The sequence below is a fragment of the Humulus lupulus genome, chromosome 5 (genome assembly GCF_963169125.1).
Source record: "Humulus lupulus chromosome 5, drHumLupu1.1, whole genome shotgun sequence".
Taxonomy (NCBI): Eukaryota; Viridiplantae; Streptophyta; class Magnoliopsida; order Rosales; family Cannabaceae; genus Humulus; species Humulus lupulus.
Genome location: NC_084797.1, coordinates 85,365,626 through 85,437,714, shown reverse-complemented (window position 1 = coordinate 85,437,714; position 72,089 = coordinate 85,365,626). Strand labels below are relative to the sequence as shown.

General features: G+C 40.7%; 1 protein-coding gene, 1 long non-coding RNA gene and 1 other non-coding gene across 4 annotated transcripts; 2 read left to right on the top strand and 1 right to left on the bottom strand.

Annotated features, from left to right (window-relative positions):
* The first annotated feature begins 23,405 nt into the window (after positions 1–23,405).
* On the top strand, positions 23,406–27,050 carry LOC133780486 (uncharacterized). 2 transcript variants are annotated; one of them, XR_009869357.1, is made up of 4 exons: positions 23,406–24,079; positions 24,162–24,240; positions 25,787–25,852; positions 26,844–27,050. It is a non-coding gene; the product is annotated as an uncharacterized LOC133780486 (long non-coding RNA). The 2 variants fall into 2 exon arrangements; XR_009869358.1 differs by having other exon boundaries at positions 23,406–24,240.
* Positions 27,051–43,009: 15,959 nt separating this feature from the next.
* On the bottom strand, positions 43,010–43,116 carry LOC133781181 (small nucleolar RNA R71). Its single transcript, XR_009869973.1, has one exon. It is a non-coding gene; the product is annotated as a small nucleolar RNA R71 (small nucleolar RNA).
* A 4,299-nt stretch (positions 43,117–47,415) lies between these two features.
* Positions 47,416–47,820, top strand: LOC133779273 (uncharacterized). The gene has a single exon (XM_062219254.1). It carries the CDS (start codon positions 47,416–47,418, stop codon positions 47,818–47,820), a length of 405 nt encoding a protein of 134 aa, XP_062075238.1.
* Positions 47,821–72,089: the final 24,269 nt, after the last annotated feature.

Below are 72,089 nucleotides of genomic sequence, written 5' to 3'. Positions count from 1 at the left end.
TGATTCAACAGCAAAGGTAAGTTTCAACTCCAAGTTTAGAGGTTTTAAATTGGGTTTGAGTGGCTGGTTTGAGTGTTTACGGCACTTGGGTTTCAGAAATTTAAAGGAGGATATTAGAGTGTGCTAGGCTATGTTTTCTTGGGAATTATGTTCTTTAGATCATGCTAAAGATGTTGGAAATTAATTGGTTAGGAGTTGGGAAGTTTTGGGGCGGCTTAAGGTGAGGTTTCAAACATAGAAATGGTGTAAATTCTGGGTTCGAAGGGGAGGGTCGCGGCTCTGTTCTAGAGCGCTGCGGCCCTAGCATGCAAAGAAGCCAAGGAGGCTCGGCCAAGGGGGAGCAACGCGGCGCCCAAGGCAAGGGCCGCGGCGCGTGTGTGGTTCAGTGTGGGAGTAGGTTCTGTTTTTGGGAAGGGCCGCGGCTAGGCTTTGGGGGCCGCAACCCTTTGTTGCACACATGAGTTTTTTAGGGTTTTAGGCACGGGAAAGTGGTCTAGTGTGCTCGGGTTTGGTTTCACCACCGTGCTTAGTGGAATTTGGAATCTCGGGAGTTAGTTTTGTAACTAGAACCCTATACTTTGGTTGTGGCTAGGTGATAAAGGCTTAGGTTCAGGAGCGGATCATGCTTGAGGGGCGTTGCTCGTAATTTTATAACCGCACAGATTGAAGGTAAGAAAACTGCACCCGATTGACTATATGAGACGGGACTAAGGGCTCCCTAATGTAAATGCTTGAAAAGATGGTACTATGCCATGCAAGCCATTTAGTGAACCAACGGCCTATGGGTGCCAAGGGTTTCACTAGCGCACAGGGTGTGACTCGGCCACTGGTAGCCGAGGACAGCTTATTATGCACTGAGCTCGGTTTAAGCGGGCCGGAGTCAGTGGGTTAAACAAAGGGTGCGGCCTAAGTCGTCGGCCCTGAATATTATGTGATATGAGTATTATATGTGATAGAATGTATCTTGTTTAGATTGCATATGCTGAATATCTATTGAGGATTGTCTGAAGGGAGTGCATGCTTACTGAACTGTTTGTCTGTTATCATTGTTTGAGATATTTATGATGTTTTCTTGCTGGGCCTTGGCTCACGGGTGCTACGTGGTGCAGGGAAAGGCAAGGGAAAATTAGATCAGCCCTGATCAGAGAGCTCGGTGAGCGGAATGTACATAGCCAGGTGCTTAGCCGCCACGGTTGAGATTCAAGGCAAGGACATGGAACCTGAAGACTGTCTGTTTTGCCTTAGTATGGCTAGTGGTTTCTCATGTACTTTTGGGAGTTTGTAAACTTTCTTTAACTTCGTTTTTGTATGGGATCCCATGTTACTACAGTTTAAATATGTTAAATGAGTCTTTTGAGACCAAAACCTTTTTAACCTAAACTTCTACATGTTTAGTGACACGTTTTCAAACTAATGAGTTGACTAGCAAGTCCTGCACCTTTATAAGTACACAGTGTAACGATCTTGGCTATCCAGGGCGTTACACCTAGCTTAACACCTAGTCACAACCATGATGAAAGATACCATTAACAATCTTAAATGAGTTTACGAACCAAGTTCTAGTCCCCAGATTATTGAACTTCACCAAATATGGTAAAAGATTCAATCCCGAGCACCTTTGGTTAAATTCCCAAGCCTAAAATCTCAAAATCCCAAAATCCCTTAAGCGCCCTGGCATAGGCCACCCATGCCGCGGCATGGCCCCTAAACAGAGCCATCTAAGGCACAAAAACAGGTAAGGGCCGCGGCATTGCTTGGGCCATGCCGCGCCCCGTCCTCCTTCCTCAACATGCAACAGCCTCAAAGGGTCGCAGCTCACCAAGAACCATGCCGCGGCCCGATCCTTCGAACCCAGAAAAAACTACCATTTTCAATCTCTAAACCTCACCTTAAGCCATCCCAAAGCCCCCAAATCAATACCAATTAATAATAACAACATTAGAATGATTTAAATAACACAACTCCACCAAAAATCTAGCCTAACACTCACCAAAATCCCAATTCCAATTTTTGAGATTTCAAACCTACAAAACTCAAGGCAAGGACATGGAACCTGAAGACTGTCTATTTTGCCTTAGTATGGCTAGTGGTTTCTCATGTACTTTTGGGAGTTTGTAAACTTTCTTCACCTTAATTTTTGTATGGGATCCCATGTTACTACAGTTTAAATATGTTAAATGAGTCTTTTGAGACCCAAACCTTTTTAACCTTAACTTCTACATTTTTAGTGACACGTTTTCAAATTAATGACTTGATTAGCAAGTCCTGCACCTTTATAAGTACATAGTGTAATGATCTTGGCTATCCAGGGCGTTACAACTTTGTATCAGAGCGTCCTAGGTTTAAGGGTTCCTGAAGACATCCTGGATATGTACATTCGCTGTTGGAGACAAGCTCAAGTCAGGGTTTGGTAGTGTGTATATGTGTGCTTATGTTCTTATATGCCTGAGATGAGTTATGTATGTGTTATTCATTGAATTTGAATTGCTAGGAAGCATGAGATACTGATAGGGCCTGGCCCTTGACTGTTGTGTGGAAATATTGAGGCATGTTTATTAACATTGTCGTGCATGTAAATGTGTATGTGGATGATTAATTGTTTATGGTGCATGGATGCTTATATGTGTTGGTTACCTGTGATTGATTATGTTCTATTGTTGAGTTTCGGAGAAGCTTTTACCCTGTCATTGTGGTCTGACTGCCGAGTCGATATTTGCATATTGACTTGGATAGCTATGCGTCCAAGGAAATCTTCACGACTAGCCGGCACTGGGTCCGGGACCAGGGGCAATGACCAGGGCCAGACACCTCCGCCAGTCCCTGAGAACTGGCAGCAGTTAATGGCTGAGATGCAGGCTCGATTACAGAGTCAAGACGAGCTGATTCGTATTCTGCAACAGCAGGCTCCATCAGGGAGTGTTGCCCCTTCTTTACCACCTGCAGTGGTATCAGCTTTGCAGCCTGGGGAGGTTGTTAATAAGTGGGAACCGTTATATGAGCGGTTCAGGAAGCAGCAACCCCCAGTCTTTGAGGGAGGATGCCCGTATTTGGTGGGAAGTGGCATCGCAAACCAGAGATGTTGCCACACTGACTTGGGAAGGTTTCAAGGATTTTTTTGGCCAGAAGTACTACAGCGTTGCTGTTAGGGCAGCAAAGGTCAATGAGTTTGTGAGTTTGGTACAGGGCAGTATGACTGTTACCGAGTATGCCCTGAAATTTGATAGGCTTGCGAAGTTTGCATCGGATCTTATGCCTACTGATGCTGATAGGCAAGATTGTTTTATCGGGGGGCTTAATGCTATGATAGCCCAGGATGTTAGGATCACAACGGTACCTGGAGGAACAACTTATGCCCATGCTGTTGAGAGGGCTTTTACCGCAGAGGAAGCGGAGAACAAGATATGGAAGGAGAGCGCGGTAAGGCGTGAGGGCCGCAGGGCGGTGCCTCCTTATTCTGGGACAGGTAGGGGCGGAGGCCCCAGTGACTTCAATAGGAAGACTCCTGACACTTCGGTCGCTCCTAGCATTGATAGGAGGGGTCGGGGTGGTCAGGGTGGCCGTCAGGGTGGCCGTGAGGCATGGCGGACCTATCTAGAGTGCCCGAGGTGTAGAAGACGCCATCTGGGCGAGTACCGAGCCAAGGCATGTTTTTTTTGTGGGGTAGTGGGGCATTTCAGTAAAGACTGCCCAATGGTGAAGAAAGGTGAAGCGGGAAAGGTGGATAGCTTGACTCCAGCTCGAGTTTTCACCTTGACTCAGGCGGAGGCTGAGGCTAGTCCCTCAGTAGTGACAGGTCAGCTTTCTAGTGCTGGCTTTCCTTTTACAGTATTGATTGATTATGGTGCTACACATTCTTTTGTTTCTAGTAGAGTGATTGATAGACTGTGTAGACCTAGTGAGTATCGGACTGCGGGGTTTGGGACTTTGTTGCCTACAAGGGAGCTGGTAGTCTCTAGGAGGTGGATTAGGGCACTGCCAGTGATGGTTGATGGTAGGGAACTTTCGGTGGATTTGATTGAATTAGATTTGGGAGACTTTGATATGATTCTAGGAATGGATTGGCTGGCTAGGTATGGGGCTACGATTGATTGTTGGAAGAAGATGGTTACTTTTGAGCCGGAGGGCGAGGACCCTTTTGTCTTTGTGGGTGCGGTGTCTGGACCCCGCGTACCTATGATTTCAGTGTTGAGAGCCAGGGACCTGTTGCAGGGGGGATGCATAGGTTTTCTATCTAGTGTGGTGGATACCACCAGGGTTATGCCGGCAGGGCCGGGCGAGACTAGATTGGTGTTCGAGTTTTTGGATGTCTTCCCTGAGGATTTGCCAGGGTTGCCGCCGCATAGGGAGATACAGTTTGAGATTGAGTTAGCACCGAGGACAGAACCAGTATCTAGGACACCATACAGGATGGCACCAGCAGAGTTGAAAGAGTTGAAGATACAGTTGCAAGAACTTCTGGATTTGGGGTTTATCAGGCCTAGCTACTCTCCATGGGGTGCTCCAGTGTTGTTTGTTAAGAAGAAGGACGGGACTCTGAGGATGTGCATCGATTACAGAGAATTGAACAAGTTAACCATTAAGAATAAGTACCCTCTACCAAGGATTGATGACTTGTTCGATCAGCTGCAAGGTAAGATGGTGTTCTCAAAGATTGATCTTCGATCTGGTTATCACCAGCTGAGGATCAAGGATGAGGACATACTGAAGATAGCTTTCTGGATGCGTTACGGGCATTATGAGTTCTTAGTCATGTCTTTTGGTCTAAGCAATGCCCCAGCAGCTTTTATGGATCTGATGAACAGGGTGTTCAAGGACTTTTTGGACCGGTTCGTTATTGTCTTCATCGATGACATCTTGGTATACTCCAGTTCAGAGGCAGAGCATGAGCAGCATCTCTGACAGGTTTTACAGAGGTTAAGGGAGCATCATTTATACGCCAAGTTTAAGAAGTGTGAGTTTTGGCTACCAGAGGTGACTTTTTTTGGACATATAGTTAGGGCAGAAGGGATTAAGGTGGATCCGTCCAAGGTAGAGGCAGTTAGAGATTGGCCGAGGCCGAGGAATGCCTCGGAGGTGCGGAGTTTCCTTGGGTTGGCTGGTTACTATAGGCAGTTTGTAGAGGGGTTCTCGAATATTTCTTCGCCGATGACAGAGTTGACAAGAAAGAATCAGAAGTTCATCTGGTCAGAGAAGTGTGAGAATAGCTTTCAGGAGTTGAAGCGACGGCTTATCTCTGCGCCTGTGTTAAGTCTTCCTTCAGAGGAAGGGAAGTTCGTGGTTTACTGTGATGCATCGAGGTTGGGCCTAAGCTGTGTGCTGATGCAGAATGAGAAAGTTATAGCCTATGCATCTCAACAGCTGAAGAAGTATGAGCAGAGGTATCCGACTCATGATTTGGAGTTAGCGGCGGTTGTGTTTGCACTGAAGGTGTGGCGTCATTATCTGTATGGAGAGAAGTTCGAGATCTACATCGATCATAAGAGTCTAAAGTATTTCTTCACGCAGAAGGATTTGAATATGAGACAGAGACGTTGGTTAGAGTTGGTTAAGGATTATGATTGTGATATCCTTTACCGCCCTGGGAAAGCCAACGTGGTGGCAGATGCATTGAGCCGGAGGGGCCCAGGACAGTTGTATAGTTCTACTCAGATCTCGAGAGAATTGGCTGATGAGATGGTCAGGGCAAAGATAGAACTGGTGGTGGGCCAGTTAGCTAATATCACTTTGCACTCGACCCTGCTAGAGCAGGTCAAGTAAGGTCATTTGACGGACGTGCAGTTGCAGGATAGTAGGCAGTATGCCTTAGCGGGGACAGCTAAGGATTTTTCCGTGTCAGAGACAGGTTTGCTCCGATATCAGGGACGGATATGTGTTCCGATAGATGAGGGGATTAGGCGTGAGATATTGGATGAGTCCCACACTACGCCATACTCACTTCATCCGGGTACCACGAAGATGTATCAGGATCTACGGACATTATTCTGGTGGCCCGGGATGAAGAAGGATGTAGTTGAGTATGTATCTAGATGTTTGACATGTCAGCAGGTTAAGGCTGAGCATCAGCGGCCAGCGGGATTACTGCAGCCTTTGGGTATCCCAAAGTGGAAGTGGGAGGATATTACGATGGATTTCGTGGGAGGATTACCCAGGACAGTTGGACTTCACGACTCGGTGTGGGTGATAGTGGACAGGTACACCAAGTCAGCTCATTTTCTACCAGTGAGGTCAACTTATACCGTGGAACAGTACGCAGAGCTATATGTGAGGGAGATAGTTCGTCTCCATGGGGTTCCAAAGTCTATTATATCTGATCGAGACCCTATCTTTACCTCTAAGTTCTGGGGAGCTCTGCAGAGAGCCATGGGGACTCAGTTGAAGTTTAGCACAGCTTTTCATCCTCAGACTGATGACAGTCTGAGAGGACGATTCAAGTATTGGAGGACATGCTTAGGGCATGTGTGATTGACTTTGAGGGTTCGTGGAGTAAGTACCTTCCATTGATTGAGTTTTCATATAACAATAGTTATCAGTTCATGATTGGAGTGGCTCCTTATGAAATGTTATATGGAAGGAAGTGTAGATCGCCTATTCACTGGGATGAGATGGGTGAAAGAAGGTATCTGGGGCCAGATATGGTTTAGAGGACTAATGAGGCCATTGAAAAGATTCGAGCTAGGATGCTTGCCTCGCAGAGTAGACAGAAAAGCTACGCTGACCCTAAGCATAGGAACGTGGAATTCCAGGTTGGGGACAACGTGTTTCTGCGAGTTTCACCGTTGAGGGGTGTGAGGAGATTTAGAGTGAAGGGCAAGTTGAGTCCTCGGTTTGTTGGACCCTTTGAGATTCTAGAGAGGGTTGGGCAGGTGGCTTATAGGCTGGCCTTGCCACCGTCCCTATCAGGAGTTCATAACGTGTTCCATGTCTCTATGTTGCGGAAGTATGTTTCTGATACAACACATGTGTTGAGGCATGAGGACTTGGAACTACAAGCAGATTTGTCCTATGAGGAGAGACCAGTTCATATTTTGGATCGGAAAGAGAAGGTTCTGCGGAATAAGACGATTCCGCTAGTGAAAGTATTATAGAGGAATAGCAGGGTTGAGGAAGCAACCTGGGAGTTAGAGACGACGATGCAGGATCAGCATCCCGAGCTTTTCAGGTAAATTTCAAGGACAGAATTCTCATTAGGAGGGGATAGTTGTAACGACCCAAATTCGCTAATAAGGCTTAAAAGCCTTGATTAGTGTGCCAGGAGGGCATTAATGGAATAATTGAGATTTAATGAGTAATTATATGTTTAATAATGTTTATATGATAATTGATTATATTATGTGGTAATATGATATGTGATATATGTGAGAACCACATTATTATGTGGACAGGTTCGCTGAGCACGACTCAAGACGATTCTAGGGTCAGATAGCGAGAAAAGTCACAATGGGGTTTAAGATATGACTTTGGAGAAGTCTGGGATAATTTTAGATAGCGGGTAGAAATTTGGATTATCGGGTCAAGAAAATAAATATATGGAGATATATTTGAGGTAAGAATGTCTAGGTGAGAATATTGGGGGATTTTACCATTTTGGCCTCGGGGACGGTTCCGACACCCCGAGCCTCGGGATTAACTTAACAGATAAGTTAGACATAGAGAAGCTTTTAGAAGAAAAACACAAACTGACCTAAACTTAGTCTCAGCTCTCTTTCACGCTTAAGGGAAAACCAAGGAAAGGAAACACAGAAAAACTAAGGGGAACAAGCTGGAATTTCTTGGAATTGTGGTGAGGATTTGAAGGTTTAACTCAGGAGTAAATCAAGAACTAAAACAGGGATTAAGGTAAGCATTTAGATATCTTTTCTGTGGTTGAATTCTGAGTTCTAGCTGGGTTTTGGTTAAGTGCTGAAACAAATATAGTTTTGGTGTTTTAAGGCTGAATTAAGAAGGAAGCTTGGGAACTTAGCTTGGCCATGGCTTGGTGAGGTGATTCAACAGCAAAGGTAAGTTTCAACTCCAAGTTTAGAGGTTTTAAATTGGGTTTGAGTGGCTGGTTTGAGTGTTTATGGCACTTGGGTTTCAGAAATTTAAAGGAGGATATTAGAGTGTGCTAGGCTATGTTTTCTTGGGAATTATGTTCTTTAGATCATGCTAAAGATGTTGGAAATTAATTGGTTAGGAGTTGGGAAGTTTTAGGGTGGTTTAAGGTGAGGTTTCAGACTTAGAAATGGTGTAAATTCTGGGTTCGAAGGGGAGGGCCGCGGCTCTGTTCTAGAGCGCTGCGGCCCTAGCATGCAAAGAAGCCAAGGAGGCTCGGCCAAGGGGGAGCGCCGCGGCGCCCAAGGCAAGGGCCGCGGCGCGTGTGTGGTTCAGTGTGGGAGTAGGTTCTGTTTTTGGGAAGGGCCGCGGCTAGGCTTTGGGGGCCGCAGCCCTTTGTTGCACACATGAGTTTTTTAGGGTTTTAGGCACGGGAAAGTGGTCTAGTGTGCACGGGTTTGGTTTCACCACCGTGCTTGGTGAAATTTGGAATCTTGGGAGTTAGTTTTCTAACTGGAACCCTATACTTTGGTTGTGGCTAGGTGATAAAGGCTTAGGTTCGGGAGCGGATCGTGCTTGAGGGGCGTTGCTCGTAATTTTATAACCGCACAGACTGAAGGTAAGAAAACTGCACCTGATTGACTATATGAGACGGGACTAAGGGCTCCCTAATGTAAATGCTTGAAAAGATGGTACTATGCCATGCAAGCCATTTAGTGAACCAACGACCTAAGGGTGCCAAGGGTTTCACTAGCGCACAGGGCACGGCTCGGCCACTGGTAGCCGAGGACAGCTTATTATGCACTGAGCTCGGTTTAAGTGGGCCGGAGTCAGTGGGTTAAACAGAGGGTGCGGCCTAAGTCGTTGGCCCTGAATATTATGTGATATGAGTATTATATGTGATAGAATGTATCTTGTTTAGATTGCATATGCTGAATATCTGTTCAGGATTGTCTGAAGGGAGTGCATGCTTACTGAACTGTTTGTCTGTTATCATTGTTTGAGATATTTATGATGTTTTCTTGCTGGGCCTTGGCTCACGGGTGCTATGTGGTGCAGGTAAAGGCAAGGGAAAATTAGATCAGCCCTGATCAGAGAGCTCATCGAGCGGAATGTACATAGCCAGGTGCTCTGCCGCCATGGTTGAGATTCAAGGCAAGGACATGGAACCTGAAGACTGTCTGTTTTGCCTTAGTATGGCTAGTGGTTTCTCATGTACTTTTGGGAGTCTGTAAACTTTCTTCAACTTCATTTTTGTATGGGATCCCATGTTACTACATTTTAAATATGTTAAATGAGTCTTTTGAGACCAAAACCTTATTAACCTTAACTTCTACATGTTTAGTGACACGTTTTCAAATTAATGACTTGATTTGCAAATCCTGCACCTTTATAAGTACACAGTGTAACGGTCTTGGCTATCCAGGGCGTTACACTGGCTATGTACATTCTACTCGCTGAACTCTTTAGTCAGGGCTGATCTAACTTGCCCTTGCCTTTACCTGCACCACGTAGCACCCATGAGCCAAGGCCCAGCAAGAAAACATCGTAGATAACTCAAACAATGACAACAGACAAATAGCTCAGTAAGCATGTATACCCATCAGATAATCCTCAACAGATATTCAGCATATACAATCTAATACAAGATACACTCTATCACATATAATATTCATATCACATAATATTCATATCACATAATATTCAGGGCCGACGACTTAGGCCGTACCCTCTGTTTAACCCACTGACTCCGGCCCGCTTAAACCGAGCTCAGTGCATAATAAGCTGTCCTCGGCTACCAGTGGCTAAGCCGCGCCCTGTGCGCTAGTGAGACCCTTGGCACCCTTAGGCCGTTGGTTCACTAAATGGCTTGCATGGAATAATACCATCTTTTCAAGCATCTACAATAGGGAGCCCTTAGTTCCATCACATATATTCAACTAGGTGCAGTTTTCTTACCTTCAGTTTGTACGGTTATCGAATTACGAGCAACGCCCCTCAAGCACAATCTGTTCCTGAGCCTAAGCTTTTATCACCTAGCCACAACCAAAATATAGGGTTTCATAAATACTCAAATATAGGTTTCTAGTTACAAAACTAACTCCCGGGACTCCAAATTCCACCAAGCACGGTGGTGAAACCAAACCCGAGCACACTAGACCACTCTCCCGTGCTTAAAACCCTCAAAAATTAATGTGTGCAACCAAGGGCTGCGGCTCCTAAAGCCTAGCCGTGGCCCTTCCCCAAAACAGAACCTACTCCCACGCTGAACCACACACGCACCGCGGCCCTTGCCTTGGGTGCCGCGGCACTCCCCCTTGGCCGAGCCTCCTTGGCTTCTTTTGCATGCTAGGGCCACAGCGCTCTAGAACAGAGCTGCGGCCCTCCCCTTCAAACCCAGGATTTACACCATTTCTAAGCCTGAAACCTCACTTAAAACCATCCCAAAGCTTTCCAAATCTTAACCAATTAATTCCCAACTTATTTAGCATGATCTATAAAACATAATCCCCAAGAAAACACAGCCTAACACACTCTAATCTCTTCCTTTCAATTTCTGAAACCCAAGTGCTATAAACACTCAAACCAACCATTCAAACTCAATTAAAAACCTCTAACTCATGAGTTGAAACTTACCTTTGCTGTAGAATCACTTCACCAAGCTATGGCCAAGCTAAGCTCCTAAGTTTTCCCTCTTAATTCTGCCTTAGAACATCAAAACTATACTTGTTTCAGCACTTAACTAAAACCCAGCTATAACTCAGAATTCAACCACAGAAAATAGAGTTAGATGCTTACCTTAATCCCTGCTTTAACTCTTGATTTACCCCTGAGCTAAACCTCCAAGTCCTCACCACAAATCCCAGAAATTCCAGCTTGTTCCCCTGTTTTTCTGTGTTTCCTTTCCTTTGTTTCCCCTTGAGCGTGAAAGAGAGCTGAGACTAAGTGTTTAGTCAGTTTGTGTTTTTTTCCTCTAAAAACTTCTCTATGTCTAACTTATCTATTAAGTTAATCCCGAGGCTCGGGGTGCCGGAACCGTCCCCGAGGCCAAAATGGTAAAATCCCCCAATATACCCGCCTAGACATCCTAACCTCAAATATATCTCCATATATTTATTTTCATGACCCGATAATCCAAATTGCTACCCGCTATCTAAAATTATCCCCGACTTCTCCAAAGTCATATCTTAAACCCCATTGTGACTTTTCCCACTATCTAACCCTAGAATTGTCTTAAGTCGTGCTCAGCGAACCTGTCCACATAATAATGTGGTTCTCACATATATCACATATCATATTACAACATAATATAATCAATTATCATATAAACATTATTAGACATATAATTACTCATTAAATCACAATTATTCCATTAATGCCCTCTTGGCACACTAATCAAGGCCCTTAAGCCTTATTAGCGAATTTGGGTCGTTACACTAGGGCTCGAGGATCGGATCGCGCTCAAGGAGTATCGCCCGTAGCTAACTCATCTAGAAGCTAAAGGTAAGAAAACAACACCCGGTTGAATATTTGAGCGGGACTAAGGGCTCCCTGATATATATGATTGAAAGAATGGTATTATGCCATGTAAATTGTAAACCAATGGCCTAAGCGTGCCACGGTTAACTTGTGCAATTGGCACGGCTCGGACACTGGTATCCGAGGACAGCTTATTATGCACAGAGCTCGGTTTAAGTGGGCCGGAGTTAGTGGGTTAAACAGAGGGTGCGACCTAAGGTGTCGACACTAGTATTTGTGTTAATTGATTATTATATTTGGCTATGAATGTGATTAATGAGATTTTTGAATAATCTGCGTATAGTTTAGGTTACTTGTACCTTGAAGCGTGCTTATATGCTGTGGAATGAATATCTGAACATGCTTATTGGAATGACTGTTTGATAATATTGTTTATACTGTGTATGTTGTTTTCTTGCTGGGCCTTGGCTCACGGGTGCTGCGTGGTGCAGGTAAAGGCAAGGGCAAGATCGATCAACCTTGATTGGAGAGCTCTGCAGGGTGAATGTACATGTCAGGCCGCTCAACCGCCACGGGTTAGGAGATTACAGGGACGAGAGGACCAGAACCTTGTATTTTTCCTTAGTATGGCTAATGTTTACTCTTAACTGTTTAATTTTGTAAACCAACTTTTAAACATTGTTGATTTTGGGGGATCCCTTCTGTAAACTGTGTATAACTTATAAAATATATCTTTTGAGGCCAAAATGTCTTTTAGCCCTAGAACACTTTAGCTAATGACACGTTTTGATTAAACGACTTGATTAGCAAGTCTCACACCTTTATAAATACACAGTGTAGCGGTCTTGGCTATCCAGGGTGTTACAACAAACTTGTTGTTGGGTGTCGGCACACAAAGTACTGGTGCTGAGCATAGCTTATCCTTAAGAAACTGGAAGCTCTCTTCACACTTATATTTCCAGTTGAACCTCTTCTGCTTCCGGGTCAGGTTGGTGAGTGGAGTGGCTATCTTAGAAAAGCCCTTCACAAAGCTTCGATAATAACTTGCTAGTCCCAGAAAAATTCTTACCTCTGACGCATTCTTAGGTCTTGGCCAATCCTTCGCAGCCTCTTCCTTAGATAGGTCTACAATAACTCCTTCCTTGGATACAATGTGGCTGAGGAACGCTACATGCGAAAGCCAAAATTCGCACTTCTTGAACTTGGCTTAAAGTTGAAGCTCTTTCAATCGCAACATGGTCATCCTTAAATGTTCCTCATGCTCGACTTCGTTCTTTGAATACACCAAGATATCGTCGATGAACACTACGACAAATTTGTCCAAATAATCCTTGAAGACCGTATGCATTAAATCCATAAATGTGGCTGGAGCGTTGGTAAGACCCAAGAAAAAATAACTAACTACTGCTACTACTACTATCTAGCTAGCTAAGTAAATATTATGGGATACTACATTGGTCCTCTTCCATCACTTCAAGAAAAAAATAGTTTTTACAACACTTAAAAACTGCTAACTGGAAGTATTTATAACACTTTTAAAAACGCTAGTGTAGCCCCTGTTATTAAAAGTCCAAAGTTTCCATAACAATTTTCAGATGTTTATTTTTACTATTATAATAAACTATTACACAACACTTCTTTAGTAGTTATAGTATTAAATTAATAACAATTGATTAGTGTCACTACTTACAAATTTGTAGTACCCTTTTATAATAAATAATTTTATAACATTTTGTTACACTTGCAATATGTATATACAAAAATTATAAATGTTTTAAAAACGCAAATAATACATTTTTTTCTTTATTAATTATAACATTTCTTTTGCATTTAATATATGTTATTATTATTATATTAATTGATCTACAAATGCCCTTACAAAAAAAATTGATGGACAAATGTAAAATTAAACATATCTCACAACTATAGGAACTATAACATTGAACATAACTAGTTTAAATCAGTTGCAATATTCAACTCAAACCATAACTATCACTACTTCATAAGATTCTTAGTTATAGTTTTGAAGTATACAGTGGACACAAAAAACTATTAGTCCTCCACATATACTTAGTGAACAACAAAACATAATTAAATACACAAAGAAAAAGTATGTTGATAGCTTTTTCCTCTATTCCATGATTCATTATGCACTTGTTACCATTCCTGCCAATTCTGAAAAATCCATAAGGAAGGCCAAGATTGCAGAACTAATTCTAGCTACTACCGTGCTCTTAATAGGAACTTGTGAGCATTCATTAACATTTGAAAAGAATGACGGCATCAACATCCGAAAAGAATGCATGTAAAAGAGTTAAAATTAATCTTGACTCACCTCATGAAATTTCAAGTCATTACTAAATCAACACAATAGAAAACGGAGAAACTTATAAATATATATAATAATTTTTAAGACTCTTTGCTGCCACTGGAACAAACAAACCACCTAAGGATTAAACCAATAATACCACCATAATATCTTAGTGCAAAACCACCACTAATAACTCTTGCACACTCGAGCAAAAAGGAAAAAAATAACTCTTACACATATATATTCAAAAGAGACTTCTCACTGGAGAGGCATTCGGCTAAGGTCACAATCACTCAATAAAGGAATAAAGAAAAACTTCAACTAAGACTATATCCTTTTGAAAGTCATAGTTAGGTTGGGTAGACAAATATGCCCACTTAATACAAAAATTGAGGCAGCAAAAATAGAGGCACATTCAAGAATTCATTTTCTTCCAATAATCTACCACAAAATAAAATATTGAAACAAAACTCAAAGGGTTGAACGAATGTCTCACAAAAACTAAAACAGACCAAAGAAAAACACTTGTGAGCCACTTTCACATATACAAAATCAATATTTATAAGACAAGTTAACCCATATTGAAACCTGTTTCGAGAAACAGCAGTGAAAGTAACCAACACATGTATAACATCAAAAGAAAATAATTATAATAGAATCAACGATATTTCCTCAAGATCTTAATCATATTTAGTAAAAAAAAAAAGCAGAATGAAAAGAGCCCAACATTTTCTGATTTATTCCTCAACTCGACCACATTTGCCAATTTCTTCTAGACTTGCCAAATTCATTAACAAATTAAAACATTATAAAATTAGTTTCTATATGTGTTGTACCCTGAAATTAGCACGAGTTCAATTACTCAGCTCGGGTACAGCTGGCAGATGAATATGTGGAGAAATAGCCAAGCATAATATTTGGCTAATAGTGACGTGAACAACTCGAGTTTGGGGGCTGGACAGCACGATACACATGTTATTATCAAACCACCTCTTAGGATAATAATTAAGTTGGAGACTTATAATAACAAGATACGATTTTGGGCGCTTTGAACTTACTACGAGCTAGGGTTCAGGTAGTCGTTGAACACGAGCTCGGGTGAGATATTCAGCTCGTGGAAACTTGGACATAATGCATACTGAAGGATCCCAAGAGATTTGGAGACTCTTTATACACTCATTAATGTCCAGGCTGTCTCAAATATTTATCATTTATTATCCAACATAGCAGGAGTATATTCTATTATGTTATCCAATCATATCCCAATGTAAATGAGAATAATATGTATTAAATAGATACCTTATTTATGATATTTCCTCAAGATCTGAATCATATTCAGTAAAACAAAAAATACCAAAATGAAAAGAGATTTCCCCACAACTCAACAACAGTTTCTGATTTCTTCCTCAACTCGACCACATTTGCCAATTTCTTCTAGACTTGCAAAATTCCTTAACAAATTAAAACATTATAAAATAAGAATATAAGTTTTTTTTTTCTAAGAACAAAATCTGAAACATAATTGAATAGAGAGAAGTTAGAGCGAGAAGTTAAAATAACATAGAAGATTCAAATTTTACCCAAATTTACAGAAAAAAGATGAGAGACTTGGATTTCTAGATAAAATCTAAAATGATAGAGAGAGGCTCAAATTTCACACCTCAATATATGAAATGTTGAAATGAGAGACAAATGCTTCAATACAAGGGAAAAAATTACAGAATAGAGCTTGAAATGAGATTGGAATTTTGTCTGATCATTTGTTTCAAGATAAACTCCTTCACACGTCCTTCATCTGTCATATCACAATGCCTATGTACCATTAGTAAAGGATTCCAAACAGTTTTTAGACCAAGTAATGTATATTCATAATTCTACTTAGGTTAAGAGTGCCCACCTAGAGTAATAGTTGCACACTTAATTGCTACATTGTACCTAACGAGATGAAATGATAAAAAAAAATTATGCCAGACATAAAGAGCATAAGCAAGTGAAAATGATTCTTCAACACACTAAGATTAAAAAACAAGGAATTATGTATCTGTATAAGATAATAAAACATGGGTTTCACAAGTCCATTAAAAGTAGGGATAAGTATATAGTTGGTTCAATAACAAACATATAAAATAGCAAAAAGCAAATGCACTACAATTAATACTTATTTCTTGATTATTTTTTATTATTATTGCAGAGAAAAGTTTATATATGTGTTGTACCCTAAAATTAGCAAGAGTTCAATTACTCAGCTCGGGTACAGCTGGCAGATGAATATGTGGAGAAATAGCCAAGCATAATATTTGGCTAATAGTGACAAGAACAACTCGAGTTTGGGGGCTGGACAGCACGATACACATGTTATTATCAAACCACCTCTTAGGATAATAATTAAGTTTGAGACTTATAATAACAAGATACAATTTTGGGCGCTCTGAACTTACTACGAGCTAGGGTTCAGGTAGTCGTTGAACACAACTCGGGTGAGATATTCAGCTTGTGGAAACTTGGAAAGAACGCATACTGAAGGATCCCAAGAGATTCGGAGACTCTTTATACGCTCATTAATGCCCATGCTATATCACATATCTATCATTTAATATCCGAGATAGCGGGAGTATATTCTATTATGTTATCAAATCATATCCCAATGTAAATGGGAATAATCTGTATCAAATATATACCTTATTTATTCATGCGGTTACCCAAACCTGTCCATGAAATTCCCCTATAAATACTAGGAATATTGGACAGGAAAAGGGGAGCCATTTTTGTATTACCGAAACTTTGCAGAAATAGAGAGAGAAAAGTAATAATATTGACTCGTGGACTAGGTGGATTTTAACCACTAAACCATGTAAAAGTTGTGAGTTTTTGAGAGAGTGTTTACTATTTCATTATGGTTTATAATCTAGCACTAATCTACCCATTTAATTTCTTAAAACACTGTTGGCGAAAAATCGCGTCAACAATTTGTTGCTTTTATTGAGAGCTAGTTAGTGCTTTGCAAGTTTCAGTCGACTTTCATCATGGTGCTCACTCGATTGATGCATGATAATGAGATGGAAAAGCCTGGTGGGCAGGAGGCCCATCATACCGCTGTTCCCTGTGAAAGGGGCCCAGATGTTCAGCAACGTCCGGGAAAGCAACCGGTGGGTCAAGATGACACTGGGAGTTCAGCGTCACTACCACTAAATCCTAATCCAGAATACTTGACTGCCGTTGAGATGGAAAACACCCAGTTAAGGAGCCATCTTGCTAGGGAAAACAAGCACATTGAGGAGGTCTTCGCTCGGTTACCCCCTCTTGTAACTGACGTTAAGTCAGAAAAAGGGAAAGTGGATCTTGTTATACCCAGATTTCGAGCCATGTTATATGCAACCTCGAAAGCTGGATTCGCAACGAATGGACTCGTAAAGTTTGAAGTATGCTCCAGGACTAAATATCGAGCCTACAAGACTGAGACGACCTCGAATGTGGTCGCCTCGAAATATTCATGATCTTGAAGGGTAGCTCCGAGACGCATCTATCCTCAGGAAAGACCTCGGATCAAGGGTTCTGAGCCTGACACACGTACGATCTCGAAAGCCATGTGATCTCGGGAGATGTCATTAGCTCGAAAGCTGATGAGAAACCTGGTAGAGTAAGGGCTTGGAGATATATGATAATGACCTTGAATATCTACAAGTGTTGTCTATAAGGGACGTGTTCTGCATTTATTATTGTAAATCCCATAAAATCATGGGATATTATTTGATTAGTTATACGCCCCCTGGTCTTCAGGGGACGTTTCCTTTTATATCGGATTACAGGCATTTAAAGCCATTTAAGTTATTTACACAAAAAGAGTAACTACCCAAAATATGTGGGATAGTATTCTACATCCTTCTCTATAAATAGAGAGGTCATGCATCATTGTAAAGGACCGAAATTCTGAACCTTGAGAGAAAACTCTGAAGAATTCATGCTTAAGAATTTTCAGAGATAATCTTGAGTTTAATAACAGAGACTCGTGGACTAGGCAGATTTAACTGCTGAACCACGTAAAAAATCGTGTTGTGTATTGTCATATTTTAATTGGCCATTACTAGTTATTGTTTACGTGCTCTTCTTTCACTGTTGAAGAAAAATGGCGTCAACAGTTTTGTGCTTTCATTGAGAGCCTTAAGCATTCATCCCTGAAAAAGTCATGGCCACTAACTATCATAACACACCTGAAGAAAATTACCCAAGACGTCCTGGAAAACAGCCAATGGAGAACCCGGATGTTGAAGAGAGAAGTGGATCTTCTGATTCCCGGGGACCACCCCCTCCACCAAGGGATGAGGATATGTATTACAATCCTGAGCGGTATGTTCCTATTGTGGAACTTGAAAACCGGCAATTGAAGCAGCAGCTGGCAGAGGCCAACAAACGGAATGAGGAGTTGGCAAGGATAGCCGCAGAGGCACAGGTGGCTCAGCCCCCGCCTCCGCGCGAAAACCAAGTCCCTCCTCCAAGGGACGGGCATGTTCCTTCCCGTAGACCCCGTGGGCGTCCACGAAAAGACGCTGCCACAAGGAGGCCGACTCAACCTCTGGCACCAGCAGAGCCATCCGCTCCACCTAGGCCCCAGAGGAATACGCGGGCCCGGGCCCCGGCTAACCCGCCTGTGGAAGTGCCTGCAGGAACTGAGAATAACCGAACCTCTACAGAGGTTCGGACTCAGATACCTGGGAGCGCACCAAATGCGACCGACCCATCTCGGGAAAATTCTGGACCCTCCAGGCCGCGACATGGGTGGCAGCCACCGTCGCCTATACGGTTCCCTCCATCACCCATAAGATATCCTTTGCCCCCCGCAGGAACACTCAACCTGTTCGAGATCAGGGCGAAGGGCGTGCGGGGGGAAGACAAGGAAATGGGGAGGCTTTCCAGGAGCGGAGAGACACCCCATCTGAGAAAAGTCAAACGTCTCGGTCTCGCACGGCGGAGACGAGGCGACGTGGGAAGAATCCATCACGGAATAACCAAGCAACGAGTTTTACCAGTGATGATTCCGGAGATACCAGGTCGGTCAGTAAGCATGACCGAGGTCCTAAGAATACTGGAAGCCGCAAAAATCGTCCTGACCTGCGAGATCACCTGAATCGGAGTCGGGGTAATGGTGACCAAACAAATCCGGACTTGAGGAATCGCTTGAATAGGCGTAGAGATCCCTTGCGAAGACGCGAGCCTGGGATTGTGATCGATGACAGCCGATTCCAGACAGTGCCTCTTGCGGACCCAGTCCAAGAAAGAATTGACCAGCTTGACAAGGCTTTTAAGCTTTTGAAAAACGAGCAAAGGAATGATCGATATGAAGACTTTGACGAGGAGCTCGAACCGTTTGCTCCTCATATTTCCAATACTCCATTTCCTCAAGGGTTTCGGATCCCTCATGTCCCAACGTTAGAAGGAAAGACCGACTCGTGCAATCACCTGAGCACATTCAACACCATCATGAGAGCCAGTAACATGGGTTACGAGCTTAGGTGCATGTTGTTTCCAGCATCATTGACAGGACCTGCCAAAAGTTGGTTCGAAAAATACAAGAGACACTCGATAACTTCTTGGGAGCAGTTGTCTAAAGACTTTAAGAAGCTGTTCAGAGCAATGATGGGGGTCAGACCAGAGGCATCCACTTTGACTAACGTCCGACAACAGCCGGGCGAAACACTAAAAAGTTACTTAACAAGGTTTAATCTGGAAGTCGCCCGAGCTCGGGACGTGGATGACAGTGGGCACGTAATGGCTGTCCGAGCCGGGGTAATGCCGAGAAGTGCCCTTTGGGACGACATAAAAAGGAAACCAGTAAGGTCCATAACCGAGTTTAACAGACGAGCGCAGAGGTCAACGCTCAATGCGACTTCCCAGCCCGAAACTACAACGATAAACGTCAACTCTGCCTCAACCTCGGCGGACCCAGCAGCTCCAAAACCTGTCACGGAGAATCCCTCCAAGAGGAAAAAGAATGAAGGAAGTAACCCCGAAGCCGAGGGAGGAAAGAAAAAGAAAGGGGAGAGATATTTCTCCGTGTATAGAGTATACACCGAGCTCAATGAGTCTCGGGAGAACATATACCTGGCTAATGAAAACCAGGTCCCCTTTAGGCGTCTGGACCCGATGAGAAATCAAAAATCCAAGAGGGACTCCAGTAAGTATTGCCGATTTCATAGAGACACCGGGCATACAACTGATGAATGTCGACAACTGAAGGACGAGATCGAAGGATTGATCTCGAGAGGTTACTTCCGGAAATATGTCAAAAACCAGAGTACTAGTCAGGCGGCCGCGAGCTAGAGAGTAGCCGCGCCTCTGACGACACAAAACAATAATTCCCGAGCTCGGGAAGAAGACAGGCCCCCGCCGATAGATGGAGAGGATGTAATAACCATCTCGGGAGGGCCTCATCTCGCAGGAGTGGACAGGAACGCCCAAAAGAGATATGTTAACGAACTGAAGACCGGGGACGGGTCTCCTTATGAACTCGAACCTAGGGCCCCAAAAAACCAGAGGATTGAGACATAACCAATAACCTTCACTGAGGAAGACGCGTCCCATGTCCAGTTTCCTCACCATGATCCGCTGGTCATTACTCTTCAGCTGGCCAACAAAAGGGTCCACCGAGTTCTCATAGATAATGTGAGCTCAGTCAACATTCTTTACAAAGCAACCCTCGAGAAGATGGGACTCTCCCCTCATGACCTGAAAGCGTGTGCAACTACTTTGTATGGCTTTTCAGGAGAAGGAACCGCCTGCATGGGATCCATCGAGCTCCCCGTGACCTTGGGAGACTACCCAGTCTCAGCAACCAAGATGATGGAGTTCGTGGTAGTAGACTTACCATCAGCCTACAATGTGCTGCTCGGGAGACCCGCCCTGGTCGGGCTAGGGGCAGTTTCATCAGTAAGGCATCTGGCCCTTAAGTTCCCAACCCCTAGCGGATTCGGGACATTGAAAGGAGACCAATTAGCAGGGAGGGAATGCTACAGCATCTCCTTGAGAGGAAAGAAACAGACGAGTGCACAAGCACTCGTCATCATACAAAACAAAGACGGAACGATCTTAGAGATTGACGAAGAGATTGATCCAAGGATTGAGGAGAAAGTTGACCTCGAACCTTTAGAGGAGCTCGAAGAAATTCAACTCGAGGAAGCTGATCCCTCGAAGAAGGTGAAGGTCGGAAAACACCTCCAAGATGAGACAAAATAGCAATTAATTTACTTTTTGAAGAAAAACCAGGATTTCTTCGCATGGTCACACTCAGACATGGTGGTAATAAGCTCGAATATAGCAAGCCACGCACTGAACATAGACAAAAGCTTCCCCCCGAAGCAACAAAAGCGAAGACAGCTGGACGAAGACAGAAAGAAAGCACTAAAGGAGGAGGTTGACAGGTTAAAGGCAAACCGATTCATTAGGGATGCCTTTTACCCTGACTGGGTAGCCAATCCGGTGTTGGTCCCAAAGCCCAATGGGACGTGGCGAACCTGTATTGACTACTCAGACCTCAACAAAGCTTGCCCAAAAGACTGTTTTCCATTACCAAGGATTGACCAGCTCGTGGATGCCACGGCGGGGCATGGCCTGATGTCGTTCATGGATGCTTATTATGGATATAACCAGATTCCCATGCATGCCCCCGACCAAGAACATACGAGCTTCATCACGGATAAAGGGCTATACTGCTATAATGTCATGCCATTCGGGCTCAAGAATGCTGGAGCCACATACCAGCGACTCATAAACATGATGTTTTCAGAACAAATAGGGAACAACATGGAGGTTTATGTTGATGACATGCTTGTCAAGTCTCAACTCAACAAGAACCATGTTGATGACCTCGAAGAGTGCTTCGGCGTGCTCAGAAAGTATAACATGAAGCTAAATCCTCAGAAGTGCACTTTTGGGGTGTCTTCAGGAAAATTTCTGGGCTTTATTGTAAACTCTCGTGGAATCGAGGCTAACCCCGACAAGATCAAGGCCTTGATTGACATTCCCTCACCTCGGAGGCACAAAGATGTCCAAAGTTGGACTGGCAGGATGGCAGCCCTAAGCAGATTCATCTCGAAATCTACGGATCGTGGTCTTCCATTTTTCAACTTATTAAGAGGAGGTAAGAAATTTGAATGGACGGAGGAATGCGAGCTGGCCTTTCAGGAGCTCAAAAAGCACTTTGCAGAACCACCCATCCTGTCAAAACCTGAAATGGGAGAAATACTGTACCTATACCTTTCAACCACCGAACACGCGATAAGCGCGGTGCTCGTTCGAGAAGAAGAGAAGGTGCAAAGACCCGTTTACTACATCAGTAAAAGATTACTGGGGCAGAGTCAAGATACCAATTGATGGAGAAACTCGCGCTCAATTTAATTCATTCATCTTGTAAACTCCGCCCCTACTTTCAGGCGCATCCCATCCATGTGCTGACTGATCAACCGCTTAGGCAAGTCTTGTCTAAACCAGAAGCTTCAGGTCGACTTCTTAAATGTGTTGTTGAGCTCGGACAGTTAGAGATCACCTACCACCCAAGAACGACCATTAAGGCACAGGCATTGGCGGACTTTATAGTGGAATATACTGGAATAGCCGACGACGAGGTAATAACCACGGCCCACGAGCTGTGGAAACTTTACGTCGATGGCTCATCAAATGAAAATGGAGTGGGGGCAGGGGTCATTTTGGTTACCCCCGTAGGGAGCAGATTTCATTCTGCCTTAAGATTTGGCTTTAAAGCATCGAATAATGAGGCCGAATACGAGGCTTTACTCGCAGGACTTCGTATAGCAAAGGAGCTCAAAGCTAGAGCTATACATTGCTACAGTGACTCCCAACTCGTGATTAATCAAATCCTAGGAGAATACCAGGCTCGTGGTACAAGAATGGCAGCTTATCTAGAGAAGGCAAAATCTGCATTGGAGTGTTTCGATTTTTATGCAATCAAACAGGTTCCCCGGGAACGGAACTCAAATGCAGATGCCTTAGCTCGACTCGCCACATCCACCGAAAATGAAGAGTTGAATGTTGTACCCATAGAACACTTATCAGCACCTAGCATTAACGAGCCAGAAGAGGAAGATGTCTGTATGATCGAAACAGAGCCGACCTGGATGACCCCAATAGTTGATTATCTCGAAAATGGAGTCCTTCCAAAAGATCGGAACCAGGCACGAAAGTTGATGTATCAACTTCCCCGTTACACCATTTTGGACGGGAAGCTATACAGAAGGGGATATTCCATGCCGTTACTTAGATGCGTAACCCCTCCCGAAGCTAAGAAGATCATTGAAGAAATCCATGAAGGATTTTGCGGAGATCACACTGGGGGGCATAGCCTGTCCAAGAAGATCATACGCCAAGTGTAACGTCCTACGTTTTCGGGTACCTTTAAACGACTCGGGTCGGTATTTTTCCCCCGGGTTAAGAATATTATTTTAAATAATATTATATTTTGTTTGTAAGTATTCCATGAGTTATTGCTAGCCAAAATATGAATTTTGTGATTTTAAAAGTCAAGATAAGACTTTCGGTCCTGGACCGACACAAAAACCCTGATCGGGTAAAAATCTCGGAAAATAAAACGAAAAATCATGGCAATTATATTTTGGGCATAAAATACATTCATAAAAGTTAAGGTTTGGTCAAAAATAATAAACCTAAAAGAAAATGGAAATTTTAGGGCATTTTGTGTTAAATGCCTAATTTTGCCGAAATGGGGAATTTTATTCCATGAATGGACCTTAGGTTAAATTTTATTATGTGATTAATTAAATTAAATGTGAGAGACATTTAATTTAATTAATTAATGTTAAGTTTGGTGATTAAAACTTAATAAGAGTGAAAAAAGGTGTCAAAAGTCAATTTGGACTTTTCTTCTTATAAACCTTTATTAACCTTTATAAAAAATAAAAAATAAAAATAAAAAATTAATGGTCACATATATGGAAAAGGGTGGCTGGCCATGTGCTATTTTAGAGTGGTGTGAACCCAATTTTATAAAATTCAAATCCCATTTAATTAAGAAGTCAAGTGGGCAAGTGGGTAGAAAAGCACTCAAGTGTTTTGTGATATTTTGAAGAGTTGTGTGAGCCATTCTAATCCCCAAATCCGACCACTCTCCCTCCCTCATTCACTCTCATCTGATTTTTGAAGACTCTCTCAAGTGTTCTCTCCATTTTGAACCCCAAGAACACCAAAGAAACTTGGAAGCTAAGTCTTGGTCTAGGAAGGGTTTTCCCTAAGGTAAAGTTTCATTAATCTAGACTTTTGTCAAGTTTTAATCATAGAGTTTCAAATAGCTAATTACCTATGTTGTTGGAGGAAGTTGGTTAGGGTTTTTGAAAGGTTTTGAAGGATTCAAAGCTTATAGGAAGGTCCAAACCTTAAGCAAGAACACCAAAGAGGTAAAAAGTTTACTTTTGATGATTTTGTTGTAGGGTTTTTAGTTTTAAGCATTATTTTGTATATCTAATGCTTAGAGTTTCTTGTTGATGATGTAATAAGGTTATGGTAGTTGTTTAATAATTTTTATGATGCATGTGTATTGATTTTTGAAAATGGGAACCAAAACCCCCAAGGGTTTTGTAGGATACCCTAAAACAAAACATGTTTTGAGTTGTGACTTCCAAGGGGTCAAGCAGCCACTGTATATTGTTTTTGTAAAATTTAATTGTACTGTGATGTTGTTGAGATTGAGTACATAAAATTGAGCTTTTGAAACACTAAAAAATGTTTAGAAATGAGTAAGTTATGCTATTTCAAAGATTAGGTAAAAAACTGTTTTTTCGTATTCTTATTTTCGGAACCAAGTTTGGACAGCCACTGTATAGGGCAAATGAACCCAGTTTTTTCTAAAATTTTGTGGACATATTTCTGGCATAACCTATTAGTCCACTGTAAAATTTGGTAAGAAAATATTAAACGGGTTGAAAGTTATTAACTGTCAAAGTTTGGAAAAAATAAGGACTTGAAAATAAGGTCATTTTTACCTCATTGTTGGAAAATGATTTCACCAATCAAAAATGCTCATTTTGACCTAATATTTTACAAAGACCTAAATGGCATAACAAAAATGGAATTGGGAAATTTTGGAAACAATTGGGTAAGTAAATTTCAAGTTATGAACTAACGAAGTATGTAGTTAAAAATGTGAAAATTAGGTTTTTCACACTTAGTGTAAAAATGAGATTTTGGAACATAAGGTAAAAAGTAAAATTTTGCTTATTTCAAGATATAAATTGGTAAGTCTTGAAATCATATTTTCACTAAAATTATCCCTTTGAGTTTAAATGAATTATTTTTATTAAAGAGTTTTTATTCTTTCTAAAAATAAGAGATTTAATTTATTAGTAGTTAATAAATTAAAAGAGGGTTTAAAACCCTATATTTTGAGAAAATAATTAAATAAATTATTTTCCTAGTAAGTAAAATTGATTTATTGCTTTTGGAAAATTAATTAGTCAAGATGAGAAATTTATAACGGTTTTCCTAATTAAGACAAATTAGGCAATTTTCTTAAAACGGTTTTTAGATATTAAAACCTTAAGAAAAATAAAAGGAAAATTTAAAGAGTTTATTTTCTTTAAAAATAATTAAGGAATTTATTTGTATTTTCTGGATATAATACCGGCTAAAATCTTACATATTTTAACCGACTAGTCGAAAGTGCGGGTTAATAGCGATACCTTGAAAGAATAAGATTTTTAGCGGATTGTGGGAAATACCATTGTGATACCCGAGCCTAGGTATCGAGACCTTAGGATAGGTCTCCCCGAGACTTAGGGCTTAGTCTCGAATATTTTGTATAACTTTCCTTAATAGGTTTAAAACCAAATAAGGATTATAAATCCTTACAAATGACTTTTATTAAAATGACCAAACTGCCCAAAATAATAATAATGAATTATTAGTGCCATAATTAATCCGAGTATACTGTATGGATAACTACAGTATTGGCTAAGCGTAACTGGACTGAACGTTGGAGGGTGAAAACCTGCTGAGCGCTAAGGACTCCAAGTAAGTCAACTTATATTGTATGGCTGCAACATGAAATGATTATTGTCTTGTATGTTAGTATAGGGATACATGCACATATGTAGGCTGTCATAGAAAGTTGCTTAGAGACGTTAGTCTAGTGAGTGCTGATTTAGAAAATATGAACGGTAGAAGTCTGTCATGTCCTAGACGGTTGATCCCCGTCACACTGCTTGATTTTATTTATGTCCGGTTCATTACCGCGACGAGTGGCCATGAGATGAGGATAAGCTGGTTAAACCTAGGGGCGCCAAGATAAATGGGACCTAGGGGCCCTCATGCTTACTTAATCATTGGACGGTTAGAATCCGAGCAAGTGCTCTGATAAGTTATTCCCGGATAGCAGCCGTGAATATTGGCCATTCCGTGAGAGTGCCTAGAGATACTAGGGGTTGCCAAGATTGAGTGAGGTTGAACACCCTAGGGGCAGCTGCTCACCAGCACCACTGATTAACATAGAAGTCTCCGTAAAACCGTGTAAATTGGATTACACTCTTGAATAAGTAGCGATGCCCTAGGTAACACGATAGTTACCCTTGATGAGAATATTTATTGGCTAGATCTTAGTGTGGAGACTCGGTTCTCTTTTACAGATTAGCAATTATGTTGGAGGGCGCGTTACGCATGAATTGTTAGAAATTGTCGAGCGTTGGTCTCGAATTATGTTGTGATATAATATATCTTCTTGCTCTGGGATTTTCTGAGTGCAGGGATATAATTGTTGATAAGATATAGTTGTGATATAATATATCTGCTTGTTCTGGGATTTTTCTGAGTGCAGGATTTTTATCTAGTTACGAATTAATTTATCATTGGTTATCAGGCATGACCATAAGTTTGCCAGGACGCTTTAGCGTTCTTGAAATTGATTGTGTAGGGTCCGGATGGGTCCGGATCCCTATTTCTCTATCTGCTTTGTTTGGAAGTTGATCTTACTAAGCGTTTTCGCTTACCTAGTTGTTTCATGTTGTAGGTAAGAACAAGGGCAAGGCAGAGCAGTGAGCGCTGGAGTCTTCCTTGCAAATGTACATGTGGACCGACCTTTTGGGAAGCCTTTTTATTTTTGGAAATGTTGTGTAATTTTCCTAAACTAGGCTCACTCTAATCTTTATAAAACATGTTTGTAACTAAATGTTAAGTATGGCCATACGACTTTTTAAAAAGTTTTTTTTTCTATGGGTTTTTGAGACGTTTTGTTAAATGAAAACATTTATATTTCCGCATTATTGAGTCTTGAAAATCCGGGTCGTTACACCAAGGATATTTCTAGCCAACCATCAAAACGGATTCTTTCGAGTACGTGAAGAAATGCGACAAATGCCAGAGATTCGCCACGATACCCCGAGCTCCACCATCCGAGCTGACCATGTTGACTTCCCCATGGCCTTTCGCGGTATGGGGGATCGACCTCATAGGCTCTCTCCCGACTGGCAAAGGCGGAGTAAAATATGCTGTGGTCGCCGTGGATTACTTCACAAAATGAACGGAGGCTGATCCATTGGCGACTATAACTTCAAAAAAGATACTTGATTTCGTGGTAAAAAGGATCGTGTGCCGATATGGGGTACCAAGGAAGATCGTATCCGACAATGGAACCCAGTTCGATTGCGACTTGTTCACCAAATTTTGTGAAAAGAACGGCATAATAAAGAGTTTTTCATCAGTAGCCCACCCTCAAGCGAATGGCCAGGTCGAGGCTGTAAACAAAACTCTCAAAAGTTCTCTGAAGAAAAAGTTGGAAGAAGCGAAGGGACGGTGGCCCGAAGAATTGCCCCAAGTCCTTTGGGGATATAGGACCACAGCTCGAACCTCAACAGGGCATACCCCGTTCTCTCTAGCATACGGTTGCGAGGCAATGTTGCCCATCGATTTCGAAATCCCAACGATCTGAACTCATATTTATGATCAAAGTTCAAACCACACTCAGCTCGAGGAAACCTTAGACTTGATTGAAGAAAAGAGAGAAGAGGCTCAGCTGAGAAACGCTGCTTACCAGCAAAAAACTACAAGGTATTTCAACAAGAGGGTTCGAGATCGAAAGTTCGGAATGGGAGATCTGGTGTTGAGACGCGTATTCTTGGCAACACGAGATCCAGCAGCTGGAGTGCTCAGGCCGAATTGGGAAGGACCATACCAGATAGAGTCAATCATCCGTCCCGGTGTGTACAAACTTGCGAGATTGGACCGGAGCCTGGTACCGCGAGCATGGAATGGCGAACACCTTAGACCTTACTATCAGTAGTGTAGGAAAAGTGTTGCCTATAACCATGATTTTCTATCTGTATTAGTTTGTTTGCTTTTGAATTCCATCAAATAAAGATCTATTTCGTTCAATATATTATCTCTTTTTATTTTTGCAATCTCTCTTAATTTAATAACCTATGGTCACACTCATAGGATATTAAGGGGACATCGTTGGTATATATACCATCAGCTTAAAAAATAAAAAAAATACATAAAAGTATTTGGATATAACCAAATACGCGAGCTTAGATAGTTCGGACATAACCGAATTATCAAAAACATAAAAGTATGTGGATATAACCAGATACGCGAGCTTAGATAGTTCGGACATAACCGAATTATGAAATACATAAAAGTATTTGGATATAACCAGATACGCGAGCTTAGATAGTTCGGACATAACCGAATTATCAAAAAACATAAAGTATTTGGATATAACCAGATACGCGAGCTTAGATAGTTCGGACATAACCGAATTATCAAAAACATAAAGTATTTGGATATAACCAGATACGCGAGCTTAGATAGTTCGGACATAACCGAATTATCAAAAACAGAAAACGTTTGGAGTTAACCAGATGTGCAAACTTAACAAGTTTGGAACAAACCAGCCAAAAAACTAATCGACGATAAGTAGGAACCTAAACCTACTTCGGGATAAGTCGAGATCAAGGCTGGAATATCTTAAAGAAAAATAGTTTCGAACTCTTAACCTTGGAGTAAAAACCGAGGACGAGGAAAAATAACTAAGCAAAAAAGATATAACCAAACCATTCACATTACATACCATATAAGTACTTTCGGGTTCATGGTTAAAGTAATATCCGACTTTGATGAATAACGAGGTCGGAAGCGGATAATTTGAACAAACTATGCATGAATGCATCGAGTTTCGAGCCTAAATCCACACTATGTTTGTATGAATAAATAAACATAAATGATTCATCAATATAAAATGTGCAAAATATTTCGAGCTGAGAAATGTAAAGCATAAAAGAAATTGTATCAACCCCGTGGGCATAAATTAAAATAATTACAAAGATAAGGGGACGCAGCCCCAATAAATGATTTCCTCGAAATCAGATTTAAGAAGGAGGAGTCTCCTTGGCCTTCTCAGTATCAGCAGCACCGGACTCCTCAGGACGAATAGCATGACTATCCTTCTGGGCACCCTCCGAAGCGACCTCTCGAGCAGCCTCTTCCTTCTCAAGCCGGGCATTCCACCTGTCAAGAAGTGTCGCCTCGTGAGGACCTAAGAAGCTGGTATCCAGGTCTTCGTTGTTGGCCCACATTCGGTACATGGCCGAGTCAACCGCCTGGTCCTTCTTCTCTTTGTACTCAGCAAGGAGACGAGCTTTTTCATCCTCCATAATGTCAAAGGTGGCAGCCTTTTCATCTTCGAGCTTCTTGTTGGTCTCCTGGAGCCGAGTGATCTCCTTCTTAAGATCCGCGAGCTCGGCATTCCCCTTCTCAAGCTCCTCGAGCTTAGCCTTCAGCTTCCCGAGCTCGGAGGCCATGCCCTTAAGTTCCTTAGCTTCTGCACCAAGCTTTGCATTGGCTGCCTTCAGATCATCACTTGCTTTGAGGTGGAGATCCTTTACCTCCTGAGCATGAGTCTTGCTCGAGTGGATCTCGTTGTTCAATTTATAGTTGAGCTGGGCAGTAAAGGCAAGAGACTGGCAAAGGAAGAAATCATCATTAGCTCCAGGTCAGTGTGATTATAACCAAGAAGTAGGACTGCAGAAGGACACTTACCGCGGCAGCGAGCTCGATACTCTTCTCATAAAGGACAGTGCAGTCTTGGGTGTCGTTCAAGCATTGCCATTGGGGAGCTTCGAGACTGCCAAAGCTCTGGCCGATTCGGGACTTAACATCCGAGACCAGCGTAGACCCATGGGACCCAGCGGCATTGTCAACAACATATGCATCCATGTGGGTAGAAACTGTCAGCTTCTGAGCTCAAGAAGCAAAAGGCTTTCTAGAAGGTGGACCAAGTGCGATCGAACCACTGCAGGAAGTTGGGGCTTGGTCGTGTTAGAGGCATCGACCTCCGAAGTCGATGCCACAGTTGTGGCACCGACCTGCGAAGACGGTGTTGTGATGGAGCCGGTAACAAGAGGAGCTGGGGGAGGAGGTGTCTTCTCGGTCCTTTTGGGAACTTTGGCGGACCGGTCCACCTTTCGCGATGGTGCCCTAGGACGCTTGGTCCTTTTGGCACCACCGCTCTCGATGATATTGTCAAGGTCGGAGTCCATGGCACCTGCACAGTTCCAATCGGAGTTAGACATAATGATAATAAGCTTGGAAAATATAAAAAAAAAAAACCAAGTAAAGAAAAGACCTAACTGGAACTCTTCCCCGAACTAGAGCTCGGGGACCATGAAATTCCCCCATCTTCAGAAGAAGCAGGGGGAGTACCTTCCCTATAGGTGGGTTACAACCTCGAAAGGTCCCTATAATCGTTGGTCCCGTATTGGACAGCTATCCTGTTCCACACCTCGTCCAAAGTATACATGGTGTCATACTTCCCGAGCCCACTATCAAACCTATGAACACAGTCGTCTACCCAACTCCATATGTAGAAGTGGTATCCATCATATGGGCATGAGACTAACCTATTGGGTTTATGCTTTAGTAAGGTGGGGGACCACATTCTCGAGGTAAGGAGGGCTTTACCTTCATCCGAATCTGAGCTCAAGGCTTCATCATTAGCCTCATTCCCCGACGGCGAACTCCTTATGCGAACTGGAAGTGGGGGCCTCACCTCTCTCCTCGGAGGGAGGACGCTTGTGGGCAAAGGCACCTGCTCCCAGTGTTCATACTTTTTATTGGACCAGTCAGAGGTGGACTGGCCCTTCCCCAAAAGTCCGCACTTTCGGAGCTTATCCTCATGTAAAAGGTACAGGAGAGACCTCCTACCATGAGGGAGTTGGAGCAGGGTCTCCTTATGTCCCTTCATTGCCTTGTCAGGAGAGGGACGCTGAAAATTGGCTAAAAAGCAAGACACATTTCAACTAAGTACGGATCTAACAGCTAAAATCCCGAGCACAGAGATAACGAAAACTGGAATACTTACGAATCCGCCTGAACGAGTAGTGTCGAGACGGGGACAGACCGTCTGTCCAGAAGAAGGCTATTTTGAAATCAGGTGGATGATTGGGGAGATCTTCAAAGACATTCTTCTCTTTGGGATAGCTCGAAAGATAGTAAAAGCCATCTCCTCTCCGAGCTCGGGAGGGGATGCTTTTCAGACAAAAGAGATATAAAATCTCCTGAGGCAAAGGCCCTTCCCACTCCAGCTCGTGGTAAAGCGACCTCAGGGCAGACAGCACCCTGTAAGAATTGGTGTTGAGCTAGAACGGAGCCAACCCAACAAAATCCGTGAAGTCCTTGAAAAAAGACTTCAAAGGCAACAGTGCCCCCGCCCTCATGTGTTCCTGGCTTCATGCCGCGTATTTCAGCTTGGCGTCACGGTCCCCGGGGGCGAAACAGCTTCGATCGTGGGCGGCCGGAGCTCGACACTTCAAAGAACCTGACAAGCTGAGTCCATGGAAGGCCAAGATGTCAGTTATCTGACTAGTCGAGGTAATCGAGCTCCAATAGTGCTCGGCCTCGAACATTTCTTTCCTCGGCTGCGAGGACGAAGGCTCCCCCATTAGTGAAAATTGAAGTTCTCCTGGACTATACGCGACAGTGACCTTTAATGCGGGGTCGAGGGGAATCGGCCTAGGCCCTGAGTTGGACTCTGGATAAAGGGCCTCCCGAAGAGTTCTCCTCTTCTTCTCTATAACCTCGTCTATTTGACGGCGATAATGAGCTCGGATATCCTCCTGCTCGCGCGCAAGCTCGTACTCCCGAATTCGGCGTTGATTCCGAGCGAACAGCGACTCCGGGCTCGGGGTTTTTGGCGAGTAAGGGATTGCCAGCAACGACCCCCACCGTTTTTCCAGATTCTGTGACATCTAGCGAGAAAGAAAAAATGGTGAGGGCCATGCATGCAAGAATTACGAGCTCGATATAGCAAGCTCGGAGTTTAGGAACAAAACGAGCTCGATACTAAAACCCTATAAAAAAAGTCAGAACGTGTATTCTACGGGAAAAAGGAGGAGAGTGGACATAACTTTTTGAAAATCCCAAAGTATCAGGGAAAAAAGGTGGCGGTTATTCAAGAAAGGTAACATGGGGTATCGTGCATTCTTTAAAAACCAAGATTTTGTACCCAAATATCTTGGTGTGCAAGATACGTCTTTTAAATTTTGAAAACCCAAAAATGAAGAAACCATGTTTGGGTTTGTTCTACACAAAAAATTGGATTTGAAACCAGAGATTCAATACCTAGTATGGGAACGTAAATGTAGAAGCCTATTGATCAAAAATTTCCTAGCATATAATACTAAGGAAATATATCAGCGCATTCCCAGAAATAACAAGAACACTATGGACAGAAACTGGCATAAGGGAAAATAAAAATTGCACACTTACACAATAATGGCAATTGCAGAGAGATCGTTGACTGAAGGAGAGGCTACAAATATGAGCTCACGGACTCGAACAAACCGGAGGTTCTTTGTTTTTTCGGCTGAGAAAACATGCACGAGAAAGAGGTTCTCTGGGATGGCCTCTGGCTTCGTCCTTTCCTTTTCTTTATTTTTGATGCGTGTAAAATGAGAGGAAGAAGAAGACCTTGAACATATAAAGGAAGAAAGGTGATAAAGAGGATTAATCTGGGCCATTGGCTAGAATCCTCATAAAATCCAACGGTCAGGGGTCAATGACAAGATGGTGCCGAAAAGGTGGCAGACGAATGATCGTGGGCATGTTTCCAAGGTACTCAAGTGTCGTAGATGAGCAATACCCAACTAACGTGTGTCCATTTTCAAGTGTATGACGGTACGGTTCCCGGAGAAAGTAGTTCAAAAGTTTCCTTCTCTTAGGATTCGAACAAATACTTTTGAGGGGGCAAGAGGTTATACCCAGATTTCGAACCATGTTATATGCAACCTCGAAAGCTGGATTCGCAACGAATGGACTCGTAAAGTTTGAAGTATGCTCCAGGACTAAATATCGAGCCTACAAGACTGAGACGACCTCGAATGTGGTGACCTCGAAATATTCACGATCTCGAAGGGTAGCTCCGAGACGCATCTATCCTCAGGAAAGACCTCGGATCAAGGGTTCCGAGCCTAACACACGTACGATCTCGAAAGCCATGTGATCTCGGGAGATGTCATTAGCTCGAAAGCTGATGAGAAACCTGGTCGAGTAAGGGCTTGGAGATATATGATAATGACCTTGAATATCTACAAGTGTTGTATATAAGGGACGTGTTCTGCATTTATTATTGTAAATCCCATAAAATCATGGGATATTATTTGATTAGTTATACGCCCCCTGGTCTTCAGGGGACGTTTCCTTTTATATCGGATTACAGGCATTTAAAGCCATTTAAGTTATTTACACAAAAAGAGTAACTACCCAAAATATGTGGGATAGTATTCTGCATCCATCTCTATAAATAGAGAGGTCATGCACCATTGTAAAGGACCGAAATTCTGAACCTTGAGAGAAAACTCTGAAGAATTCATGCTTAAGAATTTTCAGAGATAATCTTGAGTTTAATAACAGAGACTCGTGGACTAGGCAGATTTAACTGCTGAACCACGTAAAAAATTGTGTTGTGTATTGTCATATTTTAATTGGCCATTACTAGTTATTGTTTACGTGCTCTTCTTTCACTATTGACGAAAAACGGCGTCAACAGATCTCATAAGTCCCACAGGAATAACCGGTCTAAACTAAGTCATTCTGTCAGAACCACCACTCTGAGTTCTGCGCCTTCAGGGTGAAACCATCAGAATGCTCAGCCCACTAATCATCACAAGGGTCATCATCAGCCTGTCAATCGTTTGGTCAAGATTGCAACCCCAAGCTCTATGCCTTCTTCACAGATTCACAGAAATGCCCATAACAACTCGCGAGGAGGGGCAGGGACAGGCTCACGAAGGAAAAATGCTCCAGAAAATCCCTATGTGCCACGGTTAAAATCCCATGCACAGAGAATTAGGGACATTGGGATAGAACCAAGGCGGGCTAATTTAGTCCATCCTAATGGAACGAGGATAGCCTCGCCGATAAGGCTTCCTCCGTCACCTGTAGGACATCCAACACCACCTCACCCTCAACAAGATGTTCCAGCTCGTGGGAACAATAGGAGAAATCCTCACCCATCCCTAAATACTTACGCCCCACAACCGCGTGCTGAGAATCCAGGTCCTCGATCTCAACCGTGAGCAGTAAGTTTTCGCAAATAGAAGTTATTGGATGGAGAGCCAACATGGAGGAAGGTCTGAGAGTGGCCTGAGGAATCACTCTAGTTCAACACAATGTCCTCGTTATGATCCACAACCTGACCTGCACGATCATTTAAACTCACAGAGAAGGTATCTAGCTCGGGATGAGGATGTTAGCTATACTCTGCATGAGGGAGGTCCGTCCATTGTACGTGACAATGGGAATGTCCCACATAACCAAGCTTGAACTTGGAGGGACAACAACCCTTCAAACGTGTACAATAGGATGGGAGCTATTGAACAGCCCCCAGCTAACCTAGGAACCAGGGACCAAAACCCTGAAAGACTGCCTCTGATGGAAGAGAAAATGAAAAGACTCTTATCTGGGAAGGGAAAGGACGATTGCGACTCTGATGAGGAGCTCGAACCTTTTTCTCCAAAAATTGCACCGGCAACATATCCTATTGGCTTTAGGATGCCGCACATGCCGATGTTTAATGGAAACACAGATCCGTCTTATCACCTCGGAATGTTTAACACCATGATGATGGCCCACAATGTTGGACTCGATCTAAGATGTATCTTGTTCCCTACAATGTTGGTCGAACCTGCCAGGCAGTGGTTTAAACAATACAAGAAGCATTCGATATGCTCGTGGAAGAAATTTTCCTCCGAGTTTAAAAGAGCATTTCGAGCCTTGCAGGCAACTCATGTTGAAGCTGATTCATTTGCCAACGTAAAGCAACAACCTGGCGAGACACTGAAAGCGTACTTGAGTCGATTTTCCAATGTTGCTGCACGAGCTAGGGACGTTGATGACAACTCTACGTTCATGGAAATGAGAACGGGAAGGGGGGCACCTGTTGCAAGAACTCCAAAGAAAATGGGTTAAAAGCATGGACGAATTTATGGCCCGAGCTCAGGAATGGATAAACCTAGAGGAGGCACGGGCTTTTGTCACGGGAATCAGCCAGACCCCTGTCCAACCCACTGGAGCAGTAATGGATGTTGTAGCTACGACTCAAGATGTTACCCAGAATAACCAAGAGGGGAATAACAAAAGGAAGGGGAATGGTGAGGGTGACCAGAACGGGATGAAGAAGAACAAGTTTGTGGAGAAGTTCAAGCCCATTTACACCACCTATACTGACCTAACAGACACCCGAGAGCGTATCTTTCTAGAAAATTCAAACCGCCTCCCATGGGAGAAGGCAGAACCTTTAAGGCACCAAAGGGCAAAGAGAGATCCTTCAAAATTTTGCTGATTGGAAAAACAACCAATCATTTTTACGGAAGAGGATACTAGCCATGTCCAATTCCTACTCAATGATCCGCTGGTGGTAACTGTGCAGCTCACCAACAAAAGGGTACGGAGAATAATGGTGGATAACAGGAATTCCATAAATTTACTTTTTAGTTCCACCCTAAAAAAATGGGATTGTTCATATTCGATTTGAAGGCGACCTCAATGACTCTGTACGAGTTTTCAGGTGAAGGAATAGCGGCCATAGGGACAATCGAACTAGTGGTGACACTAGGATAAGAGTAAAAAATTGTCTCCAAAATACTCGAGTTCATAGTAATCGATTGTCCGGCCGCATACAATGCGATTTTGGGCTGACCCGCGCTAATGGCATTCAAAGTCGTAACTTTGATCCAACACCTGGCAATGAAATTCCCCTCAACTTCAGGGATATGCATAGTCAGAGGGGACCAGCTCGCTGCCAGAGAATGCTATAGAAATTCTATGAAGGGAAAGTCAAAACCTGGACAGCAAGCAATGGTCATAAGTGAGGGAGGTGAGGAGTCCGAGGAAATAGAAGTCACTCGTGGGACGGAAGAACCTCAAGAAGAAGGTGGTGAGTTCGCCCAATGCGATGACATAGATTCGCGGGTAGGCGAAGAAAGGTCTAAGCTCAAATCCATAAAAGAGATTGAGGAGTAAACATCAACCTGAAAGAATCTTCAAGGGTTGTCAAAATTGGGAAAAATCTTGAAGACAAAAGAAAGAAGGAGCTAGTCGATTTTTTATGGAAGAACCTGGATGTCTTCGCCTGGTCGCATGAGGATATGGTGGGAATCAATCCGAGTATAATAATTCACACCTTAAACTTGGACAAGAGCGTGCCTGCAAAATCCCAAAAATGGAGGCTTTTGGGGACAGTGCGAGTTGAAGCAATAGAAGAAGTAGCTAACCTACTGAAATGCAGGTTTATCAGGGAAGCAAAATACCTAATCTGGATTGCTAAGCACGTGCTGGTTTTGAAGCCAAATGAAAAGTGGAGAACCTGTATCGACTTCTCTAATCTCAACAAGGCTTGTCATAAAGACTGTTACCCACTACTAAGGATTGACCAGTTGGTAGATGCCACAGCAGGTCACGAGCTCATGTATTTCATGGACGTGTATTATGGATATAACCAGATCGCGATGAACCCTGCGGACTAAGAGCATACCGATTTCATGACCGAACATAACGTATGTTGTTACAAAGTTATGCCATTCGGACTGAAAACTGTCGGGGCTACATACCAACTGTTGGTCAACAAAATGTTCGCTAACCAGATCGGGAGAAACATGGAGGTGTATGTCGATGACATGCCTGTCAAGTCGAAGACTGCCAATAACCATGTATCCAACCTGGAAGAATGTTTTGGTATCTTGAGAAAGTATGACATGAAGGTAAATCCACAAAAATGCACTTTTGGGGAGGCATCTAGAAATTTTCTAAGGTTCTAGTCAACACAAGGGGGATAGAGGCGAATTCGGAAAAAATCAAGTCGTTGTTAGAAATGTCTTCACCCAGGCCGCGTAAGGAATTTCAAAGCCTAACTAGAAGGGTGGCGGCTCTAAATCGATTCATTTTAAAATCCACTGACAAGTGTTTGCCGTTTTACAACATGCTCAGGGGAAACAATTTAATTGGATCAAAGAATGTGAACAGGCATTTCACGATCTGAAAAGGCATTTAGCTGAACCCCCTGTACTATCCAAATCGACATCTAGAGAATCTCTATTTCTTTACCTGGTCATGACAAAAAATGCAGTTAGTGTTGTGTTAGTTCAAGAAGAAGACCAAACGCAGAAACTAGTATATTACGTAAGCAAGAGGCTTCTCGGAGCTAAATCACGGTACCCACTAATAAAGAAGCTGACATTTTGTCTAAATTTGGCTTCTAGAAAGCTCAGGCCATATTTCCAGTCCCATTCTATTAATGTCTTCACCGACCACCCTTTAAGGCAGGTATTGCAAAAGCCTGAAACATCAGGACATCTCTTAAAATGGGCCATCGAACTTAGCCAATTCAAGATATTATACATGCCATGAACAACAATCAAAAGTCAAGCCCTTGCTAATTTTATGGCTGAGTGCATTATTTTTCAGGTTGAGCTCATAAGGGAGCCAGTGTAGGAATTATGGAAGATCTTCGTTGATGGATCATCAAACAAGAACGGATCGAGAGCTAGGATAATCTTAATCTCGCCTGAAGGACATCGGTTCTATACAGCTCTTAGATTCGGGTTTGAAGCAGAGTATGAGGCCTTATTGACAGGGCTAAGGGTGGCGAAAGAGATGAAGGCGAAAGCCATCCTGGCTATAGTGATTCCCAGCTCATGGTAAATCAGATATTGGGAGAGTATCAAGATTGAGGCATCAAGATGGCGACTTACCTAGCTGAGGTAAAGGGGGAGTTGTCTGAATTCGAGTTTAGCTCTATTGAACAAATACCCCGCGAGTAGAACTATAACGGTGATGCTCTGGCTTTACTTGCTACCACCAAAGAGGCTAAAACCTTGAATGTAGTTCTGGTGGAGTTCTTGGAAAACCCAAGTGTAACGAGAGAAACGGTGGAGGTCGGAATGATTGACATAAGACTGACTTGAATGACTCCTATAGTGGAATATCTCCCAACTGGAAAGATACCTGATGACAGGAAAGACACAAGCAAATTGCTTTATCAAGCTCCACTGTATGTAATAGTTGAGGGAATCCTATATCGGCGAGGTCATTCATTGCCCCTCCTGCGGTGTGTTCTACCCGAAGAAGCCAAAACCATCTTACAAGAAATACATGAAGGTTTTTGTGGAGATCACAGTGGGGGGAAAAACCTAGCACTGAAGGCACTGAGGCAGGGTTATTTCTGGCCCACTTTAATGAAGGACTCGATCTCATATGTTTAAAAGTGTGAAAAATGCCAGTGTTTCACCATAGTTTCCTTAGCGACTCCAGTTGAGCTAACCATGATTTTGTCCCCTTGGCCATTTGCAGCATGGGGAATCGACCTTATAGGTTCCCTACCTATGGGAAAGGGAGGAGTTCGGTACGCAGTAGTGGCAATCGATTACTTCACGAAGTGGGTAAAGGGTGAATGTCTGGCAACCATCACCTCAAAGAGAGTCCTAGACTTCGTTGTTAAGAATATCGTATGTCGATTTAGACTTCTTAAAAAGATTGTGTTAGACAAAAAATCACAGTTCGATAGTGATCTCTTCGCAGAATTTTGTGAAAGATACGTCATAACGAAGAGTTTCTCGTCAGTAGCATACCCACAAGCCAATGGGTAGGTTGAGGCTGTAAATAAGACCCTCAAGACGAGCCTGAAGAAAAGGTTGGATGAAGCCAAAGGATTATGGCTCGAGCAGCTCCCACAAGCACTTTGGGCCTACCAAACTTCACATAGGATGTCCACAGGACATACTCCTTTTTCGCTAACCTTCAGAAGCAAGGCCATGCTTCCAATTGAAGCAATGGTGGTTACTCACAGAAAAAGGACATTTGATCAAGATCAAAACAATGAGCTACTTAGTGCGTCCCTCGATCTGATCGAAGAAAGATGTGAGGCATCACAATTACAGCTCACCCATTATCAACAAAAGATCACTCGATATTTCAATTCAAAAGTCAAGAGACGCAGACTCGGATTGGGTTATCTGGTTCTCTGAAGGGTCTTTTTGGCGAATAAAGATCCCAAGGATGGTGTGTTAGGTCTGAATTGGGAAGGACTGTATTAGATTATAGAGGTCCTACGTGAAGGAACTTTTAAGCTAGCCCGACTAAATGGGGAAATAGTCCCACGGACCTGGAATGCTCTTTATTTGAAAAAGTATTATCATTAATGTAAGGCTTATTTATAAAAGCCATTTCAATTCAATAACTGATGGATTATTAAATAACCACTTATTTGTTTTATTATTACGAGCTCGTGTTCTCACATTGTAAAAGCATCCAAGAACGTTTATACGTTCTGGTTACTTGGGGGGCACATAACCGAGGAGAGTTTTTGAGAAAATTATTAAGCTTACTAGGATAAAGATTAAAAACTTAGAAGCTTGGAGAAATTGATTATTCAACAGCTTTTTAAAGGTCAAGTTTTCAACACGAACTAAGTATAAGAAATCATTAAAAACCCTGGATATAACCAGGTTCGAGGCCTGATTCTTATCAGGTACAATGCTATTAAGTTTATTAAAAACCCTATATACTAGGATTGAGGCCTGATTCTTAACAAGTACGATGCTATTAAGTTTATTAAAAGCTGATAACTCTATGATTTAGAGTTATTTTTATGATCTTTGAGCTTGTTTTTAAGTTGAAAAGAGTAATGAAAGTGTGTTTACTGTGAATTTGTTTAATTTTTACCCTTTTGTTCTAGGTAGCGAGTCCATATTAAGAGTCGGTAATTTGATGTATTATTTGTAAATATTTTATGTAAATTTCTGTTCTGTGTTGTTTAGGAAAGGAAACTTAAAAATGCCAAAGGGAATTAAAGGGAGCAGAAGGAAAGCGGGGACTGAAAGGGGAGCATTGCTGTTCCGATGTTGTAGTCCAATCGCATAGCAATCCTGGGGAGAAGGCAGGTGACGTGGACAAAAGCCAGCTGCATTTATTTACTAATCTCAGCGCCTATGTGGCACCCATTTTAAGAAGTAAGTCAGCTGGCTGAGGTGGCAAGAGAGGGACCAAAGAAGGAAATAAGATTTCTAATTAGGGTAAGGAGAGTACCCTAAAAGAAAAGGACAGCCGAAATAGAAGGGTGGAGGACACAGTACGTGGATGACTATCATTTTCAGCAAGAAGAGTACAGAGAAAAAAAAGAGAGAAAAACAGAGAGATACACAGAAGGGAAGATCAAAGAAGCTCACGGCTAGGAAGGAAGAGGGTTTTAGCACAAGACTTTACTACTCTCTATTTCTTCTACATTCCCTCTTTTGTAGTGTATACTCTTATTTAGATTAATCTGTGAACTGTTGTTACCATGGATGAACTATTTTTACATGGGATTGTAATTTTCAGTTTAGTCATGAACTAATCATTTTGAGATTTGGATGGCTATGAACCCTATGTTATGACTTATTAATGAAATGCATGAGTTTAGTAATTTGCCTTTGTTCATTCAAGTGAGATGAATGTTAAATGATTGTTAATTACTGGCCATGACTAACAATTTAATTAGCTAGATCTGATTTTGGGAAGAATCTATCTAGTGGAGTTAACTTGAATGATACAAGAGGAATACCATGTTTAGGTAGTTCTTAGTGAGTGAAATAGGAATATTTTGCTACCTTGTATAACCTGAGATTTGGTGTGTAATTGCTTGTTTTACAACCTGGTTTGATATAGGAATGTATTGAATTACGTTGTGGAATTACGTCAGTGGGTTTTGGAAAAATCTCACTGGCTTATTTAGAAATCTGTTAACTCTGTGCATAATTGCTGAACAATTGCTATAACAACTGGGCAGATCAACATAGGGGGAAATAGCCATTCAGATCCATTAGTCCATAGACACTTTTCTCGAATTAAATTTTGCTGACATCTTAGCTATATTTTATTTAGAATTAATTGCAACCATTTAATTTCAGATCCATATTACATTCATTCTCATAATTCCTTTTTCTTTTACTTTTAAATTGTTATTTAGTTGGTTTTGCATTTGCTTAATTTGAAATCCTTGTGGAGACGATACTCACTTACTACTATATTACTCGTTGCTGACTGTGTATACTTGCACATTTTAATTGCTTAAATTTACGCAACAAGTTTTTGGCGCCGTTGCCGGGGATTTAAAATTAAGCACAACAAAAATCCTTCTAACTCTTTCTTCTATCCTCCTCATTTTGTAGTGTATCTTCTTATTATCTAATTTGTGAACTGAGTATTATGGATGATTTCATTTCAGCTAGTTTTGTAATCTTGATTTCAGACATGAACTAATTTCCTTAAGATTTGGGTGGCTATGAACCCTATATGATGAAGTATTGATTCAATGCATGAGTTTAGTAATCTTGCCATTGTTCATTTAAGTGTAATTAATGCTCAATGATTGTTGTTTACTGGCCATAACTAACAATTAACTAGCTAGATCTGATTTTGGAAAGAATTTGTCTAGCTAAATCCACTTAAATGATGCAAGAGAAATACCATTTTAGGTAAATCTTAGTAGTAAAATAGGAATGTTTTGCTACCTTGTATAACCTGAGATTTGGTGATTTAATGACTGTTTTGCAACCTGATTTAATATAGGAATATGTTGAATTGAGTTGTGAAAGTATATCAGTGGGTTTTGGAAAAAGCTTACTGGTCTCTTGTGAAATTGGGTAACTCTGTGCTTGATTGCTGAACCATTGCTATAACAACTGGGCAATTTATACAGGGGAAATAGCCATCCAGATCTAATTGTTCACATAGATCTTCTCTGAATTAATTTTTTCTGAGTTCTTCATTTTATTTTAATTGAAATTACGTATACCCATTAAATTTCAGATTCATATTCCAATCATGTTCTTAATTTTGTTATCTTATTTTTAAATTGTTCTTTAGTTGATTTTGCAATTATTTAGTTTAAAATCCCTGTGGAGACGATACTCATTTACTACTATATTACTCGTTGCCGACTGTGTATACTTGCACATTTTAATTGCTTAAATTTGCGCAACAAGTTTTTGGCGCCGTTGCCGGGGATTTAAAATTAAATTATGTTTTATCAACTAATTTGCAATTTATTTCTGTTGTTTTTAAATCTGTTTGTTCTGGCTGTATACTTTCAGGTCTATCTAGTGCATGAACAAACAAGACGACTTTCAACTTGCTCCTATTGACCCCGAGATCAAACGTACTTTCAGAAAAAGGAGAAAGGCTCAGAAGGCTAACAGCCGAGGCACTATGGCTGAGCATGTTGATGAAGAGGGGGATGGCCAGCAAGTTACTAATCCCATTGTTTTGGCGGATGACAGAGCCAAAGCAATACGGGAATACGCTACCCCCATGTTTAATGAGCTAAATCCAGGCATTGTGAGGCCAGAAATACAAGCACCTCAATTCGAGCTCAAGCCAGTGATGTTCCAAATGCTCCAAACCGTGGGGCAGTTCAGCGGAATGCCAATGGAGGATCCTCATCTCCACCTCCGTTCATTCTTGGAGGTGAGCGATTCCTTTAAGCTTCAAGGAGTGAGTGAAGAAGCATTAAGGTTGAAGCTATTTCCATTCTAGTTAAGAGACCGAGCTAGATCATGGCTCAACACTTTGCCTCCTGATTCCGTCACAAATTGGAATGATCTAGCTGAGAAATTTCTACGAAAATATTTCCCTCCCACCAGAAATGCAAAATTCAGAAGTGAAATTATGTCTTTCCAGCAGCTTGAAGATGAATCTACCAATGATGCGTGGGAGAGATTTAAAGAGCTTTTGCCGAAGTGTCCACACCACGGCATCCCGCACTGTATACAGATGGAGACCTTCTATAATGGCCTCAATGCAGCTTCTAGAATGGTGTTAGATGCCTCAGCCAATGGTGCTATCTTGTCCAAGTCCTATAATGAAGCATTCAAAATTTTGGAGAGAATTGTAAGCAACAATTATCAATGGTCCAACACGAGAGCTCCGACAAGTAGGAAAGTGGCAGGGGTTCTTGAAGTAGATGCCTTAACGGCTTTGACAACTCAAATGGCATCAATGACCAATATTTTGAAAAATCTGAGTTTGGGAGGCAACATTCAGCTAGCTGCCGCTATTCAAAGTGGAGACATTTCCTGTGTGTATTGTGGAGATGGGCATATGTTTGAAAACTACCCTTCCAACCCAGCTGCAGTTTGTTATGTGGGTAACCAGAATTACAACTGCAACAATAGCCCATACTCAAATTCGTATAATCCAGCTTGGAGGCAGCATCCGAATCTGTCTTGGGGGGGGTCAAGTTCCAGCGGAGCACCAGCACAAGGGAAACAATCATTTCCGCCAGGTTTTTCTCAACAACCAAGGGCTCAGCAACCTCACCAATCTCAAGGCTCTCAATCTAGTTCTTTGGAGAGTTTAATGAGGGATTATATGGCAAATAATGATGCGGTGATTCAGAGCCAAGCAGAGTCTCTTCGTAACCTGGAAATGCAGTTTGGGCAACTGGCTAATGATCTGAAAAATAGGCCACAAAGTTCTTTGCCTAGTGACACTGAGAATCCGCGGAGGGATGGTAAAGAACATTGCAAAGAAATTAATTTACGAAGTGGAAAAATTCTAGAAAATGATGAGGAGAAAACAAAGGGCATTAGGGAGCCCACTTCAATCCAAACAGAGGGAGAATCTAGTCAAAAATCAGCAAGTGAAGCTATTGAAACTGGCCCAGTTGATACAGCATCGGGTTAGCAATCTGTTCCAGTAAAGACTTTGCACAAGCCGGCCCCACCATTTCCTCAGCGTTTTAGAAAACAGCAGCAATATGGGCAGTTCAGGAAGTTTCTGGATGTATTGAAACAGCTCCATATCAATATTCCTTTGGTGGAAGCATTGGAGCAAATGCCCAATTACGTTAAGTTCTTGAAAGATATTTTGACGAAGAAAAGGAGGCTGGGTGAGTTCGAAACTGTTGCTCTCATAGAAGGTTGCAGTGCTATGTTGAAAAGTAAAATCCCTCCAAAATTAAAAGATCCAGGCAGTTTTACGATCCCATGTTCTATTGGTAGAAGAGATGTGGGAAGAGCGTTATGCGATTTGGGCGCTAGTATTAATCTAATGCCTATGTCTATTTTCAAGAAGCTGGGTATTGGTGAAGCTCGGCCCACCACAGTTACATTGCAGTTAGCGGATAGATCCATGGCTCATCCGGAAGGGAAGATTGAGGACGTGTTAGTACAGGTTGACAAGTTTATATTCCCAGCCGACTTCATTATTATTGATTATGAAGCGGATCGAGAAGTACCCATTATTTTGGGGAGGTCGTTTCTTGCCACAGGACGGACGTTGATTGATGTGAAAAATGGTGAACTCACCATGAGGGTGAATGATCAACAAGTTATATTTAGTGTGTTCAAAGCCATGAAGTTTCTGGATGAAATTGAAGAATGCTCTAGTTTAAGTGTAATTGAGACACTTGTGGCTGAAACTTTCAACAAGGAAATTTGCACAGCTGATTTGGGGATGAAGATTTTTGAAGATGATGAAGATTCTAGCAGTGAAGAGGAGTCTCAAGTTACTTGGGTAGAGTCACATAAACCAGCCCGGAATTTCAACAAGTATTCTGAGTCTTTAAATCTGTCTGAAGGAAACTTTAAGCCTCCAAAACCGTCCATCCAAGAACCACCGAAGCTGGAATTAAAGCCGCTGCCCAGCCACTTGAAATATGCTTATTTGGGGGACAATGACACACTTCCAGTAATTATTTCTTCATGTTTGGAGGCTAAAGCTGAGGGTTCTTTGCTGGAATTATTGAAGAAATACAAGAAAGCAATCGGCTGGACTATGGCTGATATACAAGGTATTAGCCCAACACTGTGTATGCATAAAATTTTGCTGGAGTCTGGTTGTAGCAATTCTGTTGAGCAGCAAAGGAGGCTGAATCCAGTTATGAAGGAAGTTGTTCGAAAGGAGGTGATAAAGTGGCTGGATTACGGCATTGTCTATCCTATTTTAGACAGCTCTTGGGTTAGCCCAGTTCAGTGCGTGCCTAAAAAAGTAGGAGTTACAGTTGTGACCAATGACAACAACGAGTTGATTCCCACAAGAACGGTGACTGGTTGGAGAGTGTGTATGGATTACAGGAAGCTTAACAAAGCCACACGGAAGGATCATTTTCCGCTGCCGTTTATTGATCAAATGTTAGACCGCTTGGCTGGGAAAGAATTTTTCTGTTTTCTTGATGGTTATTCAGGTTATAACCAGATTTCCATAGCCCCGGAAGACCAGGAGAAAACCACATTTACTTGCCCCTACGGCACTTTCACCTTTAGGAGGATGCCGTTTGGCTTATGCAACGCCCCAGCCACCTTTCAAAGGTGTATGATGGCGATCTTCTCAGACATGGCAAAAAGTATATTGGAAATTTTTATGGACGACTTCTCAGTTTATGGGGAATCTTTTGACAGTTGCTTGGCCAATTTGGAGCAGGTTTTATCGAGGTGTGAAGAGACCCACTTAGTCCTCAACTCGGAAAAATGCCATTTTATGGTGAAAGAGGGCATAGTGTTGGGTCATAAAGTCTCTAATAAAGGCATTGAGGTAGACAAAGCGAAGCTGGAAGTAATTGAAAAACTACCACCACCAACAACTGTTAAAGGCATTAGAAGCTTTTTGGGACACGCTGGGTTCTATAGGCGGTTTATCAGGGATTTCTCAAAGGTGTCAAAGCCTCTTTGTTCACTGCTGGAACAAAACCGCCAGTTTGAATTTACTGCTGAGTGTCATGAAGCATTTTGAAGTTGAAAATAGCTCTAATAACTGCTCCAGTGATCGCAGCTCCCGATTGGTCCTTACCTTTTGAACTCATGTGTGACGCGAGTGATTTCGCTATTTGGGCAGTCCTTGGGCAGCGAAGAGGAAAGATTTTTCACTCAATTTATTGTGCCAGTAAGACGTTGATTGATGCTCAAATTAATTACTCAACCACTGAAAAGGAACTGCTGGCTGTTGTTTTCGCATTTGAAAAATTCAGATCTTATCTAGTGGGCACAAAGGTGATAGTGTACACTGACCATTCAGAAATTAAGTACCTAATAGCCAAGAAAGATTCCAAACCAAGACTAATTCGCTGGGTATTATTGCTGCAAGAATTTGATCTTGAAATTCACGATCGAAAGGGCACCGAGAACCAAGTGGCTGATCACTTGTCTCGGCTGGAACCAAGTATTGTCAACAAGGACGAAATGCATATACAAGACTCATTCCCAGATGAACAGCTGCTGGTTATAACCCAGGAGAATATTCCTTGGTATGCTGATGTGGTGAACTATTTGGTGAGTGGATTACAGCCCCCAGATTTAAACAAGCAGCAGCTGAAAAAGTTCTTCCACGATGTCAGATTTCACTATTGGGATGAGCCATACCTGTATAAACAATGTCCCGACCAGATAATGAGGCATTGTGTGCCTGAAAATGAAGTGTCCAGCATCTTAGAGCACTGCCACTCAGCCCCATATGGTGGCCATTTTGGTGGACAGCGGACAGCAGCTAAAGTGTTCCAATCCAGATATTATTGGCCATCCATTTTTAAAGACGCCCATGAGTTTGCTAAGAAGTGTGACCGCTGCCAGTGTGTGGGAAACATTTCAGCAAGAAACGAAATGCCTCTGAACTGCATCCTGGAAGTTGAGTTGTTTGATGTATGGGGAATTAACTTTATGGGGCCATTTCCACAGTCATTTGGAAATCTATACATCTTGGTGGCAGTAGACTATGTGTCTAAATGGGTGGAGGCAGTGGCGAGTCCCACAAATGACTCTAAAGTGGTGATGAAGTTTTTACATAAACATGTGTTCACACGTTTTGGGACTCCACGAGCTTTGATCAGTGACGAAGGAACCCATTTTGTCAACAAAATATTGGCTGCTTTGTTAGCCAAATACAGTGTCAAGCACAAGATCGCCACTTCTTACCACCCTCAAACAAACGGGCAAGCGGAAATCTCCAACAGAGAGATAAAGGGGATTTTGGAGAAGGTGGTAAATCCTAGTCGGAAGGACTAGTCACAGCGTTTAGATGACGCTTTTTGGGCGTATAGAACAGCTTTCAAAACCCCATTGGGTATGTCACCATATCGCCTAGTCTTTGGGAAGGCTTGTCATCTTCCCGTGGAATTGGAGCACAAGGCATTTTGGGCATTAAAGAAGTTGAATATGGATCTGTTAGCTGCTGGAGAAGCAAGAAAAATGCAGTTGATTGAGCTGGAAGAGATGCAGCTATTTGCCTATGAAAATGCCAAGTTGTACAAAGAAAAGACTAAGTGGTGGCATGACCAGAAAATTCAAGAGCGGGTGTTTGAGAAAGGCCAGAAAGTACTACTGTTTAACTCATGGTTGAAGCTGTTCCCTGGGAAGCTCAAGTCTCACTGGTCTGGCCCGTTTACAGTGGTTGAAGTATACCCTTTCGGAGCTGTTACAGTTCGAGAAGATCAGTCCGGGAGGGAGTTCATAGTTAATGGCAGAGGCTGAAACACTACTGGGGTGGGGAGGTCGACAGAGAAAAGACCTCCATCAGCTTGAAGGACGTTTGAAGGGAGACGCTAGGGGTTGCCATGTATTGAATGTAACACGTGGGCAACCCAGAAGAAAGAAAAAAAAATTGATTGTAAATAGACAATAAATGTAACTAAGTTCGGGGTGTAGAATTTTTTTTAATGAAATATATATATATGTAGTAAATAAAAGAAAAAACAAAAAGAAACAATATATATATACCTATATTATACATATATATATATGAACTGTTTTCCATGGAGGTACTAAGAAGTTTTTTCTGTTGGGAACAATTGAATGCAGGTGAGCAAGCAGGTTTCAAAGCTGGGAGTTGAATGAAGCACAGAGTGCGGGCAAAGAAGTTTTCTAGATTGGTGGGGGTCTACCCAGTTGTTACAGCACTCCTTTAGCATTTTGGGCAGCAATCACAAGGGCACGATGCTATGCTGTGGCAATGCTGTATCAACTGGGGATAAAAGAAAAATAAAAGGGCTGAAAAAGGGGTACAAAGGCCGAACATTGACAATGGACCCTTATATACAAAAAGCAACATAAAGGCCGAAAAAGACAAAATGAAAGCCCAATTTCCTTATTTATATAATCCACATAGAGCCCCATCTCATCATCTTCAACCCCACCATATTTGTCTCTGCCCTAGCCGCCGCCCCCACCACACCATCAACTACGCCAGCACTCCGTCGTCCCATCCCGCCATCATCACTACCAGCCACCACGACCCCAGTAAAACCCACGGCCTCTATCTCACAAACCCATGAAACCACCTCATCTGAACCACCCTCATCGACCCATCAGCCCGTTCAGACCCGCGACCCTCACACAGCCGCACCTCCACCATCTCCAACCCACGAATCCAGCCAGCATTCGAAACGGCCGAAGAATCTGCATCTCTGCCTCACCATTCCGAAGCACTCAAGGACCCATTCATCTAGCTCCTATGCACTGAACCAGAGTTCCCCTCGCCACCACCCAACACTACCCGACCCCCGGTTGCCACCTTCGTGCCCTCACCATGCCGAAAATCAAGTATTGCGCGCACAAGGCTAAAAAGAAGGCTTTCTCCGATGTCCCAAAGTTTGACTCCGAGACAGCTGAGATCAAATACCACACTTCCATATCCCAGCGTGATTTCTACATGGAGCGGGGTCTCATTGCAGAGCATACCAACTTAAGCGGTTTGCCCAATTGGGTGGCCAATATGATCCGAGATCGCCACTGGGAATCATTGTGTACACAACCCGAGCCAGCTGTGTCCAAGCTGGTCAAGGAGTTTTATGCTAATTTCTTAGCCGATAAGTGGCCCACCGAGTTCATTGTCTGAGGAGTAGAAGTCCCTTTCTCGGCCAAGGTGATCAATACCATATTCTCGTTGGAGACCGTCAAATGCCAGTTCACTCCACTCCGGGGTCATGTAGATGATGAGTTGCTTCAAGATATCATGCCTGTAACGCCCTACTACCTTAGAGCCGTTACCAAGTGAGTTTTAAGACAAAAAAGTGTGCAATGAACTCGCTAACCGAGGTTTTTAAAACAAAAGTGTGACTAATAAAAAGTTAAGGCTGTAATCTTTAAAAATGCGTCGTTTCATTAAAACTTCTAGTATTAAACATTTGGGATCCCAAAATGAGGTTTGAAAACTATTTACATCTTAAAATAAGTTTACAATTGATCAGTTATAAAAAATCATAGATTATTACAGCCATTTTCAAATAAACCCCCAACCAAAGCAGTTGGGCAGGCCAAACATGTACGCATCGCTTCACGCTCTCCGTACTCATGGTTGGTTGACTCAGTCTTTGCCCTTACCTGCAACACGGAGCACCCGTGAGCCGAAGCCCAGCAAGAAAACTCATGCAGAACATAACATATGCAAATATACAGTTAATCATATCAGATAGTCCACAGATAAACAAGTCAACCATTAGACTAAGCAAACACGGCCATGCCGCCCCAGAAGCCTTACCGAAGCCTGGGGTATCGGTTCACACCGTAAGGATAACACATGTATCCACCGGGCCCTGCCCTGACTATAGCATCTCATGTGCTAAGTGTTACTTCCGGCCCCGCTGCCGCACCCGGCCTACGCCGCTCTCGGCCCTTGCCGTTCATTTTATTATAATCACACATATAGTATAACACAACAACATTCGAACGAATAATAATTCATTTAAGTCTGCATCCTAACATGTCATGCAATATAGGGCCATGCCCGGCAATCATCTCATCATGCAACATGCAATATAGGGTCGTGCCCCGCAATCACACTATGGGCCCATGCCCTATCCTACGAGTGTTATAGTTTTCTTACTTTTCCAATCAATAGCTTAGATCACCTGACTCCTTGAGCACGATCCCACTCGAGCCTTAGCGCACACCTAGGCACAAACATAGGTCAAAGTCAACATCGAACCCCAAGTCCGAATACCTAGCCTCGGGACCAATCCCGAGCCCCCAAGAAGTCCTAAATCCCCAAAACAAAGTGGCGGAATCGAGCCCCGAACCCTAGGTCAAAATCCCTCATCAAAACCCAAAAATTCACCTCTGTGAACAGTGCAGCGCTACAGCGCTCTAAAGAGGGCACTGTAGCACTACAAACAGAACACACCCCCCAGAACAAGGGCTAGTGCTACAGCGCCCACTGACTAGCGCTAGTTGCAGCCCAGAAAACCCAAAATCGCATTTCTGCGATTTCTTTCAACCAATCTCAAACCAAACTTCCCCAAATCTTTACCAAACTCAAAATCAAGCTTATGAACACTCTCCATTCATCCCAAGCATCCCAAATCCTCAAATCCCAAGAACATTTATCCCAAATCTCAAAATCTACCATGATCAACCCTAAACTCAAAAATTCAGTCAACAACAAGTTAAAGGCTTAGAATTCTTACCATTAATGCAAATTTCGACCTTGATTCAACCCTAGGCCTCCTTAGCTTGTTCATCATCAAAGCTTGCCCAGAATTTCCCTAAAATTCCCATCAACTCAGCTCAAAACACAGCTCAAACCATCAAAACCCTTAAAATTGAAATCTCTAAAACTTACCTCAAAAGTTGATGTGCTCTTGCCAAATCTTCAAGTCTAATCCAAGATCCTTGATGCTCATCCTATCCTTTCTCTCCACTAAGCTTTGCTCCAAGAAAAGAATGGAGAGGAATGGTGCAAAATGCACAAACCGATCCTTTGAAAACCCCCTCTGTTTTCTCTCTTTTCTTTCTTTCCTTTTTTTTCTTTCTTTTCTTTTCTTTCTTTCCTTCAGCACTCTCACTCTCTAACAATCCCACTCACTATATAATGCCTTATAAAAACCTATCTTTAAAAGCCAAATGACCAAAATGCCCTTCCTATTAACTCTAAATCCTTTTGTCCAAATAGGGCCATTTTAGTCATTTTACCCAATTCCCGCTAATCCTCAAGTGTCTCTAATATTTTCCCGTTGCTTTCCAACACCTGATAAATCACCAAATTATAATCCTCGATATCAAAATAAACCTCAATCTATTCTCTGAATTCCTGCTTATACCCCCAGGCTCGCCCTGAGCCGGGTATAAATTCCCGTCATGACTTTCCGCTAGCCTGCTCACTGGGATCGTCTCGAGTCACAAATCACAGATACACCCACATACCACTGTGGTCTCAACAATCATCACATATCAAAACAGTTATGCCCAACATGGCCAAAATTACAATTATGCCCTTCTAACACGATCCGGGCCTACATGCATACTAATATACATAGTTATGCATCTCAGATAAACAAATAGTCATATAACCTGCTTTAAATCATAACCATGCATTTAACTCATTAAAATCACACATAAATCCCAACCTGTCCTCCTGGCACACTAATCAAGGCCCTTAAGCCTTATTAGTGATTTTGCGTCGTTACAATGCCCGAATTGGCCAAACCCGAATCTGAGTGGGATCTCGACATCCATGGGAATTTGCGATTCTGCCGAACTGATTTGGAGCATGAGTTGAAGTGTCTCTATAGTTTTGTGCAATCAACCTTATGCCCCACGTCACATGACTCCACTGTAAACCGAGATCGTGCGTGGATGATGTTCTGCCTCGTGAAAGGGCTTCCCATTGACGTTGGGACTGTCTTGGCACAGGACATTTTGAATGTGCTCACAGAGGATAAGGAAAATTGTTCCTGCCTTCCACTATCACTTCCATCTGCCGAGATGCTGGTGTCCCTGTATGGCCTGAAGAGGGACTCATCTTACCAAAAGGGCTTATTAGCTTTGGCCCGGCCCGCGCCCCTAAGACATATGCTGCATCCTCCTCCACCTCCAGTGACCCCATCATGGATAGATTGACCCAGCTTGGCCAAATGCAGCAGCAAATGCATAAGCGGCAGGAGCAAATCTGTGGGCGTCTGCAGACTTTGTGGACTTATGAGCAGCAAAGGGATGCAGCAATGAAGAATGTGCTGCAAAAGGCTATGCCTAAACCTGGTCCGCAATTCCCCGCGTTCCCTGAGCAAATTTTGAGTACCTGGACTGACAATGTTGGCGACAATGCGGAGTTCCCTGAAGAGGACTCCGAGTAAAGGGGGTTTCCTTTCCCTTGTTTTATTATTTTTGTTTTTGTGAACTGTTGCTGTCTGTGAATTATTGTTTCTGTGACTGTTTTTAGTATGTTGTTTGTTTAGGTTGTTTAGTTTCTGTTTTAGCTTTTAATTGTTTTAGTTGTGTTGCTGTGTTAGTTGTCTTTGTGCATGAGAGATATTGTGATTTAATCTGGCTTAGTGTCCTGCTCGATGATGAACTTTTCCATTTCAGTCCATTTGTGTGTTGCCCAGATTTTATAAGTTACATATGCTTGTATAGGTGATAGTGATATCTTTCATGCTTTCTTTTAGCCCCTGGTCAATAGATGTGTACTTATATCCTCCCACCATACTTTGAATATTTCGAATAACTGCTTTCTTGTGAAATTTTACGCTTCTAGAATTGTGTAGTGCACTCCTTGAGGCGAAATCCTAGCTAGTTTTACAACTTAGAGATGATCTAGGCCATCCTTGGACGATTGAGCCTTTCAAGCTAACCCGAGCAATATGAATTGTCAATAGTCACCCCTATTTGAGCCGAATTGCTGAATTTTTCTTAACACCCATCAATGTTTAATATACCCCCATGCCCATAATTTTCATTCTTCATTACCCGAACCTAATTGCTGCAATTTATCAAGGACAAGTTCTGTATGGTTTGTTAGGAGATTGGGTTAGCCTTTGGCATTGTGGTGAGCTATTCCTTGTTTTATTGGTATAGCCACATTGGGGACAATGATGGGATTTAAGTTTGGGGTGTGTGGGAATGAGCTCACATAAAAACATTCATATTTCTCTTGCTATATATATATATCTCTTTACTGTTACAATATTTTGTTCAAAACTTAAAAAAAAAACTCAGAAACAAAAAAAGGAGAGAAAGAGGCAGTTTTGAACCTAAGTTTGGGGTGTACCACCCCCTATACAAGAAAATATACTGGTCTTCTTTCTCATTATCTAGTCAGTTTTGGAAATGAAAATAGCAAGAGAATTGAGTTGTATCAACTTCATTATTGTGGGTTAAGAGTGAAATCTTGGGTGAGAGCTTGAGAGAGAAAGAAAAGTCCTTGATAAATTGAGGTGGTTAGGTTGTAAGCCATAGAGATATTACTTTTCATCCTACCCTAGCCGAAGCCCCACATTACAAGCCGAGTAAAGTCCTATTGATCTAGGGAGTAAAGCTAGACTATATTAGTGGAGAGGGTTGCACTAATTCAACCTATGGAAGCAGATATTTTTAAACTTGAGGATCAAGGGTAGTTATTACAGGAATTCAAGGTGTTGGTGGGAAGCATTTGCACACTCTAGTGATTGGGTTACTTTTGGGAGGCATTAGTGATATCAATAGCACTTAAAATGAGATTGAGACATATAAAGTCAAGGCATATTCACTACCATCATATCATTCCATTCCATATAATTCTAAAAGCATTTTCTTCGCTAAGCTATGATTGATTGATCAGTACTCTCTCATTTACAAATCTGTGTTTGTTGTTGCCTTAGTGTTTGAAGTGTTTATTTTGTTTCTGTTTTTCATTACTCGAGGACGAGCAATATGCCAAGTTTGGGGTGTGATAACTCTATGATTTAGAGTTATTTTTATGATCTTCGAGCTTGTTTTTAAGTTGAAAAGAGTAATGAAAGTGTGTTTACTGTGAATTTGTTTAATTTTTACCCTTTTGTTCTAGGTAGCGAGTCCATATTAAGAGTCGGTAATTTGATGTATTATTTGTAAATATTTTATGTAAATTTCTGTTCTGTGTTGTTTAGGAAAGGAAACTTAAAAATGCCAAAGGGAATTAAAGGGAGCAGAAGGAAAGCGGGGACTGAAAGGGGAGCATTGCTGTTCCGATGCTGTAGTCCAATCGCATAGCAATCCTGGGGAGAAGGCAGGTGACGTGGACAAAAGCCAGCTGCATTTATTTACTAATCTCAGCGCCTATGTGGCACCCATTTTAAGAAGTAAGTCAGCTGGCTGAGGTGGCAAGAGAGGGACCAAAGAAGGAAAGGAGCTTTCTAATTAGGGTAAGGAGAGTACCCTAAAAGACGAGGACAGCCGAAATAGAAGGGTGGAGGACATAGTACGTGGATGACTATCATTTTCAGCAAGAAGAGTACAGAGAAAAACAGAGAGATACACAGAAGGGAAAGATCAAAGAAGCTCATGGCTAGGAAGGAAGAGGGTTTTAGCACAAGACTTTACTACTCTCTCTTTCTTCTACATTCCCTCTTTTGTAGTGTATACTCTTATTTAGATTAATCTGTGAACTGTTGTTACCATGGATGAACTATTTTTACATGGGATTGTAATTTTCAGTTTAGACATGAACTAATCATTTTGAGATTTGGATGGCTATGAACCCTATGTTATGACTTATTAATGAAATGCATGAGTTTAGTAATTTGCCTTTGTTCATTCAAGTGAGATGAATGTTAAATGATTGTTAATTACTGGCCATGACTAACAATTTAATTAGCTAGATCTGATTTTGGGAAGAATCTATCTAGTGGAGTTAACTTGAATGATACAAGAGGAATACCATGTTTAGGTAGTTCTTAGTGAGTAAAATAGGAATATTTTGCTACCTTGTATAACCTGAGATTTGGTGTGTAATTGCTTGTTTTACAACCTGGTTTAATATAGGAATGTATTGAATTACGTTGTGGAATTACGTCAGTGGGTTTTGGAAAAATATCACCGGCTTATTTAGAAATCTGTTAACTCTGTGCATAATTGCTGAACGATTGCTATAACAACTGGGCAGATCAACATACGGAGAAATAGCCATTCAGATCCATTAGTCCATAGACACTTTTCTCGAATTAAATTTTGCTGACATCTTAGCTATATTTTAATTAGAATTAATTGCAACCATTTAATTTCAGATCCATATTACATTCATTCTCATAATTCCTTTTTCTTTTACTTTTAAATTGTTATTTAGTTGGTTTTGCATTTTCTTAATTTGAAATCCCTGTGGAGACGATACTCACTTACTACTATATTACTCGTTGCCGACTGTGTATACTTGCACATTTTAATTGCTTAAATTTATGCAACAAAAGCCCTGGATATAACTAGGTCTTAGGCCTGATTCTTAACATGTACAATGCAAATAAGCAACCAAAATCTTGGATACAACTAAGATATCGATAAAACCTTTCTCGATCTAAAGGTCAATCCCTAAGATTTCATATGTACAAGAGTCTAAAGATTTATAAACATGAGAAAATAATAAACTGAGGGAAACATAAATAGATCACAAGTTAGATATATATTCAAAGTATATTGTCATCTCGAGGAGAAAAAACCTCGAACTAAGCCTAAAGGCAATTGTCTTGGTCCCAAGGGAGTATTACAAAAAATTTTAAAAATAATAACAATAAACAGTTGAATAATAAAGTCATTGGGCTCCATCAGCTTGCTCAAGTCACCTTCTCACCATCCCCCTCTGCAGCTTTGTAAGCTTCGCCAGTCTCTGATGGTTCCTATGAGAACTGAACCTTGAACCTAGCAAGATATGGATCCCAAAGCATCCCTCCATTCTTCCTCCTTGCCCTTAGCCTCGGCCTCAATCAACTTCATTTTGAGTTCTTCGGTTTCGTCCTGAAACTGATCTGCGCGATGAATCGCCTCCACGACCTGAGCCTGAGAGGTGGATAATGTAGCCTTTGCTAACCACTCGCCCTCTTGAGAAGAAATAAGAGCAGCATTGGCAGCCTGCTCATTCTCTTGAGCAACACTCAAGGCGGCTTTGGCAGCCTACTCATTCTCTTGAGCAACATTTAGGGCAGCTCAGAGTTCCTCGTTCCTGGCTTTAACATGAGCTATGCTTTGATATTGGGCCAAGACAGACTGCGGAATAATGAAGCAAGTCAAGAATTAAAAAATAATAACGAAGCAAGGAAAAATTAGGAGGGTGAAAGGGACTCACGGTAAAGTTCATCCCTATTGTAGATTCGAGGACGTCTTCAGGGCTGCGTTCTTCTATAGCCCTCATATCCCTGTCACTAGCCTTATAAGCATGGCCCACCATGTGGCTTTCTGTCTCATACACGATACCCCGAAAAGCCTCGGGGATCTTTTCCAGGTCGTATGGCTCAACTAGGATCCGGACAATGGGAATCTCGCTTTGAATGGGGGCCACACTTTGAATCACTTGAGGAAGGCATGTGTTGAGGAGGAGGAAGGGGAGCTTGGCAAATAGTAACTGTTGTTACCAGAGCTGAGGGGAGCTCTCTTTGTGGCTGCTCCCGAGAGATGCTAGCACCCTTATCCTTAGATGGGGATTTAGTGATACCCCCCCCCACCATCTTTGGAGTTACTTTCTTCGTCACCCTAGGCCTTTTCACCACAGGACCAGTTCCGGTCCCGCCAACCTTAAAGGCACCCCTCAAATCTAGAGCTCCTGACAATTCCATCTTTTCACCTGAAAAAAGAGAAAACAGAGGATTCAGTTCACTGGAGTAATCCTTCAAAAATATTATAAATACAAGAAAACGAGCAAGAATCCTACCCTCCGGGCTAGGGGAGGAATCTATTATGATCAGCTCGGGGGTATTGACCGGGCTAGGCACTACCTCCAACTTGGGGATTAATAGAGGAATGTGGGAGTCTAAAGTTATGACCTCCTGGATCGTAGGGGGTTCAGGTCCTTCCTCGGGGCTGGACTCATCTACGTACTCCCTAAAACTAGGGGCGTACATGCCCTGGAGTAGGGAAAGTCAGGACCTATGGTTTTTCCCATACTCCTAAAAAATGGTGAATCTAAAATGTAAAGTGGTGTCAACTATGACGATGCTTTGGGGTAGCTATGATGATAGTGTACCACCAAATGATCCACGCACTAGATGAGGGTTATGTTGAGGTTCGGATCAGTAGGGTGACATATAACGAGCTTGTTAGGGTTAAATCAAATTAGCTTAAAACTGGCAGCAACCCGATCTAACTCTCTAAAAGGGTATGGGCTACCTTGTCTGAAGGGGACGGCTACTGCCCCAGATGCACTTTGCTCAGGATTGGGCCCCTAATTATCTTCAAGAGCTCACCTTTTTTGCACAAGCGGTGCCACGTTTTCTTCCTCCTCGGTGTCCTCGTCGGCTGGCAAGGCCACTTGAGAAGAGGGAGCCCTGGGATGACTGGAAGAGGAGCTTGGGTCCTCAGAGCTAACGTCTAGCCCTTACTAATCAGTTTGCAAGCCACCATGGTGGCATCGTTCATAATCAGACGATAGTCTTCCTCCCCGGGAGGAACACTAGACAGGGTCTCGTACTGACTCCCGAGGGTCACAAATCGCCTTGTCCTTGAGAATATAGCTACACAAGTAGAGAATTCAGTCAGAACATTTAAAAAAAAAAAACAAAGTATTATACAATGAAAAGTGATGAAAGTTCACGTGCTGAATTCACAAAGATAGAAGACTTACGTGGACAGTTGAAATATCGAGGGTCGTAGTTGTTGAACCCATTTGACATAAAGAATAAATATTTATAGTCATTTGGGTGGCTGGGAACGTCGATGACAGAGGCGGAGTTCGGGAAATGAGTGAGGTAGTAAAATCCGTCACCTCGCCCTTTCTGGTCGGGACTGGCCTTGAGGCAGAAGAAGTACATGATGTCTACTGGAGTGAGGACCTCCCACTCGTGCCTTAGAAATAAATATTTTAACCCCACCAATAGCTTGTATGAGTTTGGGGGGAGCTAGAAAGGGGCCAGTTTAATGTAGTTCAGAAAGTCTACGAAATATTGGTCCAATGGGAGGAAGGCACCGCCCTTCAGGTGCTCATCACTCCAAGCCCCGTAGTCATCTTGGAAAGGGGCGTAGCTCCGTTCTCCTTCAAACGCAGGTCAGGCAATAAGACCGTCAGCTCCCATCTCAATCTTATGAATCAGCAGGATCTTGTTCACTTTCCCCTGAGTCGTTATCCAAGAGACTATATGCTCGGCCTCAAAAATGTGTTTGGGTCGATTACAATCTCTCTCTCCACCATAGGACCGAAGTGAGGGATGGGAGAATCAGAGGCGATCTGCTTGCCTTTATTTTTATCTTGAGCAGAGGAGCTCACGAAATTCTTCTTTGCAGGAGCCATGATTCAGATCGCCTGACGACAGAGCGACCTATTAGTAGGCGACCTAAGATGGCTTCTAGCTATGGTTGTAGAGGTACGGGAGATCAAATTTTTTATTGGTTTACTTTCAAAATTTGAAAATTTATATGAGCTAGGTTGTGCCCTAGCCTCAACGTGTGATCCCACGTGGGATCCTAGGCCACGCGCCTTGATTTCTTAAAATTCCCAAATACTTCGGGATTCGCGTGTCAGAATCATCAGACCTACTACTTTCCTTTTGAAAATGGTTTAATGCAAAACCGCCTAAGGAATCGTAACCTCTAAGCTATCTGGGATTAAACCTAAAACCCCTTCAGCTTCTACACCCCAAACAGGTATTCAAACCGATTTATCATTAGATTTTTCTCAGAAAAACCCAAAAAAATTGCCCAGATTTATGAGTATCTTATTTCTAAATGAGTCTGATTTCTTTCATTTAGCCTAAATGAAATCCAATTTCCTATTTACACTCAGACATAGCCTAAACAATATTGAGTAATGAGCATTTCTCAAAGTAAAAAACTCACTCGAAAATAAAGAATTGAAAAAATTCAAACCGGGTGAGGAGATACTTATAGAGTATATGTTCATTGAAAGAAGATGGTTATATGTCCATAGGAAGCTCCTTGAAAGCTTCTAAAAGTCTGAAAGGCGATGAAGGATTTTGGGAGAAGTTGGATAAGAAAAAGGGAAACTTTATTTTTTGAAAAGGAAATTTTTTGAATGCAAAGGTGGTAAGGTTTCAGGACTAATCATCCTATTTATACATAAACTACGGGAATTAATTCGGGCCATCCGATTAGGTTAGCTCAAGATCAAAAAGCCTAGATTAAATGAACCATACGATAGCAAAAAGTTGACAAGCTAGTTGTCACAGTCCTCGAAACCCGAACGGACGCCAATTGCAGGCAGTCACGTGTCCAGTACTTGAGTAGTGGGTAGGCACGATTTTACATGGCAGAAGCCTAAAAGCCCATACTGTGCATGTCAAAAAGTGATGACATCAAGCACGAGTAGGAGCTTGGGGGGCAAATGTTGTACCCTAAAATTAGCACAAGTTTAATTACTCGGCTGGGGTACAGCTGGCAGATGAATATGTGGAAAAATTGCCAAGCAGAATATATGGCTAACAGTGACGTGAATAACTCGAATTTAGGGGCTGGACAGCATGATACATAGGTTATTATCAGACCGCCTCTCAGGATAATAATTAAGTGCGAGACTTATTATAACTAGATCCAATTTTGGGCGCTATGAACTTACTACGAGCTAGGGTTCAGATAGTCGTTGAACACGAGCTCGGGTGAGATATTCAGCTCATGGAAACTTGGACAAAACGCATACTGAAGGATCCCAATAGATTCAAAGACTCTTTATATGCTCATTAATGCCCAGACTGTATCACATATCTATCATTTATTATCCGAGATAGCAAGAGTATATTCTATTATGTTATCAAATCATATGTAGAGTCCAAGAATTTTACTTAGATAGTAGTAGTAGTAGTTATAGTATATTTATTACTGTGGATTTTGGTTCAAGCCAAGACTTAGTTGAACACTCATAGCAACACTTATATATTTTATAAGTTTAACCTATAGTTTAAGAATATTAATTATAACATAAGGTTTGATTAATATAGCTGATTATAAAGATGATATTTATATAGCTGATTATAAAGATGATATTTATATAGCTGATTATAAAGATGATATTTATTATACTATAAGGTTTAGATAGAACTAATAAGATCATGACACTTTTCATGTGCATGTTTATTGAGAAATTAAAGTCTTTTTTTAGGAATAGTTTTATAAGAGTAATATTTGAAAACCCCAGAATCTGCCAGCAGCTTTAAAATCGTTAAATGACTCAGTCAAAGCTGTTTACTCAATTCAAATTAGGCTGAAAAAGTGCAATTACATGTATATAATATTTCAGCGTATGTCGATATATCGCAGCTCTAGGGGAGATATATCGCCACTCGGGGAATATGAAAAACACGTAACTTCGCACAAACGTTTCGACGAGCCTCGAGAATATAAGCCCAGGCGATATATCGCCTACCATGGGCGATATATTGGCTCTAGGGCAAGATTTTTGAATGATTTTGAAACCCAGCTCAATTCAACCCATAACCTCTTGGAAAGCCTCTGCTGAACGAATATTCAAATGTTTTTCAATTTAATATTCATTATTTTATTCAAGCTAAAAGAAGATCTTTTCATTCTTGAACTCTATAAATAGGACCTAGTACCCAGCCATTTCTTTCATTCTTCAAGCTGAGTTCAGAGCCTTCAAGCAGCTAGGTTTACTTTAGAGTGTTAAACACTTGGGATGGGGATATAAACTTTATCATCTTAAGCTTATTAAACACTTGGGAAGTAAGGCTAATAGTGTGTTTTTCGATATCAAGGTGTAGTTCGGTTATAGTGTATTCAAAGGTATTCCTATTCCTAGTTTATTTCTGTATGTTTCATTAGTTTTTATAGTTTTCTCTAGTCAAATCCTAACTCAATATTTTCCATTCTTGGTGAGGCATTTAAGTTCTTTGAACTTAAGATTTCTTGTCGGTAAGTTTCTTCTCGGTGATTTAGTCAATTCCTTTTCATCGCTTTTCTTTTAGAAATACTCACCTTCTCATTGTTGGTTTTAGGAGTGTTCCAAAATGCCGTCCTTGTTCTCACATCCCGGTATTGGTAAGGAAAATAGGATAGTTTCTGTATGCTTATGTGTTATGTTTATCTATAATATGTTTATGCTATAATACATTATGTTATGTTTTATCTAGGGCTCATAGTTGCTTAGTGCCCTAGTGTTTATTATTCTTATGTTTAGAGTTATGATATACCCTACCTCAGATATTACACAGGGGACCTAGATGGGTTATCATATACTATCATGTGATCTAACCTTCCTCAGATATTAGACAGGGGACATAGATGGTTTATCACATGTCATAATGGCCATTAATAGTATAGTCCTATATGGTATACGCCTTTATAGTTATATGTTTATGTTTATATGCTTTTAGTAGATTTTCCTTGCTGGGCATTAGGCTCATTCCTTTATTTTTAATATGTGCAGTAAAATAGTTATGGCGGTAGAAAGATTCTTGGCAGCTTGGGATTGTGTATTGAAGAAGAATGGATTCAGTGGACTGCATGAACGATTCGAGGACGACGTTGTTTTTTTTTTGTCATTTTAATTATGTTTTCTATGTATTTTCCGCACCTGATTTTGTAACGAATTTATTTAAGATTTAAGTTATGTTTTATTTTCAAACAATGGGATCCCATATCACACCCCAAATTTTATGTATTTCAACATTCATCTCATAGTTTTTAATAAAGTTATGAATGTTTCGTATGTATGCATTCTTAAGAATAGGGTCTTTGTATAGTATTTTTAATGGTCCAAAGTCTTAGAATTAGTTGGGTCATTACATCATATCCCAATGTAAATGGGAATAATCTGTATTAAATAGATACCTTATTTATTCATGCAGTTACCCAAACCTGTCCATGAAATTCCCCTATAAATACTAGGAATATTGGACAGGAAAAGGGGAGCAATTTTAGTTTTACCGAAACTTTTTAGAAATAGAGATAGAAAAGTAATAATATTTACTCGTGGACTAGGTAGATTTTAACCACTAAACCATGTAAAAGTTGTGCGTTTTTGAGAGAGTGTTTACTATTTCGTTACGGTTTATAATCTAGCACTAATCTACATGTTTAATTTCTTAATACACTGTTGGCGAAAAACCGCGTCAACAATATGGTATCAATGAATATATAGAGGTGATTCCCTTTTACATATAAAGATAAACAAGTTACTCCAAGCATAGAGAACATGCCTCATTTCATTTTATTTGATGCTAGTTAAAGAGCATAAATCATAGATAAAGAAATTAAACTTCATAAGAAATAAAATTGTAACACCCTAAATATTCTATCTTTTTGAAAATACATAATTTGACATAATTCATAACAAAATGCCAATTTTTCCAATATCTCCTTAAAACCTTTTAACCCTAGCACTTTAATGACTTTAGAATTCACGTTTTTAACTGTTTGACTTGGTTAGCAAGTCCTACACCTTTACAAATACACAGTGTAGCAGTCTTGGCTATCTAGGGCATTACACCATTTCACCCAGCAGTTAATGCCTAAGCCTTACCTTGATGATGGTGATGATGTCCCTGAGCTACACCTCAACAATCCTAGCTTCAATTCCCAACTGAATCCACCACCTCCAACCCCAATTCTAAGACTTTTCCTTCAGGCCTTAGAGAGAGAGAGAGTGTGTGAGAATGTGAGAGTGGAAGAGAGAGGGAGCTAAGACTTATAACATATTCTAATTGATTCCTAAAGGTTTATTCCACTATATCCCTCAATTAAATGGACCAAAATGCCCCTAAACTTAACTCAACCCTTTTGTTGCCCATAAGGGAAAAATGGTCATTGCCCCGTTTCCCGCTAATTCCTCAAGTCATCCTACAAATTCCCAATTAATCCCGACATGCCCAACTAATTATCAAATACTTACCTATTACTCAATAAATCCCAAATATACGTTAAACTTCCCAAAATCCCCGTAGGCTCGCCCTGAGCCGGGTATTAAACCCTGTTGTCACTATTCTGCTAATCCACTCACTAGGATCGCCTCGAGCCGTATACTACAAACATATCAACATAATAATGTGGTCTCAACCATTTAACACATATAATCACAATTATGCCCACAAGGGCCAAAATTTACAAATATGCCCTTGTAAACAGTAGCGAGCCTACATGCATATCAAATATCCATAAGCATGCATATAAATGTGTTCATATTATCATATAAATCGAGCATGTCACATAGTCACGCATTTTATCAATTAATCACACATATATCCAACTATGCCCTCCTGGCACGCTAATCAAGGAACTAAACTCTATTAGCATTTTTGGGACGTTACAACTATCCCCTCCTACTGAAAATTTTGTCCTCAAAATTTACCTGAACAATTCGAGATATTGATCCCACATAGCTGACTCTCGGCATTGGAGAGTGGGGGCGAGTGCGCCACTTCCGAGCAACGTTTTTTGATGATTTTTTTTTCCAAATTCATTAGAATTTAATTTCTGATTTTTCTGTGATTTTTAATTAATTTTTTGACGTCACCAAACAATTATTATTGAATTAATACGATTTCTACAGTTATTAAATAATAATAAATATTTTTGTCATACTTTTTGAAAACTTTAAATCACAGAAAATTATTTGAGTATTTTCTCCTTCTTTTGTACACACTCACTCTCTTGGTTACCCTCCAAGTCATGGTGTACTCTCTACTCAAATGCCGTGATTTCATTTTCTTCAATTAAACTATTTTTTGTTATTCTAAGTGACTACCTTGATTTGTTGATATAGAGTGTTATGGAGGACACTTTATTTTGATTATCAACATATTATGAGCAATTTTTTTTTAAGAATGGATGAAAATTATTAGTATCATTTCACCAAAGTGATTTTGATTATCAACATATTATGAACAATTTTTTTTTAAGATTTGGATGAAAATTATTAATATCATTTCACCAAAGTGATTTTCTTCAATTAAACTATTTTTTGTTGTTCTAAGTGACTACCTTTATTTGTTGATATAGAGTGTTATGGAGGATACTTTATTTTGATCATCAACATATTATTTATTTTGATTATCAACATACTATGAGCAATTTTTTTTTTAAGATTTGGATGAAAATTATTAATATCATTTCATCAAAGTGATTTTGATTATCAACATATTATGAGCAATTTTTTTTTTAAGATTTGGATGAAAATTATTAATATCATTTCACCAAAGTGATTTTCTTCAATTAAACTATTTTTTGTTGTTCTAAGTTACTACCTTGATTTGTTGATATAGAGTGTTATGGAGGACACTTTATTTTGATTATCAACATATTATGAGAAATTTTTTTTTAAGATTTGGATGAAAATTATTAATATCATTTCACCAAAGTGATTTGATTTATTAATTTTCAATGATTGTCTTATCACCGAATTTCTTTTGTTTGTAGAAAATATTTCTTTTGGCTAATAATATGTGTCATTACTTCCCAAAAGAGGTAGTTACATATATTAGTTACGGTTCATGAAGTGTGTTAATGATAAATGTGGATTTTTAAAATTATTTTCCCAAAGATAATAATTTTGATAAGTATATTTGATGTAGTTTTTTGGTTTGAATCAATATATATTTGTTAAGAATTTATTTGCTCACTGGTAATAAATTTTTAATTTATATTTTTTTTTTAACACTACATGAAAGGAGATCATGTGCATTGTATTCTCACCCCAAAGAGGAGTTTATGATGACCAATTTGACTCTATTTATATATTTTCTTATTGCTTTGCTCATAATTTAATTAAGGTGTTCCTTTTTTGTACTTTTTAGTCTCTTGGACTTCTGCTTGTGAGAAGATAAACCTGATGCTCCTACTCATTCAAGTAGTACTACCCATAGAACTCTCTATGCACAATGGGAAAAGTCAAATCGTCGTAGTCTCATTGCTATGAAGAGATCAATTCCTGAACATATGTTGAGTGGTTTGCCAAACACTAAAGATGCCAAAACATTTTTCAAAGCTATGGAAAAAATGTATGACTATTGTGAGAATGCAGAAGCTTGAAAATTCATTGCTCCTTGGGCTTCGCTATCGTGTCATTAGGACAATTCATTTTCAACTGAGAACCAGTAGTAGTTGCTAAATGTCCCACTTGGACCTCTATGGACTTCATTGTAGCCCCCAAATTAGATATATGAGTTTCAATATTATCCAACCTTGCTTCATTCTTATTAAATCTCTTGTTGGTCTCCATCATAAAAGTAGCCAATATGTCCTCCAAAGATGACTTCTTCTGTGCTTGTGCTTGAGCATTAAAACCAAAAGGTGGTTGCAGGACATTCTTGTTGTTGGCATAAGAAAATTTCTCATGGTTCCTCAGCCTCGGATGATAATAAATAAGCATATTGTTACCTCGGTAGTTGTAATTTCCATTAAACACATATTGTGCTTGCTCCAGATTCAAGTCTCTCCCTCATGATACAGATGTAGCTGCAACATTCTTCATGATAGATTGGCTACTTTTGGTTGTTAAGGCAACCACTTGATTAGATAAGGGAGCAATTTGAGCTGCTATAGACGTCATTGGATCCACTTCATACAACCCATCTAACTTTTGAAGCAATGAACGCTCATTGGGCCATTGAGAACTATTAATAACCATCTCTCCAATAAAATTAAATGCTTCGTCAGCGGTCTTTCCCAATAATGCACCTCTAGCAGTAGCATCTATTATAGTCCTGGTTGGACCATTCACCCCATTATTAAATATATGCACTTGCATCCATTGCAGGGACGTAATAAATCATTGAACCGCTCCCAAGAGTCATAGAATGGTTAAGATTCAAGCTATCTGAATTGACCTATATCACTTCTTAATTGAGCAGATTTCAATGGAGAAAATTTTTTTACTAGAAATTGTCTTGCCATTTCATCCCATGTAGTAATGGAGCCTAGTTGTAGAGATTGTAACCAACTCCTTGCTCTATCCCTTAAAGAGAATGGGAATAGACGCAATCTTATGGCATCATCAGAAACACCATTCATCTTCATTGTAGCACAAACCTCCAAGAAAATAGCTAGATGAATATTAGGTTCTTTAGTAGCCAAACCCCCAAATTGATTATGTTGCACCATATGTACCAATGCCGGCTTCATCTCAATATTATTTGCAGCAATGGCGAGATTAGCAATTCCACTGAGGTTTTTATTGACAATGGGCATACAATAATCAATAACTGCCTGTTGTTGTGGAGCAACTAGAACACTTGCTCCATTATTATTAACTTCATTATTAACCTCATTGTTTTGTTGCATGGGTACCAAGTTAAGTCTTAGTACGACATTTCATCCTCAAACTGACGGTCAGTCTAAGCATACCATATAGATTTTAGAAGATATGTTGTGCGCTTGTGTACTGGACTTCAGAGGATCGTGGAGTAAGTATTTGCCACTTATAGAATTCTCCTACAATAATATATACCAGGCAACAATCGGTATGGCACCCTATGAGTTACTTTATGGAAGGAAGTGTCGATCGTCGTTACATTGGGACGAGGTAGGAGAAAGACAACTTCTTGGACCCGAAGCTGTTAGAGAGGCTCAGGATGTAGTGGCGGTGATTAGAAAGCGTATGCTTACTGCTCAGAGCCGACAAAAGAGTTATGCGGATGGCAAGCGACGAGATGTGGAATTCAAAGTCGGAGATCAAGTCTTCTTAAAGATATCTCCTATGAAAGGAGTGAAAGGGTTTGGGAAGAAAGGCAAACTTAGTCCCCAGTTATAGGTCCTTTTGAGATATTGGAAAGGTGGGAATAGTTGCATATAGATTAGTCCTACTGCCAGCTCTAGCAGATAGCCACAATGTGTTTCACATCTTGATGCTGCGTAGATATGTGTCAGACCCATCTCACATCCTCAAGTACGATATGATAGCACTCCAGAAAGACCTGAGTTACGAGGAATGATCGTTTAGCATCCTAGAGAAAGGGATGAAGGAATTACGGTCTAGGAGTATTCCAATAGTCAAGGTCCTATGGAGTAATAGTTCAGAACGCAAGGCAACGTGGGAGTTGGAGGGAGACATTCGAACACGGTATCCGGAATTGTTTGGTAAGTAAATTTCAGGGATGAAATTCTTTTAAGCAGGGGAGAATTACAACATCTCATAATTTTACTTAGCTAGATAGTAGTAGTAGTAGCTTGTATTATTTTAGTTTTCGTGAACATTAGTTCAAGTCAGGATTTAGTTGGAAACTCATAGAAACAGTTATTGATTTTATAAGTTTAACCTATAGTTTAGAAATATTAATTATAACATAAGGTTTGATTAATATAGCTGGTCCTAGAAATATTATTTATTATAACCTAAGGTTTAGATAGAACTAATAAGAACGTGAAACTTGTCACAAGCATGTTTATTGATTATTTAAGCATTTTGGATTAATAAATTAATAAAAGATAGATCTAGAAGCTCTAGAACCTTCCAGCAGCTGTTAGGATTACGTTTTACTCAGTCAAAGTTTTTTTAACAAACTTCAAATATACTAAAAGTGAGCAAAAAACATGTTTAAAATATCATTGTATGCTGATATATCGCAGCTATAGGGTCGATACATCGCCTACGAAAGATACAGAAAACATGTCGACTTCGCATGAACGAAACCACGAAGGCTCGGGGCATAGGTATAGGTGATATATCGCCTAGGGTAGGGCGATATATCGGCCCTAGGTTTGATTTTTGAAACTTCGTGGAATCCGAGCTAGAAACAACCCTCAACCACTTGGACTTGCTCTTGAACGTTTTTGACCGAGTTCTGGGCATCTGTTGAATCGAAAATTCAAATTTATTCAATTTATATTCATTTATTTATTCATTTTAAAAGGGGTTAGTTTCACTCCTTGAACTCTATAAATAGGACCTAGTACTCAACAATTTCATTCATTATTCAAGCATTCTTCAGAGGCTCCAAGCTGCTAAGTTTATTCTAGAGAGAAAACACTAGGGTTTGGGATTTAAAGGCTTTTCAATATAAGTGTTTCTAAATACTTGGGAAGTAAGATAGAGTGTTGAATTAAACCCAAAAACCATAACCTGCATAAATAATTGAACAAAAATATATTTGGCACTCAGTGCCCTCAGAACAGATCAGAAAACATGCAGATTAAGTTTTCAATTTTTCAAAAATAGTATAAATATAAAAATTGGAATATGTTTAATGCAATTCAATATGAGTAGAAATAAGTACAATGGTCATGTTGAGTCCCTACCTCCTTAGAATTTTCAATCCGAGCCCAAAGCGACGCTCCTGGGCTTAACGATGATCCTAGAGTGATTTAGTTCAATTTTAATATCACTCTTTTCCTTAATGCACCAAATGAGCAAACGATTATCATCACTGCATTCCTTATTCAAAATTGTGTCCAACGACATATAATATGACCATATTTAAAATTTCAAGTTCCGGAACCTCACCCAAGCAATGCACAACAACAGTTGGTGGCGGCAGTGAGTGGTGTATCGGAAACATCGATGAAGGTAGGCGTGACATATATCAAAATGATCACATCGGTGGGTAGATCACATTCATGTGAACCATCAATCCAAAAAGTGCTCAGACTCGCCGAAACGTCGCTGGAAAGTGGCGGAGATACCCAAAATCTCGCGCGAAGAAAAACAATGAGTTGACCGGAATGGCTTAGTGGGTTTTGTTCCTCTCTCCACGCTGGTTCCAAAGGTACCAGCCACTCATCGAGGGGTGGTCGGAGTTGGCCGGATAACACAGTCAAAGTTGACAGACCAAAACTTTGACTGACTAATCCGAACAATTGACGGCGAGTTGGGCAGTGTCGCTTGGTGGTTGAGGTCGTCGGAGCAAAGCAAATCCAATGAGCCATTGCGTGTCATAAATGGTGGTTGCCAGAGGTTGGGTCTTTGTGGTGGTGGTGTGTTGCCGTGGAGAAAAGAGAAAGAGAAAGGGAAAAGAGAGAGAGAGAGAGAGAGGCTGGGGAAAGAGAAAAAAAAAGAGAAGAAAGAGTCATTTGACTCTTTTCACTTAAAGTGGGTCCCACCCATTAAAAAAATATTATCTAAATTAAATTTTGTTATTTAGTTTTTTTTAATCTGAGTTTTTACACGTAGTATTATAAAACACATCAACTCATGATCATATACAAACTTATCTTAATCCTGAAGTTACTATGAACTCCTATATATGTTACTTGATCCTTTGATTCATGCATTACGGTTTGTCATAAAGATCCGGCTAAGAACAATTGTTTTGGGGACTCAATGATGTATATGGCTGGGGACATAGCTTAATAGATATGGAATCTATACCTTCTTATAGTTTGAATGATGGTTCCCTATTGGGTTGGGTTTTGGAACTGAAAAGGTTATTGACGTCAAATTCATAATCAGATTATGAATTAACCTTCACTAGTCAAGTCAATGGCACATTAGGAATCAAGATATAATTAAAAGGGTAAAACGGTAATTTTAGTCTCATTTAATTATGAATCATCAATAGAGGAATAATTTGTATGTAATGATTATATCAATGGACACTTTGTGGTTACAATAAAGTACTCAGTAAATATATGTCTTTAATTCTCAAGAGTTCAGTCTCATATTTATAGTGAAATAATCATGAGATTAATAAATATTAATATTGAATCAAAGAGTTTTGTTAATAATATTTTATTTATTGGATTTTGGAATTATTGGTCCATAGGTCCCCGGGGCGACTTTACCATACTAATCAAGGTAAGAGTTGATACAAGGGTTAAACTGTGAATGAGCTATTTGAGAGAATATTTATTCTTTGGGATAAATATGCAATTATGTGATGATTGAAGTTACACAATTTATTATTGCATTTGTCCAATTTTGAATTGTGTAGAAATAAAAGAAATTGATTTTAATCAATTATTTTATTTAAGTGTGAATAAATAAATATGGATAGTCAAAATTGGTTTTGATTATTATATTCTTTTAATTTATAATAAGGTGATGATGAAAATTCAAATTTTGAATTTTGAAATTTATGTTGCTATCTTTTTCCTTAAAAAGATGATATTGTTGGAAAACTTGTACATGATCTTGTTTATTTTCATGTAGATCTTATATTAAACAAATTAATATAAGAAAACCTAAAACATGTTTCTAAAATTGAATTCAAACATAAATAATGATAAGAACACTTACATTATACGTAGCAGAATGATGAAGTCCTTCCTTCAGTTTCTCTAACCCTTGTATCATTTCTGTCACAGAGTATTACTAAGAAACTAAACCATTCTTCATTTTACTTCACAGCCTTTCAAAGTATCCTTAAATCACCTAAACTAGAGTGGGAAATTCTCAACCCATGAGATAGACACAGAGAGAAGAAGAATAGAAGAGAAAATTTGAGGCTTAGAAAATGACTTATGCAGTAGAGAGAATCTAAAACCTAATAGATCTTCTAAGAAACTTATTTTTCAAAAATCTCTCACTTAGCACTCCTTTTATAGACTTAATTAGGCAATTTAATTTAATTTAAAAATTAATAAAATAATAGATAATATCAAGTCTAGGTCGAAATTATCATGGGCTTTAGGCTCGTGAAATTTCTCATTTAATTATAAGCTCATTGGACTTAAAATCAAGGCCTGTATTATTTTCTATTGATTAATTGATTAAATAATTATTCAAATCCTTTATCAAATTAATTATTTATAATTTGAACCTTTATTTAAACTTATTTATTAATTTAGATACCAATTTATCTTAATTAATAAATTTGCCTTAATTTCTCTTTTCTTCTCTAAATTACATAACTCAGTGAAATTATCCAAAATTGACCTGGTCAACTTTGATAATTCTAATTGATAATTAAATTAATTAATTAAAACTATCTAGATGATTTTATCCAAGGTACAGTGGGGACCATGGGCCTATAAAATCAAGCTCCAATAAGTTATCATAAATCTAACAAATGAATTTACTAACTTATTAATTCCTTGTGACTCCACTAAAGATCGGAATTGCACTCTTGAATTCATAGAATGCTCTATAAGCAATATAGATATGTTATTAATTATCAATTGTTACAACCATAATTGTCTCTCAATCCTTTATAGACAGTCTACAATGAGATGGGACTAAAATACTATTTTACCCCTCCTTGTATTTTATCCCTAAAACACTTAGTTCCTTGTAAATGATATTTTAGTAAACTAATATTAATTACTAAAATGAGATCTCTATCATTTAGCACCTTGAACCAAACTAAAAGGAAACCATCGTTTCACTTCTTCATCAGAAGCTATAGATGTTCATATCTATGATTAACACTCCCACTTAATTATACTACCGAGTTCCCAAGATGTAAGTATGGGCTAGTCCGTAGAGTAAGCTAGTAATGAACAAGTCAAAGAACTCAAATAATACAATCAGTTAGAACACTAACCACTCAGAATTGAGATTGAAGACCTATGGTCAACTATATGATATGACTAGAATAGATAATAACGGTATGTTTACTTATCCTATCTATTGTCAATATCGGTCATGTCCGATGTAACAAATACATCCGATCTTATCTACTTTGCTAATGTTCTAGAAAGAACATAACACTACAATGTGTAAGTAGATCATATCGTAGATTGGCAAGTCAATGTAAATCATGTGCACTGACTAATCTTAGGGCTAACTTATTTTGAACATATAATCATATTTATATTCCACTGAGATTATGTCACTATAAATATGATTAGCTATATGCTCGAGATTTAATCGAAGTTTATATTAAACAAATAATCATAAAAATAAAACATGTGAGCAAAGTAATTGACAAAGTCAAAAAAGGATTTCTATTCTTTTATTGATAATAAACTAAGATTACAAAGAAATTGAGTTTTAATTAGGGCATAAAACCCCAACAGGTACTTTATTTGAATATCTA

Bases quoted from the DNA above. Each gene is read 5' to 3' on its own strand.
- LOC133779273 (XM_062219254.1), top strand. From the start codon at position 47,416: ATGTCACCATATCGCCTAGTCTTTGGGAAGGCTTGTCATCTTCCCGTG.